Below are 72,089 nucleotides of genomic sequence, written 5' to 3'. Positions count from 1 at the left end.
TTCCAGTAGTCATATACTGATGTGAGAGTTGGACCATAAAGAAGGTTGAGCACTGAATAATTGATGCTTTCAAACTATGGTGTTGGAGAAGACTCTTGAGAGTCCCTTGGATGCAAGGAGATCAAACCAGTCAATCCTAAAGGAAATAAACCCTGAATATTCATTGGAAGGACTGATGCCGAAGCTGGAGCTCCAATACTTTGGCCACTGAAGAGTCAACTCACTGAGAAGACTCTGATGCTGGGAAAGATGGAAGGCATGAAGAGAAGGGGATGGCAGAAGATGAGATGGTTGGATGGCATCACTGACCCAATGGACATGAGTTTGAGAAAACTCTGGAAGACGGTGCAGGACAGGGAGGCCTGGTGCCACAGTTCATGGGGTCACAAAGAGTCTGACGCAACTGAGTGACTGAACAACATGTTTGGTGTTGTATGAGAATAGGGTACCGACCCACCCACAGTCTGGATATGTCACTTGTTCCCTCTTCAGTTGCTAGGAAGCAATTTAAATTGTCAAAAATGTTGCATTTCAATTTGGGATGACTTTAAGTCTTCTTGACTTCTACTTGGAATAATGCTTGCTTCCATTCAAATGCTGTTCCTGTTGGGTTAATCAGGCAAAAGTGGAAAGGATTTAATGTAAGTCTTCAAGCTCCTTGGCAGAGACACCTAGGAGATCTGGTCATTGCAGAATTTTCCAAACACCTATTGCTCTTCCTCTTCCTTATTCTGCTTCATTTGTCTTGATCTTCTTGCTTTTCTTTCAACAAACCAAAGCAAATTCTTGCCTAGGAGCCTCTGTCCTGCACAACAACCTCTCCCTTAGTTAGAATGACTGGCTCACTCTGCTGAAATTTTCACTCTGAGGGAGCTCTTCCATCCATAACTTTGTTTAAATGATCACTTCCAGGCTCTTCACCCTTTTCTATGCTTTATTTTTATCTATCACACTTATTCCCCAGCATTTTTACTAGGTATTTCTTTATGATTTATCTTCCAATAGGATATGAGTCTTTAGGGGGTGAGGAATTGCTTATCTCTCACTTCCTGTTTTTCCTGTTAAATAGATGACAATCTTGACAATTTCAGTGTAACCCGGCAGCTTTTTGGCATCTCCCTGGGGTGTTTGCTGAGAACTCAGTGCACCCTGCCCTTCAGATCCCTCTGGGTTGGTAAGCAATCTTCCCTAGCATTTATCTATGCTCGAGGAGGAGAACAATGAGAAGAAATTGAGACCCAAGAGAGCCTGTCATGTGCAAATGCAGAAGAACCAAGAAAGCTGTAAAATTGCCTCCCCTCCCAGCCAGCCCTGTTCGGGAGAATGGAACCTTCCATTAACCCTGTTTAAGGGACTGACTCTCCACCTCTGGGTAGGTGTGTTTTTATTTCACATTCATCCCTCCACCCCTCTTCCCTTCTAGAGTCTGGTTCTTTCCAGGCATCCTAGGTCAGCAATCTTGGAACAAAGGTTTGATTGTCCAGAAACTGGTGAGGCAGGCTGTTTCTTGTCATGTCCCTCATCCACTTCCTGCCTGCCCAGCCACGAGGAGGCCAGGGAACCAGATGGAGACGTGAAGCTCTCTAGTTCTGGACTCTGCTGTTTTGGGAGGTGCAAGAATTTCTTCTCTTCAGTAGCTTTGTGCTGTAAGCTTGCTCTTCTAAAGAGTTTCTTTGAATTTGCAGTTCCAGAAAAGTGTTCGTCTTTGCCATGTACCGTGGGAGTCTCATAGTTCCTGATGGGTGTGTTGTGTGTGCAGCAAAGTGCATACAGAGGACAGAGGTGAGGTCCAAGAGACAGGGCTCGAGGTGGTTGGAAGGAGGGCCTCAGGCGCCTTGTCATCAAGGGGAACCGAGTCTCTGAGGTTTGGGGGATGACTTCTGATCTGTGGGCCAACTATGACAGAGAGAGGGCTCTGGAGCAGAATGTCTCAGAGGTGGAGGGAGCTTCCAGTCCTTCTGGAGTGGGAAAGAAATGTGTTCCAGCCCTTTTCACAGCAGGGTGGGAGCCACCAGTGTGCTTTGAGCTGGGAGTCTGAGTGGAGATGGAGAAGTTGAGCTTTTGAGCTGGGAGTCTGAGTGGAGATGGAGCCGTTGAGCTTTTGAGCTGGGAGTCTGAGTGGAGATGGAGAAGTTGAGCTTTTGAGCTGGCAGTCTGAGTGGAGATGGAGAAGTTGAGCTTGTCTGGCCTGTCTCAGAGCTGCAGCAACCAGTGGACAGATGGTTGCTGAGGAATGACGAGGAGGAAGAACGGGTTTCTGCTCCCCATTCAGATGCTAAGCCAGGGCGTCCTCTGAAGATACACACACTCACACAGGCACAGTCATGTGGTCAGCAATGACGCACATAATCACACACAGTCATACACATACACAATCCCCCCCACAGCCACATCTATACACAGTCACACATATAGTCACACACACACACGTACACAGCCACCTCCACACCCACAGCCCCACACAGTCACACTCAAGCAGTCATCCCCCACTGTTACACACACACAGCCATACACATATGCACATAAATACACTGTCTTCCAGGTCCAGAAAGTGTTGATCCTTTCCATGTACCATGGGAATCCTGTGGTTCCTGGTAAGTGTATTGTGTGCAGAGCAACGTGCACACAGAGATACAGCCACACACAAATACACTGTCTCACACACATACACACAATTAAACACATACACACGCTCAGCCACACCCCCGCAATCACACTCCCACTGTCATACACTTTCAGGGAGTTGGGCAACTCTATGGAGGCAGAAGGGAGGTTCCCTTCCTTACATATTAGCACCAGCTTGACATTTTCATATGGTTGTGTCTCTGTTCCACAAAGCCACTTATGAGACATGCATGTTTTAAAATATTAATTTATTTATTTTTAATTGATTGATGATTGTTTTACAATATTGTTTTGATTTCTGTCATACATCAACATGAATTAACCATAGGTGTTATATATGTCCCCTCCTCCTTATTGAATCTCCCTCCTACCTCCCACCCTGAGATATGTATTTTTAAACCAGTGTTACAAGTCAGTTTACCTAAGATGACACAGGTAGGAAGCGGGCAGACCAGATTAATGTCTGGGTCTCTTTAATTGCAAAAGCCAGCCTCTTCTCATTATACCATGCTGCCTCTCAGAGTTTAAAATTCCAGTTTAATCTTGGTGTCCATCCTGTGTTCCCTTAGACTAAAGTCTGACCCAGCAGCTCAGCTAAGCTCATAAGGATGAGCTGGCTTTGCCCTGTAGGGTTTCTGAAGGGCCAGAAGGAAGGGGTGGTTTGGAATTCCCTTCAGGGGACTCTTAACCTTTCAACATGCCCTGTTAGACAGATTCTGCCTCTACAGGAAAAATCAACAGGATCTTCAGGATGGCTCATGTCATGAATATGTCCCAGGACAGGAGACAGGCTGTTCTTCCTGGTTTTGCACACTAAATAATAGCCTTGTGTCAGAGGTCATTTTAATCCACCTGTCTTGGCTTCCTTACCATTTTAACCACTTCAGTTGTGTGAAACTATTATTCCCAGCTTTCCATTTGCCAGCCTGGCACTGTCCCAGTCCAAGCCCCTTGCCCTCCTTACCCAACCCTGTCTTCTGCCTTGTGGAATCTGTAGGGATTAGAGTTCAGACACTTTCTTTTAGTTTTTTTTTTACTTTTCATTTTATATTGGAATATAGCTGATTAACAATGGAAGGGATAGTTAGGTAGTTGGGATTGACATGTACACTCTGCTATATTTAAAATGGAGAACCAGCAAGGACCTAGTGTACAGCACAGGGCACTCTACTCAATGTTAAGTGGCAGCCTGGATGGGAGGGGAATTTCAGGGAGAGTGGATACATGTATATGTATGGCTGGGTCCTCTTGCTGCCCCCTCCTCCAGACTCTTTCCCTGATTAGGTCTTTTGGGCTCTGATTCCATTAGTGAAAGGTTGTTGGCCAAACCTCCCAGTGATCACGAGTTTTGATCATCTTAGTTTCACACAGAGAGAACTTACCCACACTTTCCCTATAAATGTCTGCTTCCCACCTCTGGATGAATTTTGAGGGAATTTGGAGAAATAGTTTGTAAGAGAGCTATGGCTGCTGCTGCTAAGTCACTTAAGTCATGTCCAACTCTGTGTAACCCCATAGACGGCAGCCCACCAGCCTCCCCTGTCCCTGGGATTCTCCAGGCAAGAACACTGGAGTGGGTTGCCATTTCCTTCTCCAATGCATGAAAGTGAAAAGTGAAAGTGAAGTCGCTCAGTCGTGTCCGACTCTTAGCGACCCCATGGCATTGCTTCCCAATTTCTTTATTTCATCCCCATTGAGGGTGACATGTTCATCCTGTTTTCCCCAGAACTTTCTGAGTCCAGGCACTGGAAGTCCTGTGTCCTGGCGAAGCTCTTCATTCCCAAGCAAACCAGGCAAACCCCATTCCCCTCTGTCACAGCTTCTAGCTCATCATGTCCTTTAGCTCGTGCATAATTTCCAGGGACCCCAACTGGCTAAAAATGAGGCAGTGCCAGGGAAGTGCTAAAATAATCAAATCCCAGAATTGTTCTCTTCCTTTGGGCTATTATCCTTTACAACTCCATTAGGGTCTTTGTTAGCATGGCCTTTTAGCTCAAGATGGCAAAATTGGTCACTTGTTTGCTTTTCTTTTCTTTGAAGTAAATGAATGGAACAACAACAACAACACACAAAAACAACAACAACAAACCAGCAAGAATAACAAACACCATGGCAAAAAGAGAAGGATCACTTTATTATTAGGACTTTCTCTTTTTCCCTGACATCATAAACAAAGGCTTTCCCATTTCTCCAAAGAAGTCACACAGATGGCCAATAGGCACATGAAAAGATGTTCAGCATTGTTAGGGTTTAGAGAAATGCAAACCAAAACTACAATGAGATATCACTTCACCCCAGTCAGAATGGCTATCATCAAAAAACCCGCAAATAAGTGCTGGAGAGGGTGTGGAGGGAAAGGAACCCTCTTACATTGTTGGTGGAAATGTAAATTGGTACAGCCACTGTGGAGAACAGTATGGAGGTGCCTTAAGCCAAAAATAGAGCTACCATATGACCCTGCAATCCCATTTCTGGGCATATATCCAGAAAACAACATGATCTGAAGGGATACATTTACCTCAATGTTCTTTGAAGCACTATTTACAATGGCCAAGACGTGGAAGCAACCTAAATACCCATCGACAGAGGAAAGGATAAAGAAGATGTAATAATATTTAGCCATTAAAAAGAATGAAATAATGCCATCTGCAGCAACATGGATAGGCCTAGAGAGTGTCATACTAAATGAAGTAAGTCAGACAGAGAAGGGGAACTATGGTATGGCATCCTTTATAGGTAGAATCTAAAAAGAAATGATACAAATTAACTTACTTCATAACAGATAGAGACTCACTGATGTAGAAAACAAACTTGTGGTTGCTGGGGGGAGGGATAGTTAGGGACTTTGGGAGGGTCATGTACACACTACTATATTTAAAATGGATAACCAACAAGGACTTAGTGTATAGCACTAACTCTTCTCAGTGTTATGTGCCAGCCTGGATGGGAGGAGCATTTAGGGGAGAATGGATGCATGTATATGTACGGTTGAATCCTTTCACTGTTCACCTGAAACTACCACAACGTCATTAATCGGCTATGCCTCAATTGTTGTTGTTCAGCCCCTCAGCCATGTCCAACTCTTTGCAACTCCATAGACTGCAGCATGCCAGGCCTCCTTGTCCATCATCAACTCCCAGAGCTTGCTCAAACTCATGTCTGTCGAGTTGGTGATGCCATCCAACCATCCCATCCTCTGTCATCCCTTCTCCTCCTGCCTTCAATCTTTCCCAGCATAATGGTCTTTTCCAAAGAGTCAGTTCTTCCCATCAGGTGGCCAGAGTATTGGAGTTTCAGCTTCAGCATTGGGCCTTCCAATGAATATTTAGGACTGATTTCCTTCAGGATGGACTAGTTTGATCTCCTTGCAGTCCAAGGGACTCTCAAGAGTCTTCTCCAACACTACAGTTCAAAAGCATCAATTCTTTGGTGCTCAGCTTTCTTTATAGTCCAACTCTCACATTCATACATGACTACTATATGAAAAATGATGGCTTTGACTGTATGGACCTTTGTTAGCAAAGTAATGTCTCTGCTTTTTAATATGCTGTCTAGTTTTGTCATAGCTTTTCTCCCAAGGAGCAAGTGTCTTTTAACTTCATGGCTGCATTCACCATCTGCTATGATTTTGGAACTCAAGAAAATAAATTCTCTCACTGTTTGCATTGTTTCACCATCTATTTGCCATGAAGTGATGGATGCCATGATCTTAGTTTTCTGAATGTTGAGTTTTAAGCCAATTTTTTCACTCTCCTCTTTCACCTTCGTCAAGAGGCTCTTTAGTTCCTCTTTGATTTCTGCCATAAGGGTGCTGTTATCTGCATATCTGAGATTATTGATATTTCTCCCAGTAATCTTATTCCAGCTTGGGCTTCTTCCAGCCCAGCGTTTCTCATGATGTACTCTGCATATAAGTTAAATAAGCAGGGTGACAATATACAGCCTTAACATACTCCTTTTCCAATTTGGAACCAGTCCGTTGTTTCATGTCCAGTTCTAACTGTTGCTTCTTGACCTGTATACAGATTTCTCAGGAGGCAGGTAAGGTGGTCTGGTATTCACATTTCTTTAAGAATTTTCCACAGTTTGTTTAGATCTACACAGTCAAAGGCTTTAGCACAGTCAATGAAGCAGAAGTAGACATTTTTCTGAAATTCTCTTGCTTTTTTGATGATCCAATGGATGTTGGCAATTTGATCTCTGGTTCCTCTGCCTTTTCTAAAACCCCAATACAAAATTAAAAATTCTAAGTTTGGGAAAAATGATTATTTATGGACATTTTCTGTCTATATACTTTCTCCTGTCTGAAGCATCCCTTTGGTGCTGAAGTATCTCAGTGTCCAGACCTGACTTCATTACTGAGCTCCTGACCCTCTTTCCAATTGCCTGTCATTCACTTCCATCTGGGTGTGTCATTAATGCTGTCACTCAGTGTACCCCAAACTGGCCCTACTCAGTTTTTTTGTCTTGCTGCTAACATCATTTCTCCAGCCCACCAGGTATGAACACTAGAGCCTCTTCTTTGTATAGAGCAAGAGAGATAGAAAGATGGATCATAGCTGTCAACCCGTTTGGAGACCTTCCTTTATCCCTCCCGACCCTTCTTGCATGTCTTTCTTGGTCACATTAGTTCACATCCTCAAAAGTTTTCACTTTAGTTGCTAGACTAGCTTGTAACTGTTGTCTCTATATTCTATTTCCTCCAATTCACAGACTGGTTTGGGCCCGCACGAGATCTTTAGAGGGCTGCAGTCTACCATGCTCTGTTACTGGAGCTTCCATTCAATCCCTCTGACAGTTCTGCCTTCGACAGTAGCCCAGACTGAATTTCCGATATATTGAGTGAGGCATAGGCAGCTTTTGAATATCATTATTATTCTATGGACCGTAGTTTTAGGCTTTGTCATTGGCAGGCAACGTACATATTGATAATTACTTGCCCTTTCCTTGGCCTTGGTTTCTGTGGTCAAGAACTTAGGATTGGCTAAGTTGCCAGAACTCAGTACTGGTCACTCAGTTACTGATGCTTCCAAACATCCTGAATCTCGGTAGCACGTCAGAGTCAAGTGTAGTTAGAATAATCACCTGGAAGGAAAAGTAGGTCTTAAAATCAAACTAAAATGTATGCATGTTTTGAAAAATCAAATAGTACTAAAGGAGCCGTACTGAAAAACTGTCTACCCATTCCCCTCCCACATAGCCAGTACTGTTTCACAGAGAAAAGCGCTTTTAACTTTCCTGATAATTACTTCCACACAACCTGATGATAAGGTTATACTGCTATCAATTGATTTATCAGTTTTAAAATTTTAATTCATTTTCTGTTGCGATAACTGTGGATTTAATTCTTTTAGACACCCCTTCTCCCTCTCATTCTCCCCTAAATTATTGCTATTTTAGTTAAACCAATGTTCAGTGACTATATCATTATTATTATGAAAATTTCATTCACTGTGGAGTTAAATATGGTTTTATTCCTTTTCTGGTTTGGATTTTTTTTTTTCAGAATAAAAGTAATGTTTTATTTCCATTTGCATGAACTTCTATATACCTACTTTAAATTCTTTTCTCATATCTTCACATATCAGATATCATATCATATAATCCATGGATACACTTTTTTCTGGGGAACTGATCTTAGAATCCTGCATCTCTCTGCTTCAATCTGAACTGACTACTGTATCCAACTAGTGAGTGTTAAGTTGATGAAGGTAATTAACTGTAAGAATGACTGTCAAGATTAATGAATAGAAAACAAAGTAGCTAATGAGATGGATGTGATTAAGTAATGAGTACTCATAATTTTGTTCAAAGGATATATGTAGCAGTGTGCTCAGAGAAGGCAATGGCAACCCACTCTGGTACTCTTACCTGGAGAATCCCATGGATGGAGGAGCCTGGTGGGCTGCAGTCCATGGGGTCGCTAAGAGTCAGACACAACTGAGTGACTTCACTTACACTTTCCACTTTCCTGCATTGGAGAAGGAAATGGCAACCCACTCCAGTTTTCTTGCCTGGAGAATCTCAGGGACAGGGGAGCCTGGTGGGCTGCTGTCTATGGGGTCACACAGAGTTGGACACGACTGAAGTGACTTAGCAGCAGCAGCAGCAGCAGCAGCAGCACTCATAATGAAAAATAATTCAAACTATACTTAAATTTTAAAGAATATAATCTCAGAGCTTCATGTAATACTTCGAGTTCCCTGAGGTCAGGTTTTGTGCTATAGTCTTCCTTTCTATCTCCAGTTTTTGGTGTAGAGTAGAGCTCAGAATTCTTTTTGGAACAGATGCATGTGATCATGAGACCTGGGAGAACAATAGGTCTCTGCTGAAATGTTGGGACCTGAATCATGGAAGGCATACAGCTCATTGCACTCAGCACGGGTTGTCCATCCATGAAGAATCACGATGGGTTCTGAGCCCTCATTATCTTCCCTCAGCCCAGATCTTGGCATAAACTGTGGATGACCAGTTGTATAAGGTGGAAAATAGGAGACAGAAAGGAGATCTTAATTACAGGCAGTCTCAGTTCAGTTCAGTCACATCTGACTCTTTGAGACCCCGTGGACTGCAGCACGCCAGGCTTCGCTGCCCTCACCAACTCCCGGAGCTTACTCAAATTCATGTCCTTTGAGTCGGTGATGCCATCCAACCATCTAATCCTCTGCCATCCCCTTCTCCTCCTGCCTTCAATCTTTTCCAGCTTCAGGGTCTTTTCCAATGAGTCAGTTCTTTGCATCAGGTGGCCAAAGTATTGGAGTTTCAGCTTCAGCATCAGGCAGTCTGTCTCCTAACTATACAATTTACCTAGGCTCTGGGGAAAGCTAAGCATTATCTCAGGATATTGTCAGCATTCAATTCCTAGAATTACCCTGAGCATGGCCCAGCTGTGACCTTCCGGCATTGGGAAGTGATTGCTATCTCATCTGATGAACTTCCTCAGTCTCGGGGAGATCTTGGGAAGGATGAAAAGAGAGAACAGGGTGGCATGCCTGTCATCACAGTGGCAACTGCCAACTCCTGGAAGTGGATAAATGAGATGACCTCTGGCAAATAAAGGAATACGAGAAGGCTGAAAGGGAGAGATGTATTGAAATAGGATTCTTAGCTTTCCTCCATGGTGGCCAATGTTGATCTAGTGGCAGGGATGAGAACTTGAGAAAAATCTTTCTTTTCATTGAAATGTCTGAGGCCTACTTCCTGCCTTCACCGTGTGGATTCAGTCCTATGCCAGGAGATGCGTTCCCTTCCCTTTCTTCCACTAGGTGGAGAGAAGAGCAGTGGGACGAGCTAGGTCACTCCTGGAGGAAATACACTGCCTCCTCCACAGCAAAGCACTACATCTCTGGCTGGATAGGATGGTATCTAAGGAGGTGAGAAAGGAGATATAGACAGCTTCAGTTGCTCCCCATATTCCCCTCTGACACACATTTGTGTAAGAGTTGACGACGAGTCATGAGATGGGGAGTGGGGAATGTAGTTCAAGCACACATGTGTGACTTCCTGCGTTAGCTGAGTGATCAAGTCTGATGTGCCTGAGCGTGGTTCTGTGTATCGGAGTTGTAAGTCGGGGTCTTTCTGCAGAACTGTGTGTCTGCTGCTTTGTCTCACTTGCATATGTTGACCCGCAAAGTCCAAGACCAGAATAAATATCCGGCTGATGGGCTGAGCCAAGAAACCTTGGGACATTGGGTTAGTCCACAGTGTTGTTTTTGGATGATTCAGGAGACATGAGCCTTTGGGACAGAAAATTAACCTTGTGACTGCCGGTTCTGGAATAGCCTTGACAGGACTGTGTCTGCCCCTAGTTATTGAGGAAGGCACTGTTTCTCAAACTCCTGAGAGGGGCACCCCAGGACACCTACCTGCTCCTCCCCCCACCGTATTTTTCAACCAGGCAGATGATCCAGATGGAGAGATGGCAACCTATTTCTTTACTTTTATGACCTTGTTAGGGGCTAGAATGAGAGAGAAGATGTCCCTCACTGAGCCTTGAAGGAACTTTCTGAACCAAAGAGGGAGGTGAGGTCGTGGGGAGGAAGAGTGCTTGTCAAGATTAGGTGACCCGGGATCCCTGCATAAGCCATGAATGGCTAACATCACCACCGGTTAGCAGAGTACAGGAAGTCCAGTGAGAGTTAGCCCATCACACACTGTCCTGTCTTCTTCATCAGCTTATTCCCTGTTCTATAATCCGTCATGTCTGTGTTCCAAAGGGAGTGATGCAGGTATGAGAAAACACACTATTTGCTTTCCTTGAGGCAATTCTGTCTGTTTTTGACAATATGTGCCTGAAAGATTGAAGGATCACCTGGATGTTGTCAAAGAGCCCCTGGGTATGTGGCTGATGACAATGAGCAAAGCTGGAAGGACTTTATTAGTCACTGGCCCAGGAAGCTTATCATCTCCTTCCCGACAGTACACAAAGGTTCTGTTTCTTGATATGTGTACATAAGAAAATCACTTGGGGAACCTTACTCCAAGACCAATTCATTACATCAGAATTTCTGGGGACAGTGCCTTGGCATCAGTATTTTAAAATACATCTTAGTACTGTTGTAACATGTAGCCAGTGTTGCAAAAGACTGAAATGATGGAACCCCTCAATCTGGAAATATGAATACAGAACAGTCAGCAAGGCACCTCAGTATTGAAGGAAGAGTAGAAAGGGAGACTATGCCTCCTTTATCCACGTGAGATGCTGGGTCTTCTGGGTCATCATCACCACGTGATATCTTCATGATGTTCAGTGGACATGTCTGAAAACAGAGTGGGCCAATTAGATTTTCTGTGTCAGGAATTTGAAGGCATCCACATATGGATGACTTGAAAGTTAGGATTATTTGGGGTGCAGTGGTTGTTATGAGTTTATGGTCATGAAGATTTATGAGGTAGAGAGACTCAGAGGCAATTGGTCAGGAAAGGGAAGAGGTTGAAACAGCAGTGAGAGAAGCAGAAGACTGACATGGGGGACTTAGAGAGGGAAAGATGGCCAGCCTTCAGAGATGCCTGGATTCCTCACCTTGCTGAGATCTTTCTCTAGACTGCATAGCAACCAGAAAACCCTAACTACAACTCTGATTCAGAACCTGAGGTGAGAAAGATGTCATTTTTTTTTTTTTTTGTCGTGTCTTCAAAGTCAGGTGTATACCTGTCCCCGATCTCAAATGCACTACTTTTCCTCTCTGTCACTCAAACACTTTTTTCATTTTAGTGATATTCAAACTGTTTGAATATCACTTTCTGCTTGACTCCCTCAGAACAGGTTACTACCCACTCTTTGCTCACTTTTACCAGGATTTTGCTCACATCTTCATTTATTCCTTTCGACATTAAATCATAATTTTCTGTTCACTTGTCTTCCGTACTCGATTTTGAGCTCTTTGAGGATAGAGGTTATGTCTGATTTATATATTTCACCAGTACCTGATGTTGTTCTTGGCATATAGAGTTGCTGAATCAAAGTTTGTTAATTGAATATATTCTTAAAGATCAAATGGGCCTGAGTTTGTTAAACTTTCTGTTTTCTCATACACCTAGAAAAGGATTGATAGTCTTCTCAGAGCTCCAAGTCTGAAGCTTGCAAACAATTTTCCCCATAGTTTCTTACTTAAAATATCTACTTTTAAAATCCTAAAATCTAAGGGTTTCTGCTAAAAATCCTTAGCAGAAAACAATCCTCTTCTTTCTTTAGATCTAATGCTTTTACAGAAAATTTAAATGAGAACCAAGACATAACAATAATATTAGTTTATAAACAACACGGTTCTACTGTATAGCACAGGAAACTGTATTTGCTATCCTGTGATAAACCATAACAAAAAAGATTATAAAAGGCAATGTATATATGTGTTACTGAGTCACTTTATTGTAGAAAGAAGTGTCAACAACCTCAGATATGCAGATGATACCATCTTAATGGCAGAAAGCAAAGAGAAACTAAAGAGCATCTTGATGGAGATGAAAGAGGAGAGTGCAACACTTGGCTTGAAACTCAACATTCAGAAAACTAAGGTCATGGCATCCGGTCCCATCACTTCATGGCAAGTAGATGGCAGAAAAATGGAATCAGTGCAGATTTTATTTTCTTGGGCTCCAAATCACTGCGGACAGTGACTGCAGCCATGAAATTAAAAGATGCTTTCTTCTTGGAAGAAAAGTTATGACAAACCTAGACAGCATATTAAAAACCAGAGACATCACTTTACTGACAGAGGTGCATATAGTCAAAACTATGATTTTTCCCGTAGTCATGTACAGATGTGAGAGTTGGACTATAAAGAAAGCCGAGTGCTGAAGAATTGGTGCTTTCAAATTGTGGTGCTGGAGAAGACTCTTGAGAGTCCCTTGGACAGCAAGGAGATCAAACCAGTCAATCATAAAGTAAATTAACCCTGAACGTTCATTGGAAGGGCTGAAGCTGAAGCTCCAATACTTTGGCCACCTGATGTGAAGAGCCTACTCATTGCAAAATACCCTGATATTGGGAAAGATCAATGGCAGGAGGAGAAGGGGGTGACAGAGGATGAGATGGTTGGATGGCATCACTGACTCAATGGTCATGAGTGTGAGCAAACTCTTGGTAATAGTGAGGGACAGGGAAACCTGGAGTGCTGCAGTCCGTGAGGTTGCAAAGAATTGGACACAGTTTAGTGACTGAGCAAAGAACAACAAAAGAAATTAACACATTGTAAAACAACTATACTTCAATTAAAAATTAAAAATAATATTAGTTTATTAATCTTAACCTGATTTATTATTTAATGGCAATACTTAATTAGTCCTGTCCAATTCTATATGACTAATAGTAGCCTGCCAGGCTCCTCTGTCTATGGAATTCTCCAGGCAAGAGTACTGGAGTGGCTAGCCATTTTCTTCTCCAGGGGATCTTCCCGACCCAGGGATTGAACCCATGTCTCCTGTGTCTCCTGCATTGGCAGTCAGGTTCTTTACCACTAGTGCCACCCTTTACAAATTAATTGTCTAAACAACTAAAATAAGCCAGTTAACATAACTGCCCCAAACATGGGAAATGCAAACTTACTGGTTACTATGGTGACATGATGACTCAAATTACATTAGTGGTTGTGTAAATACTTGACACCTAGAGCCAAAATGGATATATATATTTCATACTTACCTGAGCCAATTATATGATATCTATCTGGGCTTCCCAGGTGACTCAGTGGTAAAGAATCTGTCTACCAATGCAGGAGAAGTGAAAGATGCCAGTTTGATCTCTGGAACAGGAAGATCCCTGGAGGAGAAAATGGCAATGCACTCCAGTATTCTGGCCCGGATAATCCTATGGACAGAGGAGCCTGTGCGCTACTGTCCATGGTTGCAGAGTTGACACGACTGAGCAACTACACATGCATGCATGAGTATATCTGGAACTCCATGGACATCATATCTTCATAGAGCGATCTCGTTTTGTCTGTGACCCTTCATTTATGACTTTGAATGTGTTCAATAAGGAGTTACAGGTCTCATGTCACAGGCTATTCCTGGCTAGTCAGATAGCCTGTAATGAGCCAGTGTGAACCCACTGACTTAAGAGTATTTTTTAAAATGTAAAACTTTTTCACCTATTAACAAGATGGATCTTTTATGCTCATTTCTCCCTCCATTCTCCCTATCTCTTCTACCAGCATGTGGTCAGTTTAATCTGCTGTGTCTGCTTTATGTATGTGTTCTGGGAAAACATATCATCATGCTTTATGTGCAGATGCTCTTATTTATTCTCTAATGACTTTTTTGGCTGCCCTGAGTGGCATGCGAGATATGCAGGGTCTTAATTCCCTGACCAGGGATCAAACCTGGGCTCTTGGTAGTGACAGCATGGACTCTTAACCACTGTACCTCCAGGGAATTCTCTCTTTAATATATATAGATTTTGAGATAATAGTAGATTCATAAGAATTTATAAGAAATAGTACAGAGGATCCCATTTACTCTTAACTAGAAAATATACAGTAACCCCCTGTCCCACACCCCCAAGTACAGTTTTGCTTTTTATGATTTGTTATCGATGGTCTGTGTAGTTAACACGTTGGTCTAAAAATATTAAATGGAAGATTCTAGAAGTAAACCATTTGTAAGTTTTAAACTGTGCATTGTTCTGAGCAGCGTGATGGAATTTTGCTCTGACAAAATGTGAACCATCCCTTTGTCCTGTGCATCACGCCCATTGACTGGTCGTTTAGCAGCTGACCTGGTTATCAGGTCAACTGTCATGGTATGCCAGTGCTTGTGTTCAACCCTTATGCTGTAAAAGTTGAATCTTTGTGCTCTAACCCTTATTTTACTTAATAATGGTTGTGCCTTTTTACCTCCCCACCAGCAATGTATGAATGATCCAGTTTCATCGCATCCTCACCAGCATATACTGCTGTCACTATTTTTATTTTAGGTATTCTGATAGGTAAATCTCTGACGGGTTATATCTCATTGTGACTCTATTTTCCCAGCAACTAATATTGTTGAACATCTTTTCATATGCTTTTTTCCTGTCTTTATATCCTTTTTGATTAAATACATTTTCATGATTTTTTTAACTCTCTAATTGGATTTTCTTTTTTTGGTATTTCTATTGTTGGATTTGAGAGTTCTGTATATATTCTAGATTATAGCCTTTCTTGGGAATGTGTAGTTTACAAATATCTTTTTCTAGTCTACGGCTTAACTTTTCATCCTCTTAACAAATTCTTTTCCAGAGCAAAATTTTAAATTCTGATGAAATCCAATTTATCCAGTTTTCTCTTTATGGATTTTATTTTTAGTGTCAAGTCTGAGGCCTCTTTATGCCTAGCCCTACCTCCTGAAAAACTTTCTCCTATACTTTTTTCTATGAATTTTATAGTTTTATGTTTTATATGTGTGTATAATCCAATTTGAGTAAATTTTTATACAACGTATGGGACAAAAGAAGACCTACTGTGAGGTTAGTGTGACAAAAAATGCCTGAGGACTGTAAGGGATGAAAAATAACTTGGGGAGTTGGGAGGCAATGGTTTATGCATAGCTCCTCTGTGGAGAGAAAAAAAGTCTTTATCAGCTAGTTCTTCATTTCAGCCCCTACAAGAGGAGAGATGAGTATGTTAGGAGGAGTTGAGATCAGGGTTGAGATCCTGAACCAAAGCTGTTATTGCCTTAAATTCTTGAAAAGTGAAAGTGAAAGTGTTACTCAGTCGTGTCCGACTCTTTGCGACCCCATGGGCTGTAGCTCATCAGGCTCCTCTGTCCATGGAATTCTCCAGGCAAGAAGTGGATAGCCATTTTCTTCTCCAGGGGATCTTCCCAACCCAGGGAATGAACCTGGGTCTCCTGAATTGCAGGCAGATTGTTTACCATCTGAGCCACCAGGGAAGTCTGGCTTCCATTTATTTCTAAGTGTATTTCCTAAATAATGTTCAATTATTTATGAGAAAGTTACAGGCAGATGTACACGTTTTGCTGCCATAGGTGTTTAGCACCCCTTTGGGAAAGCATAGCTTCTTGGCAGCAATTTCACTGTCAGGATGTGTAACATATGGAGATAAGGATGCTTTACTCTGTTAGAAATAGGACCATGGGCTGGTAACTGAAAACTTAGTGAAGATCTGCAGAGGCCTGCATCTCAGGATGGTCTATCTATGGATTGGTTGGGATGGGGAAAATTCTTAATAAGCACTTTATTCTCATTACAAGATAATTTAATTTTCTGGATATCTAAGAACAACAATACTCTAGCTTGTTTATTAATTCTCATCAATTTATAATTTCCTGCTGATTGCATTTTCTTCTTTCCTCCTTCCTTCCTTGTATCACCTCTATACAGTGTTAAAGTGGGTTTGACTCTTATGTAATCTAAACCCTTAAGTGTTAAATGGAGGATCAAAATGAAATGACATCAGCCGTTAGGATTTTTATGATGATGGAAAGAGACTGGACATTTTTTTTATGCATGGTAGAATGTGAGGTGAGGGAAGATGTTGTGATGAAGAATTTCGAGGAGGAGGAGGATGCAATTAAATGGTCATTTCAAGGAAGGAAAAAAGCTATCATAATAAAGAAGATAAGCTGATTGGCTTGAACGGAATGGAGATTCTGCTGGTGACAAGGAACAGGAAAATGAATGAGGGATGTTGCTGGATCAGAGACTGGTAAGGAGGCAGTTATCATAGAGTGTCCACCAGACTGAGTCTTGTGAATTTTATTTGAAGATTAATAATCAAGATTGCCAGGAAAAATATCAATAACCTCAGATATGCAGATGACACCACCCTTATGGCAGAAAGTGAAGAGGAACTCAAAAGCCTCTTGATGAAAGTGAAAGAGGAGAGTGAAAAAGTTGGCTTAAAGCTCAACATTTAGAAAACGAAGATCATGACATCTGGTCCCATCACTTCATCACAAATAGATGGGGAAACTGTGGAAACAGTGTCAGACTTTATCTTTTTGGGCTCCAAAATCACTGCAGATGGTGACTGCAGCCATGAAATTAAAAGACGCTTACTCCTTGGAAGAAAAGTTATGACCAACCTAGATAACATATTGAAAAGCAGAGACATTACTTTGCCAAAAAAGGTCCATTTAGTCAAGGCTATGGTTTTTCCTGTGGTCATGTATGGATGCGAGAGTTGGACTGTGAAGAAAGCTGAGTGCCGAAGAATTGATGCTTTTGAACTGTGGTGTTGGAGAAGACTCTTGAGAGTCCCTTGGACTGCAAGGAGATCCAACCAGTCCATTCTAAAGGAGATCAGCCCTTGGTGTTCTTTGGAAGGAATGATGCTAAAGCTGAAACTCCAGTACCTTGGCCACCTCATGCGAAGAGTTGACTCATTGGAAAAGACTCTGATTCTGGGAGGGATTAGGGGCAGGAAGAGAAGGGGACGACAGAGGATGAGATGGCTGGATGGCATCAACTACTCGATGGACGTGAGTCTGAGTGAACTCCGGGAGTTGGTGATGGACAGGGAGGCCTGGCGTGCTGCGATTCATGGGGTCACAAAGAATCGGACACGACTGAGTGACTGAACTGAACTGAACTGAAGAACCCCAAATCAGTTTTGAGGCGGTGATGCTGCTACTGTGAGCTCAAGGTTGCCTCATGGACTGTGGAGGAAAGAACAGCTCATGTCTCAGTCTTGGGCTTAAATCAGCCCATATGGGTAAAGACCCAGGGCTCCAGGGAGAAGGTGGAATTAAATGTGCTTATGTGCACAGATGTATAGATGGAAAGGTGGTCACTGGGGAAGGATTGTTACTTCAGAAGGAGTGAATATGCAAAGATGTGTTCCATATAAGAGAGGATCATTGCCTCCACTTGTTTCTTTAGGTTCTAAGTCTACACGAAGGGAGAGTCATTAGTCTCATGAGAGACAGAGCATAGAGACTGTACCTATTTATGGGCCCATCTCCGCTGTTCCTCAACCACTGGCCACCGCCCCCTGCCCCAATTCCTAAGGTAATGCTCAATCATAATACTTACAACTGAGCAAGTTGCATTTGTCTGAAGAGCAGCAAGTCAAATGCTAGGACTCAGATTTTCAGAGAGAAAGAGTTTATTCACAAGGCAACCAAGAGAGGAGATGGGAAGACAAATCTGAAATCCACTTTCCTGAAGCTGAGGCACACATGATATTTATGAGTTAGAGCTGAGGATGGAGAGGGTGGGGAAAGGTGAGTGGAAGTAAGAAATAAGTGAGATGATGGAAACCAAGCAAAGAGCTCGTGAACCCATGGCACAGAAAGCCAGACTTTTGATAACAGGAGTTTGAAGGGAAGTAAGGATGGATATTTTAAAGTTAATTTTTATTGGAGTATAGCTGCTTTACGATGTTGTGTTAGTTTCTTCTATACAGCAAAGTGAATCATCTGTACATACATATGTATCCCCTCTTTTTTGGATCTCCTTCCCATTTAGGTCACCACAGAGCATTCAGTAGTTTCCTGTTCTATACAGTATACTGGCTCTCATTGGTTAACTATTTTATACATAGTATCAATAGTGCATATATGTTAATCCTAATCTCCCAATTCCTCCCCCTGCTTTTCTCCCTTGGTATCCATATATTTGTTCTCTATGTCTGTGTCTCTACTTCCACTTCGCAAATAAGATAATCTATACCATTTTTCTAGATTCCACAAATATGGATTAATGTACAATATTTGTTTTTCTCTTTCTGACTTACTTCACCCTGCACGACAGTCTCTAGGTCCATTTAGGTCCCTACAGATAACCCAAGTTCGTTCCTTTTATGACTGGGTAATAGTCCATTATATATATGTTGCACATCTTCTTTATTCCCTCCTCTGTTGATGGACATTTAGGTTTCTTCCATGTGCTGGCTATTCTAAATAGTGCTGCTGGGAACATTAGAGTGCATTTATCTTTTCGAATTATGATTTTCTCTGGGTATATGCCCAGGAGTGGGATTGCTGGGTCATATGGTAGTTTTATTTTTAGTTCTTTTAAGGAGCCTCTATACTGTTCTCCATACAAAGTAAGAATTTTGTTGCAGGGCACCAAGAGAGGGAGTGGCAGTCTCAAATTCATTCCATTTTGATCTTTGGGTCAAGAGTTTTTTAAGGGGAAGAACAAAGAAGCTGGTGATTAATCATCATCTTATGCTGTTTCTTTAACCTGTTACGTGCTTTTGGTCTGGTGGCCTGACCTGAGGTTTGACCCTACTTAATCTGTGAAAGTCACTTTCCCCTGAAAGCTAACTCAGAACATCACATAAACAGTGATGCTTATCAGAAATCAGTGGCTCAAGACACTCGACCTTCATTACTTCTTATTGATTAGGCAAACATGTGACCAAACAGGGCCTAGGACAAAAGGGAATAAAAGAGGGATGAGAGGAACAAAAACAGAAATCTAGGCATTAATCTTAATTATAAACTAGTCATAGGACTCTATTTCGTAACTGTCATTCTGTGCAGGTGCAAATAAGCTACAGGCTTCTTTGTGGGATGCATGTTCAGAAAATGATGGTATTAACATGTTATGAGGGTGGAGGTGCTGACCCTCTTAAGTCAAAAGGTCACCAAGACGGGCTCCCAAGCACGCCCAGTTGGAGGGTCAGTGGTTCCAGCCAGCTTCAGCCAGCCAAGCTTGAACTGGACAGCTGACTGCAAGTTCCAGGAAAACAACTTGGACAAACAGCTTATTGTTTAGGCTATCTGATGCTTGAAGGACATGCAAGGTTTTTGTAGCAACAGTTAAAGTGAGATTGATCAGTGAAGGCAGGTCGCAGCTTATTATTTACTAAGCAGGTTACAGTTTAATGGAGCTGATAACTACCCTTGGTTTCACATTTACCTACTTACTATATATTCCCCTCCAAGAAGGCTAGAAACTGACCACACTCTCCCTGAGCAGCCCCAAATTCAAGATTCTCTTCCAGGCAGATTTTCATCCCATCAGCTTTGGCACATTTGTCTATTGCTTGTACTTTAGGAAGGGGAAAGACGTCAGCGGATGGTGTTCTTTTTTCTAAAACAATGTCTTATAACTCCTGACTTTTCTCCCCTTTTCTTGTTTACAGTTTATCCAACTGTCCACTAAACCCCAGCAAGTGCGCAAAGCTCAGAATCTTCTCACAGGCAAAACAGTTTAAGGAAAATGTAGACAGAGTCTACATACAGCTGAGATAAATTATAGGTACCTCATCTTTACTACACCCCACTCCAGCACTCTTGCCTGGGAAATCCCATGAACGGAGGAGCCTGGTAGGCTGCAGTCCATGGGGTCGCAAAGAGTCGGACATGACCGAGCGACTTCACTTTTCACTTTCATGCATTGGAGAAGGAAATGGCAACCCCCTCCAGTGTTCTTGCCTGGAGAATCCCAGGGACGGGGGAGCCTGGTGGGCTGCTGTCTATGGGATTGCACAGAGTCGGACACGACTGAAGCGACTTAGCAGCAGCAGTAGCAGCATCTTTACTAAGTAAAAGCTCAAAGAGGTTACTGGTGGGCTCCCTGCTTTCATTTCCCCTTTAGCGTGGCTTGGGGTCATTATTTATTTATTTATTTACTTATTTATTTTTAGTCAGGACATCACTCACCTTCACGTTCAGGAAAAGCTTGTTTACCTGTTAACGTTATTTCTCTCTGTTTGGCTTTCACTCTTTTTCTAGCCTTCTCCTCCTCTTCCCAAATCTATGAGAAAAATATGTTTTTCTTGCTGCAGCTGCAAATCCATTTGTGAGCTCTGCCCTCAGACATTTCCTTGGACTTTTGAGCAGCATCTCTTCAGAATGTGGGCACTCAGAATGGATTTGCCAGGTGTCTTACCTTAGCATAAATCAGGATCTTACAGGTAGTATTTCTCCATTTTTTTTTCTCTTGTCTTATCTTTGGTATTTTTTTTTTTCAGGATGATTATCACAGCACCTCCACTTTATTCAGTTCTTCTTGTGTTTTTCGTGATTACTTTCTAAATCCAGTTTCTTTAAACAATCCCCACTCCCCCAAATTCTCCACCTCACCTCAGTCTCTCTCTACAACCATTTCTTTAGCCTCAGACGGATCACTTATAGCATTTAGATACATGAAAATATGTTATGAACTCCTTATAAATGACTTAGGGGTTCAAAGCCCTCTCCATTTTTATTACACATTATCATTTGAACATTGAGGGTATGATAATTGTGCCCATCCACACATTTAAGTGCTCATGAACTTAATGAGGTGTTCGCAACTCTAGCATCAATCCCATAGATTGGGCAAAAGAATGAGGATTCTAGAAAAAGGCAATGATAGATATTTCACAGATGCAGACTGTCATATTTCCTTTAAATTCTTCCTTTGGATTCTTCCAGAGCTTAGACACAACTTTAAGGAACTCTCTCCTAGAATCAGTCTTTGCGATACAGGTACTCTTTTTTTACCCCCAAATTCTTATGTAAATTATGCAAATAGATGTTCAGTAAGCTTGGAATATCTCCCTCACAGATCTAAGGGGAACATACTCTCTAAACCATATGCAAATAGATGTTCAGTAAGCTTGGAATATTTCCCTCACAGATCTATGGGGAACATACTCTCTAAACCAAATCTTTGGGTGGGAAGATCTAGTCTAGATCAGGTTATAGGGGGTTGGAGAGCAAAAAGGGTGATATAGGAGACCAAGAGAAGAGAAACCAAATGTAAAATAGCAGAGTTTTGAATAGAGGATGGAGAATAAAGAAGAAAAGGCAAGAATAGAAAGCCTTGCTGGAAACAATGGACTCCAAAATATGGTTCCTTTTGATGAGTCAACTATTTCATTATTACCTACAACTTGAAGCTGCCTCACTGGATGTACATAGAATGTGATATCAGGTGTACCCAAACTGTATCTTCTGGATATATATAAAAACCTAATAATGGAAAACAAAAAAGTTCCTCTTTGGTTCTGCCAGGAAAGTTCAAGGAATCTTGGAATAAGAGAAGTATATCACTAGGGATGTGATTGAAGAAAATTGGAGAAAGAAAATAAGTCCAGAGCAAGTTAAGTACAAGGATTGAAAACCTACTCTGTTTTTGTGAGGAGATAGAGTGGGACATCCCTAAATGACTTCTCAGTGGTATCTCTATTTCTGAGGGTGGGGTTGAGGGCGGTCTACAGTCTTCCGTTGGAGGGTAGCAAGCACAGAGAAGGCTCCCCGTGGGCATAACTCATGATCTTGCCTTCACTCTGCACTTTATGTCATCTTTCCATCATGGCCTTAAAACAGCCAACATGCCTACACTTTCCCTTCATAAAATGTTATCAGATGCCGCACCCCACCCCACCCCACCCCGTCTCTTTGTTGCATGATCTCATGAAAGTGTATTCCTCTTACTTCTCCTTAGCTATGCTTTTGGTTTCTAACACTTGGGAAGTCAAGGAGTAGGTGGAGTGTTCTTTTCACAATGTGCAATTCTGGGCACCTGCTCCTTCCTGTTGGGCTCCATCTGCGTAGCTCTTTGCCCAAGTAATAGAAGTTAACACACCACGTGGATGACAGGACTTCAGCTGTATATGAGGAGATCTGGGAACAGAGTAAGCTTAGTTTAGTCACTGAATCCAATTAGACATGGTTCTGGCCTTTCCTGAGTTCATCTCTTCACATCTTTAGTGTGATGTCTTCTTCCTTTTCTACTACTATTGATGAATTTCACCAAAAAAGGCTCTATGTTCTCCAACTGTTTCTAGCTGATCCATCAGCTAATCTACCTGGTTAGATTATGCCTTCTAGGATTTCAAAAATGTTTTTTAATTTTGTTCTTTTCTCTTATGTTTGAACATATAATCAAACAGCTTTGGATTGTAGCAAAAAATGTCACACTCTTATTATGCCTAATGACTGCCAACATTGCTTTATTTGATTATGTTTATAGCTTGATGCTTGTTTTATCATAGATATCATCACTTTTCAGCTCTCCATGTTTTCTTTTTATTATTTTCCCATTAAAGTACTTCAGCAATTGCACAGACAAAATTGAACTGTATCTAACAGGCTGCTATATGAAATCCTTGAAATGTTCATAGAGCCTAGATATATGAACTTGGCTATGTGAAAGGTGAGTTAGGTATGTCGATGTAGAGTATGAACAAGGTCATGTCTATACAAGTGTGAAGTACACAAATCAACGATTGCTTGTTCTCTCCTCTTTGGGAGCTCAAATCCAAGTGCTACTTACTAGGTGCATTCTACAGTAAGGCTTCCTTTGTACTATCAGCAGGGAAATGAAGACTCCACTATCAGCTCCCTCATGAGGTTGTTTAGTGAATCAGATGAGACAGTGCCTGTGGGAAGCACATACTAAAGGCGATATTGCTGTGAGAGATCAGGAGCAAGCGTGTGCGTGCTCCATCGCTCAGTCATGTCCAACTCTTTGCAACCCCATGGACTATAACCCACCAGGCTCCTCTGTCCATGGGATTCTCCAGGCAGGAATAAGAGAAATGTATGTAACTCCCTGAGTCCTTTGGCACTGGAGGGGATGTATGTCCTCAGATTTGTGAAGAAGTCAGGGAAGCTGATCTTGCTGGTAAAGAAATACTTCTGTTTTTGGTATTCACAGGAATGGAATTCTAGGGGCTTCTCTGGTGGATCAGATGGTAAAGAATCTGCCTGCAATGCAGGAGACCTGGGTTTGATCCCTGGTCTGGGTTTGATCCATTCCCTGAAGGGAATGGATACCCACTCCAGTATTCTTGCCAGGAAATCCCACCGACAGAAGAACCTGGCAGGCTATAGTCATTGGTTTTGGTATTCACAAGAACGGAATTCTATCTCCATTAAAGTGTTTCTTTGCCGTATTTTTTCATTTCTCCATAAACTTATGTGATATACTATAAACAGTACCTGTGTGTGCATGTATAATTACTATTTCACAGTTGTAAACAGGTCCTCGATTTCTTACTTTGGTTTCACTTAATGTCTTGATTCCTTCATCTATGGATTCCTGTCCCCTCAGTACCACCTTAGAAAAGTACATATAGGACCCATCTCCCCTGCTTAAATGGAAAAATTGAGGCCCTGGGAGAAGATGCTCTAATGATCATCCTTGGGCAAGAGAGTAAACCTCGCCCAAAGCTTGACACTCAGGTCCTGGTGATTCCTTTTTTTTTTCTAAAAGAGGTTTTTTTTACTGCTTCCACCATCTCTCTCATTCCCAGTTTATAAGAAGATAGTTGGGTCCAGTTTTTCCTTCTTGGTTGACCAGAGACAATGATGCAATTTCTTAGTTCATTGTCTATTCTCCTGTGTTGTCTGTGTCTAAAGCAATTGGGGCCCAATGTTTTGCCCCTCTTTTCCACTTCCACCCCAGAGTGCACATCCTTGGGATGTCAGGCTGCTCTGAGCTCCATGTCCACAGGGAATGGCAGAGAGAGAGAGAGAGAGAGAGAGAGAGTGGTCACAGCTCCCCGGGAGGTCCCTGCCTGCTCCCTGGAGCTCACATCTCCCCAACCGAGGATGGTGCTAGGATGTGCTCACTCCCCAGGGGGGACAGCTGCTCCTTCAGAACCCCTGTTGTGCTATGTTCGAACATGCACAGAGTCAGTACCGAGAAGAGCTGGAGGAAGCCACCTTCCCAGTGCATTCTGGTCTCAGGTCTTCCACAGGAGTGTCTGCAGGGATACAGAAGGGCCTGGCAGGGTGGGGTGTCTCCATCTTGGTGTTGTGTCGTTTCTGTTACTGTGGATGTCTCCAGAGGTGCTGGGGTTGGGACCTCTGCCTGCAGGGAGTGTGCGGGACCTCGTGGCTCCTTTCAACTCACTGGACTTGCGCTGTTGCCCACAGGGTACAGCCACCACGGTCAAGTCCTGCATCTGGACCTGGGTGGCAGGATGGGACCTGGCCTGGTGAGTCCCCCGCCTTCCCTCCTGTCTCTGTCCTGCCCCTCTCAGAGCCCTCAGAGCACTTGTCATCAAGGTTGGTCATCTCAACCTTATTTACTGTCTGTTTCCCCAGTTTGCCTCTGAGGTCTGGGGTTATTTTGTTCACGATGTATGTCTAGAACCCTGATAGGATCGAGTCCAATCAGTCATTCAGTCGTATTTCCTGAATGAATGAGTGAAGGATGGGTGATTTAAGTTGCCTGTGTCCTCTTGCTATTCCTGATTTGGGGTTCAGCCATGAAGGTCTGGCTTCCAAGATTCCCCTCCCTGCACTGGTCTCTTCTTGCCCTTCCTGTTGGTGAGGAACAAAGTCTTCTGTGCCACCCACTCCTTCTGCTCCCCCCTGAGGGCCCTGGGTACACGGAAAGCTTGGCCAAGATTCCTTCCTGATGTGTCTCTGTCCTCTTTTTGAGCTTTTTTTTTTTTTAATGTTTTATTTTTATTTACTTATTTGGCTGCACCAGATCTTAGTTGCAACAAACGGGATCTAGCTTCTGACCAGGGATTGAACCTGAGCCCCCTGCCTTGGGAGCACAGAGTCCCAGCCACTGGACCACCAGGGAAGTCCTTTGAGCTTCTGTAGACCTTTCGCTGTAAGGCACATTTTCCTCTAACATCACTTTGACTCCGATTCTTGCTGCTGGCTGGTTTGCTTTCCCATGTGCTGTTTGCCTCCGTCTTCCCTCTGTCACCTGCCCCTTGCAAACGCCCATGAATCCTAAGGAGATAGTCAGGTGGTCACTCTGTCCATCCCTCTGTCCCATGCCTCATCCCCACTTTTTCATTCACCTGAGAAGCTTGACGCTTCCCAAGACACCGATGATCAGAATCATCGCTACAGAGACCCATGTTGGTGACACTGTCTCCCTCCTCCACATTCCCAATTATTTTTTTGAAAGAGTCATTTTCTGGGGTAGGAAGTGGTTTCAGAAGTCAAAGCACATAAGAAGAATTCAGCCAGGAGCATTGAGAAGGTTAATGTGGCGAGAAAGGAAGATCAATAGCCAGAAGGGGGCTTTCTGATTGGTCCCAAGTTTCTAGGAGGTTATTCCATGAAAACAACAGGTTATTGTATCTGCTCTTTGCCATTTAATAGAAATCTGACCTGTTAAAACCTATGGCATGAAGGACTTGGATAGAGATGAACAGAATCTCTTACCAGTGAGGAGCCTCAGCAGGAATAAGTAAGGGAAACTGAGGACACAATGGGGACCCCAGACTGTCAAGTACAGATGATGTGGGGCTGGCCCAATGGGTACACTGAATGGCCAACCAAGGCCTTGCCAGTAATGGTAAGGTGACACCTGCTTTGGTGGGGCACTATGCCATCTCCTGCCTGAAGCTGAGTTTGCCTGGATCACAGGGGTGGGTCTGTGGGCCTGAGAGAGGGTCTGTTCTGTAGCAAAGGCTGCCACAGAGAAGTTATAGTCTGTAGGAGACCCTGATGCCGAGAAGAGTTGATTCCGCATCCATCTGAAACTTCACCTATGTTAATTTGGCAGTATTGTAAATACAAACTTAATGTAAAATTTACTCAACAAGTACAGTGGGTCCTGTGACATAACCCAGGAGGCTTGTCCTGAGCTGTGGGCTCCAGTTTCCTGAGTTGGCATCTGGGGAGCCATGGCTCAGAGTGTTGAATGCACATGAAGGGCCAGGCATGCGTTGCGGACAAAGAGGAAACACCAGTCATCGACGCTGAGAGGGGAGGCAGGACCATAAACAGGGAGAGGGAAGTCTAAGGGTGAAAAGTCCTGGCAGGAGGAAGACAAGAGGGATTGAGGTGAGAGTGTAATAGAAAACAAGTTTGAGAACTTTTCTGGCTAGTGTGAGGAGGAGTGAAGCCTGCTACACCAAGTGGAGTATTCCTGACTCCAGGGTCATCCCTGAATTAACTCTCTCACCTCTCATTTCAAGACTTCAAATATTTTAGAATGTACCGTCTCAGGATGTGATGTCATGGAAACCTATTGGGTAAGAAAGACCTTGCTCTCTGGGTGGCAGTGATAGTGAATAAAACATAAAATAGGCCCATGGGCTAAATTCCTTTCTCACTCATGCATTTATAACACCTGCTGAATGTGACACACGTCAGTATGGGGCCCAGTAGGCGAGATCACAATCGGGGAAGTGGTACGTGAAGGAGCTGTGGCTTCCTAGGAGACCGACCATCATGAATTCTTCACAAGCGATGTAACACTCTAGGCTGGACTTCTGTCTAGTTCCACATTAACATGTGAGACCCAAGTGAGATCCCTTCTTCGAGAAAAGGGACACTCTCCTGTCTCTTACCCATCACTATCTCCTACTCATCATGGATGGTCAATAGCCAGTCATGGGAATTTACTCTTTAGTACATTCTTTTTTTTTTTTTTTTTTACCATTTATTAAAGAATAAATGTTTGCAGACCTAAGCAATAGATTTTGAATCCTGTGTTCAGAGATCGGTATGTTTTCAAATTCAGAAGATATCACGTACTTGGCATTTTTGTTACTATAAACAAGTGGGTACTGGAGTGAGAAGACTCTGGTTTCAAACCCCAGCTGTACATTTATTGGCTATATGACTTGGGATGGAGATCCTTACACATTTTGAGATTTTTAATCACCTGTGATATGGAGATGGAAACTTTCGTAGCCACTTTGCACTGTAGGAGCCAGTGCGTGGTGGCCACTTGGTGAATGAGGTCTACCCATTCACAGCCCCTGGTCCACGATGCTCTAGTCAAAAATTCCTCGGCAACCAGAAGTTCTTTTTAAATTTTCTGTCCAACTAGATTCTTGGGTTTCACTGATGGCTCAGATTGTAAAGAATCCGCCTGCAATGCGGGAGACCTGGGTTCAGTCCCTGGATTGGGAAGATCCCCTGGAGAAGGGAAAGGCTACCCACTCCAGTATTCTGGCCTGGAGAATCTCACGGACAGAAGAGCCTGGTGGGCTACAGTCCATGGGGTTGCAAAGAGTCAGACAACTGAGCGACCTACTTTCTTACTAACTAGATAGTAAAACCTAATCTGAACTTAACTGGGAGGCTATTTATTGCCTTTCCTTATTCTGTTCAGTGTGAATATTTGTGTATTTTGCTGCAGAAATAGTAGTGTATTTGATTCCAGGGTATGCCAGCCCCTTCTGGGATTAAATTCTGAAACACACCTGTTCTCACCTTATCTTTCTCTCTTTGCTTTTAAAGATATTTTTTGATGTGGGCCATTTTTAAAGTCTTTATTGAATTTATTACAATAATGCTTCTGTTTTATGTTTTGGATTTTTGGCCTTGAATGTGGGATCTTAGCCCCCCAATCAGGGATCAAACCCACACTCCTGCATTGGAAGGGGAAGTCTTAACCCCTGGACAGCCAGGAAAGTTCCCATTTTATCTGTTTGATGAGAAATTGACAGGCCATGACTGCCCCATTACCTTCTGTTAAAGCCTAAAATGTACATATGCAAATACTCATATAATAAAACATGAATTTCCATTTTCAAAATCTTTTGCTCAGGACTAGGTATGAAAACTCAATAGATGGCCTCATTCAATTGTTTAATCAAAATTTACAAAGTCCTTATATTTTGTAAGATGTATTGCTAGGTGCTATGAAGGCTGCAAAGATGAAAAGAGAGACCTGCCACTTTGAAACCAGGAATTTAGTGTTTGGGATGAGGGTGGCACAAGAAAAATTGTAATATGCAAGGAAGAGCATGCTGACTTCCTTGGTTGGGATTCCAGGCAGGACAGGTTCACCACTGGAGAGAGGGTGATGCTTCATAAAGGTGGGGCATTCGAAATGTGGGTAGGAGTGTGCCAGGCGAAGATGAAGCATGGGGTATTCTAAGCAGAGGGAGCAGTAAGGAAAAGGTGTGACAGCGGGGTGGAGTTAACTGTTTGGAGAATAGTAAGTTGTCCAGCTTGGTGGAAGCACAGAGTGTGTGGTAAGAAGGAGGTGAGGGGAAGGCTGGAGGGGAAGATGGGTAGGATGGTAGAAAGCTGGGACTGCCGGGGAAATTTGTGCTCAATTTAGCAGACAGGGGACGGGATAGGTGTTGCTTAAAACATTTCTTTTTTTTTTTTTTTTTTTAATTTTATTTTATTTTTAAACTTTACATAACTGTATTAGATTTGCCAAATATCAAAATGAATCCGCCACAGGTATACATGTGTTCCCCATCCTGAACCCTCCTCCCTCCTCCCTCCCCATTCCATCCCTCTGGGTCGTCCCAGTGCACCAGCCCCAAGCATCCAGTATCGTGCATCGAACCTGGACTGGCAACTCATTTCATACATGATATTTTACATGTTTCAATGCCATTCTCCCAAATCTTCCCACCCTCTCCCTCTCCCACAGAGTCCATAAGACTGTTCTATACATCAGTGTCTCTTTTGCTGTCTCGTACACAGGGTTATTGTTACCATCTTTCTAAATTCCATATATATGCGTTAGTATACTGTATTGGTGTTTTTCTTTCTGGCTTACTTCACTCTGTATAATAGGCTCCAGTTTCATCCACCTCATTAGAACTGATTCAAATGTATTCTTTTTAATGGCTGAATAATACTCCATTGTGTATATGTACCACAGCTTTCTTATCCATTCATCTGCTGATGGACATCTAGGTTGCTTCCATGTCCTGGCTATTATAAACAGTGCTGCGATGAACATTGGGGTACTCGTGTCTCTTTCCCTTCTGGTTTTCTCAGTGTGTATGCCCAGCAGTGGGATTGCTGGATCATAAGGCATGTCTATTTCCAGTTTTTTAAGGAATCTCCACACTGTTCTCCATAGTGGCTGTACTAGTTTGCATTCCCAAAACATTTCTTTATTTCTGATTGCTAAAATAATATGTGTTCAAATAAAAAGAACTTGAAAAACAAACAAAATATATTAATATATATATATACACATGCTGCTGCTGCTGCTGCTAAGTTGCTTCAGTCGTGTCCGACTCTGTGCGACCCCATGGACGGCAGCCCACAAAGCTCCCCCATCCCTGGGATTCTCCAGGCAAGAACACTGGAGTGGGTTGCCATTTCCTTCTCCAATATATACACACATACATATATGAAAACATTTTAATGCTCATAATCCACACCTAGAGATAGCTGTGGTTGATATATTATTTTACTTATTTAATATTTTATTTAACTAGTAATTTAATTAATTTTAATTACTGCTTATTTAATTTAGTATTTTATTGACTTATTTTTTTAATTAAGTTTTTATGGCTGCACTGGGCTCCCTGTGGCAGTGGGCGGGCTCTCTCTAGTTGCAGCGTACCAAGGTTCTCTAGTTGTATGTGCAGGCTTAGTTGCCCCATGGCATGTGGGGGTCTTAGTTCCCAGATGAAGGATGGAACCTGCATCCCCTGCATTGCAAGGTGGATCTTTAACCACTGGACCACCAGGGAAGTCTCCATTGTTAATATTTTGAAATGAGTCCTTGCAGTCTTTTTCTGTATAAAGGTAGATGACTCAGCTATTTTGATTAATTAATTTTGAGGGTAATGTATACATGAAACCACATTGCTTCAGATTATTTGAAAAATAGCCTTTGGACATAATACTGTAGAAAAAAGAAATATAACAGCAGTATATGGATAGGTTGGATATACAGATATGTAGAAATAAGAAAGCCATTAAAAATGCTGCTGTGATGATTAAGATGAAACAAATCCTTGAACCTGGATGGTGGCTATGAAAAAAGAAAGGGGACAGGATGAGAAAAAAACTGTATTTAAAAGGAAGGCAATTCAAATGGTTTAGAAGGAAGAAGGAAAACTCAGAAATACCTTCCAGGTTTCAAGTCAGGGTGACTGGGGTTTTGAGGGGAATGGACACAATATTAGCTCTAGGGGACTATTGTGTGTGTATTCTTTTACCCATTTTGAGTATGTGGTGGTGTGGGATGGTCGAGAACAAAAAGGCAGATTCAAGATTCATTTACATTTTCAAGATTTCTCTGGTTACGGATGAAGATGAGTTTTCTGAAGGAGAGACTAGAGAGACAAAAGATGGATTGGAAGAGAGATGTGGGGACATTCATATTTAGAAAATAGAAGAAGAACAGCAGCTAGAGAAGGAGCCAGCCAAAGAAAAGTCAGAATTGTCAGAGAATTGAGAGTAGAGTGGCTCTACAGTCATGGGTGGAAGCTATTTCAAAACTGTGTGATTCACAGCCTGAAATGCCACAGAGATGGCAAGAAGGATGAGGACCAGGCACAAAGGATGAAAAGAAGTCATGTAGAAGGTACCAGATCCTGAGACACGGAAGTGTTAATTGCTCAGTTGTGTCTGACTCTTTGTAACCCCATGGACTGTAGTCCACCTGGCTCCTCTGTCCATGGAATTCTCCAGGCAAGAATATTGCAGTGGGTAGCCATTCCCTTATCCAAGAATCTTCACGACTCAGAGATCAAACCCAGATCTCCTGTGTTGCAGGCAGATTCTTTACTGTTGGAGAACTCTGCTAATAGCAGGTGTTATTATATTAAATGACTATCATATTTGGCAGTGTGAAAGGGTTTACCAGACCCAGCCAAATGACTTGCACAGAGATGGAGCTTAAAAAATGTGTTGAATGAAATAATGAATGAGTAGGAGACAAAAGAGTAAGTGTTTAGGAGTGATGGTGATGTGTATGTGTGCTGTCGTAAGTTGAGTCTGACTTTTTGTGACCCCCTGGACTGCAGCCTGCCAGGCTCCTCTGTCCATGCCATTTTCCAGGCAAGAATACCAGATGGTACTGTGGAGGTGGCCAATTCCTAACTCTGTCCGGCAGAGCCAATCAGTTCCTTGCCCCTTGGGACCTTCTGCCCTTGGGAATGCTCCTGGACGTTGAATTTGACTATGCATACAGGCCAGTCTGCTTGGGAAGCCAGGCCAGCCATCAGAGAGCAAGGTCAAGAGAGAGGCTGGTGGCCATTTCTCAATAAGACTTCCTAGCGTCTCACAGGCAGTCCAGAGAAAGGGCATCAAGTGCCGTGAGTAACCTCAGCGTCATCAGGGAGTTGTTCTCCTAGGGTTTTCTCATCTGCACGAGTTCCAGTCCGTCCTGTTTGCCTTCATCCTATTGATATACATGCTGACAGTTCTGGGGAATCTGGCTATTGTCACCCTCACGGGCCTGGACCCCCACCCCCACTCACCCATGTACTTCTTCCTCTGCAATTTCTCCCTCATGGAGGTGCTGCTGGTCACCTCCACTGTGGCCCCTAGGATGCTGGCTGACCTGCTGTCCCCTCGCAGGACCATGGCCCTGGCTGAATACCTGACCCAGTCTTTCTTTTCCTTCTCCCTGGGCTCCACCCACTTCCTGCTCCTCACAGTCATGGCCTTTGATCGCTGCATGGCCATCTGCCGCCGTCTACACTACCCGACCATGATGAACAGGCCGGTCTGTGTGAAGCTGGTAGTGGTCTGCTGGGTGGTGGGGTTCCTCTCCACCATCTCCCCGACCCTACAGAAAGCCCAGCTCTGGTTCTATGTCCCCAACGTCACTGACCACCATTTCTTTGACTCCGCCCCGCTGCTTGAGCGGTCCTGCTCCGATACCCAGCACATTGAGCTCATGGACTTCTTCCTGTCCTTGCTCTTCAGAAACCAGACAAGGGCCCCTCCACACAGCTCAACAAGGTGGTGGCCCTGATGACTGCCCTGGTGACCCCGTTCCTCAACCCCTTCATCTTCACCTTCCGGAATGAGAAGGTCCAAAAGGTCACGGAGGATACGTCCAAAAGGATCGTCCTCAGACACCCAGCCGCCCTCAGAGGAGAGCACAGATGGGGGGCTGTCCACTGCGGGTGGCACCCAGGTGCCCAGGCTGGGGCTTCTCAGTCTCCTTCCTAGTCTCTCCTGCCCCCTCCGCCCCGCTGAAGTCACTGTTCACTCTCCACAGGGAGCGGATGAGTTCACGTGCACCGAATGTCTCAAAGGCAGGCGTCTGTGAGCCTGCGCTGGTTAAGGAAAGGATGATTTCAAGGCAGCTGGGGGTGAAAACAGTGTGATGATGTCAATTCAAATTGTAAGATTTTTTGATTGAAGTCGCTCAGTCGTGTCCAACTCTTTGTGACCCCATGGACTATAGCCAGGTTCTTCCGTCCATGGGATTCTCCAGGCAAGAATACGGGAGTGGTTTGCCATTTCCTTCTCCAGGGGATCTTCCAACCTAGGGATCGAACCTGGGTCTCCGGCATTGCAGGCAGACTCTTTACCGGCTGAACTACCTGAGAAGCTTCAGAACCATAGTCCAAAAATACTGGAGTGTGTAGCCTTTCCCTTCTCCAGGAGATCTTCCCTACCCAGGGATCGGACCCAAGTCTCCAGCATTGAAGGGTGATTCTTCACCGACTGAGCCACAAGCAATCTCAATACAAAGAAATAATCCAAATCAAGGTCTTTGCACAGGGACTTGGAATGTAGGGAGAACTCAGTAAATGTAGCTGTTATTATGAAATGTGCTATTAAACTCTCTCTCCGAGGTCCTGCTCTATGGTTTTGTTCTCATTCTTTTATGTTTTCTTTGTGTGCAGTCTTTTTTTAGGATGTGTCCCTTTCTCAGGAACTGGTTTCAGAGTCTAGGCTGGGGTCCTGAAAGTGGGAGGTTCTCAGAAGAGCAGGATGTTTTGGCATCCTCAGAACAGAAAAAACTATGTGCCTTTTGCCGGGACCCCATCTGGGACAGCTCCTGCAACAAAAGCATCGCTCACACCCACTGCTCCCTCCTGACCCCTGGACCTCTTGACTTTTAAACAGAAATGACTCTAGGGGCCACTTTTCCATCCCTCTTACACAGCAAGGTCATGAGGGCTCCATGCCTAAAAAAAGGGCATGCCCTTTACGTTTTTAAAATTTTTTAATCCTTCCTCTGCACGCAGGAAAGAGGGGATGAAAGGTGGGTCTCTGTCCCTACACTTGCTGCCTCCCCCTTCTCAAGGGCTAGCTCTTCTCCTCTCCCGCAGAACTGCAGATCCCACAGAACCACAGAACCCAGAGGGAGGGCCCCTCCGAGGTGGGGGTTCCTGGAAGTCACCTGGCTGGGAGACTGCCAGCCACCCTGCAGGGAAGACAGAGGTGGTAGAAGGCAGATGAGGAGGAAGTGGCACAAGATGGGTGTTGTGGGTAGTGAGTGGGCTGGAGGGCGGATGAAGGAAGGTATCCTTGGAAAGCTGGAAAAGGTTTAGGGTATCATGGAAAGATAGTGCCAGTAGAAATGGGTTTGGCATAGGATCTCTTATATCAGACATAATCTGGACTGCCCTGGAATTTGCAAAACAGGACAAAGAGTAGATGCAGACTTCCCCTGACTTCTGGAGCTAGTTCTGTTCACAGGGTTCTAGAAAGGCCCTGGTCATCATGTACAGTGGAGACAGTCACAGTGTGGGGGCCACCCTTCAAACCCAATGTTGTGAAGAAAGGAGGTGGTGGGAGGATCAAGTGTCCCAGGGTATGCGGTCTGGGGGCCTGAGTCTCCTGTTATGACCAGGAAGCTTGGTCTCCAATTCAACTTTTTTTTTTTTTTTTAAATAACTACCATAGGACACATTCCCATCTGTGGGCCTTTCCAAAAAAAGTGGGCAGGTACTTTTAATTCTGCAGTAAAGGCCCACTAGGAAAACATTTTTTTTTTTTTTTCCATTCTGAGAACTTTCTCTCCTCTAAGTCTCAAGGGACTAATTACTTACCATCCTAACAAACTTTGTGGGGAAAAAAAAAAAACTGAAAAACTAAACGGGAGGCAATTATTTCCTTCTGATATGCAAACACTTTCCTTCAACTTTTTTGCTTCTCAGATAATCAGCACACAAATCTGCTCAGGTTTTCCTCCTGAGAGATTCTTTCCTGCGACTCATCTCTGCACCCTCCCTCTAAAAATTTAAAACGACATCTGTGCTTCTATTTCTGTTTTGCAAATAAGAGACAAAGGCATGGAGAACAAATGTATAGAGGCCAAAGTGGGGAGGAATTGGGAGATTGGGATTGACATATATACGCTATTGATACTATGTATGAAATAGATGACTGATACAAACCTGTTATATGGCTCAGGGAGCTCTACTCTGTGCTTTCTGGTGACCTAAATGGAAAGGAAATCCAGAAAAGAGGGGGTATATGCACACCTATAGCTGACTCACTCTGCTGTATAGTAGAAACTAACACAAGTTTTAAAGCAATTATACTCCAATAAAAATTAATTTAATAAAATAATCAGTAACAAAAAGTATGAAAATGACTTAATTCCTTTATCGTCTGCATCAAAACTTCCATATCCTTGGTTTCTTGCTCCCTAGTTCCTTCAGCTGGAAGGAATGAGCCTACTTTCATTTCTCATTAGGATTTACATTTGTGACAATGTGTTCTTGTGCTAGTTTGTCAGAACCTTATATATTTCTAATGGTCGCTTACTAGGACATTGCATCTCTGAGGCTGGAATGTTAGACACAAAATCCTGCCATCGTTTTTACCTATATTTCAGTTAACTTTAGGTGGGGAGGTATAGATTGGGAATTTGGGATTGACCACATAAACTCTTCTATATTTAAAATAGATAACCAGCAAGGACCTACTGTATAGCACAGGAAATTCTGCTCAATATTCTATAATAACCTAAATGGGAAAAGAATTAAAAAAAGAATGGATACATGTATGTGTATAACTGAATCACTTTGCTGTACACCTGAAACTAACTCAACATTTTTAGTCAACTATACTCCAATATAAAATTTAAAAAATCATTCATATGAAGAGACAGAAAATCTAGATGTTTACCTTACACTTTTCACAAAAAATAACTAAAAATGGCTCAAAGACCTAAATGTAAAATGCAAAAATAAAGATTCCTAGAAAAAAAAAATATGTTTAGGCAACATTGTGCTTAGTCATTCAGTCATGTCCAACTCTTTTCAACCCCATGGACTGTAGCCTACCAGGCTCCTCTGTCCATGAGATTCTCTAGGTAAGAATACTGCAATGGGTAGCTGTTACCTTCACCAGGGGATCTTCCCGGCTGAGGGGGTCTGCTGCATTGCAGGTGGATTCTTTACTGTCTGAGCCACCAGGGAAGTCCAGTGTGTGTGTGTGTGTGTGTGTGTGTGTGTGTGTGTGTGTGTGTGTATGTGTGTGTATGTATATATGTCAGTTCAGTTTAGTCTCTCAGTCGTGTCCGACTCTTTGCGACCCCATGGACTGCAGCATGCCAGGCTTCCCTGTCCATCACCGACTCCCAGAGCTTGCTCAAACTCATGTTTATCCAGCTGTCTTATCCTCTGTCATCCCCTTCTCCTCCTGTTTTCAATCTTTCCCAGTATCAGGACGTTTTCCAATGAATCAGTTCTTTGCATCAGGTGGCCAAAGTATATATAAGTATGTATGTGTGTGTGTGTATGTATATATATATATATATATATATATATATATATATATATATGGACTTCCCTGGTGGCTCAGATGGTAAAGCATCTGTCTACAATGCGGGAGAGACCTGAGTTCAATCCCTGGGTTGGGAAGATTCCCTGGAGAAGGAAATGGCAACCCACTCCAGTACGCTTGCCTAGAAAATCCCACGGACGGAGGAGCCTGGTGTCCATGGGGTAGCAAAGAGTCGGACACGACTTCAGCGACTTCAGACTCTTATTTAATTTTTAATAATAAGTATGTTTAATTCCTGAAATTTTAACTATCAGTTTTCAGGAGGGCTTCAGAGCGACTTCACTTCACTTTGACATATATATATATATATATATATATATATTTATAAATTAGCTCTCGATATTACAATCTCACCCTGCCTGCTGGCAATTATGTTCCAGTGTAAGCTACTACTGTGGAATGGGAAGGCTATTGCCTTTAGTGAAATGACCTTAAATCAAGTGCCTTTATGTAGACTAACAGATCAATTGTTTCCATTTCCTGGGGAAAATGGTAAAGCAAAAAATTAACATTGCAATTAGACTGAATAAAATTATTTCTTGTGTATGTGTTTTATTTATAATTGAATATGTGTTATTTTCTTTCAAGTGTTTGTGGATTCTATTGTGGTAAATAAAATACAAAAGATTTTAAAAGTGACACTGAATCTATGGTTATTTTCTAACTGTAAGTGTTCCTTTCAGGCAAGGAGTGTAAACATACAGTTACTGTTGTGAAGGAGTTACTAGAATAATTGCCATTACCAGTCTATAAATTTGATGGGAACTTGATGAATACACATTAAATAAAAGGGCATGGACGGAGGAGCTTGGTAGGCTGCAGTCCATGGGTTCGCTAAGAGTCGGACATGACTGAGCGACTTCACTTTCACTTTTCACTTTCACGCATTGGAGAAGAAAATGGCAACCCACTCCAGTGTTCTTGCCTGGAGAATCCCAGGGACAGAGGAGCCTGGTGGGCTGCCGTCTATGGGGTCGCACAGAGTCGGACACGACTGAAGCGACTTAGCAGCAGCAGCAGAGGAGTCTATACTGAGGACTTCAGATTCTGGAGATTCCAACTTTTAATTAATCTAGCTTTGATCTGAACAGGAGAATTTCTGAGGATGGAGAGATGGGAAAGAAGTTTGAAAAACTAGACACTACTGTCAGTTCTGCCATTGTTGTGACTAACTCTTTCTTTCAGCCATGGCTACTTTATCTATTAGATGGTGAGAAAGCGCTCCTAGTATGACTTCCCTGATGGTCTAGTGGTTAAGAATCCACCTTGCAATTCAGGGAATGAGGGTCTGATCCCTGGTTGCAGAACTAGAACCCCTCACGCTTTGGACCAACTAAGCCCACACCCATCAGCTACTGAAGCCTGCGGGGGGCTCTGCAGGACACAAATAGAGAGTCCATGAGCCACAATGAAAGATCCCGCATAATGCAGTGAAGATCCTGGTGCCACAGCTAAGACTGGACACAGCCAAATAAATAGGTAAATATTAAAAAAAAATTTTTTTTTTAAAAGAAAGTACTGCTCAACTGTAGCCCGAGAATCGGTTTTTCCCTTCAGGGCTCTTGCAGCACTTGTTACCAGTAGGAGAACCCTTTATTAAAATGTGGTAGAATTAATGGTACTTTGTCCTCTCTCTCACAGATGGAGAATGCTTTGGAGTTAGAATCCACATTTCTTTGATCTTTACCAGCCAGTGAGTGGAGTATATTCCCGGTATTGGGTGATCTGTGTATTTTTACCTCATTGAATTACTATGAGAGTAAAACCAGGTGGAAAAAAATGCATAAAAATAGTTGATAAAGTGTGAAAAAACATGGTAACATATTATTAGTAGAATTATCTTTAATTCATTCATCATGTTTTTATTTACGTTATGTGAGTGAAAGTCATGTCCAATCCTTTTCGACCCCACGTACTATACAGTCCATAGAATTCTCCAGGCCAGAATACTGGAGAGGTAGCCATTCCCTTTTCCAGGGGATCTTCCCAACCCAGGGATCAAAACCAGGTCTCCCATATTGCAGGCGGATTCTTTACCAGCTGAGCCACCAGGGAAAGCTATTTACTATTTGAGGTGGTAAAAGGAAGATAATTTAGAAAAAAATAAAGCAATTGTTTCAACAGCAATAGCAAACACCGGAGTCATTGCTCTGATGTATAACTGGAGGAGTCAGATTTTCCAGCAGAAGATGAAATGAGGTGCCTAAAGAAATCTTCTGACGGGTGATGAGCATCTCAGAGAGACAGAAAAGAACTTTTCAGAAAGTCAGAGAAAGGGGCACCTCAGTTAGGAAGGGGGTCTCCTGGGGTGGCACAGATGGACCACTAGGGACTACTCAGGGAGCCACGGCTCCAAAGCTAGAGCATCTGTGCCCACAGAGTAGCCCACAGTCCCAGCCTCGTTCACTTCCACACAGCAGAGCTAAGCTTGATGTTCCTGGTGAATTGGTCATTTTTGTTCTCATCTTATAAGCAGGGCTAGGAGTACTGTCTTGATGAATGAACTCAATAACGTTTACTGGGAAATGCCATTTGGTAAATTTAACTGTTTTTACAGAAATAGCTTGGCAGAATAGTTTACACTGGGGTTGTTTCAAAAAATCCCAGATAGAATGAAAGCGAAGAGAACATGATTCTGAGGAGAATGTACCTGAAGGATTTGGAAAATTTCACACATGAGTTGTGGGAGGGAAACTCAATGGGAGTTGACATTTCATTCCTGAGGGAATATGGAACCTAATAGGCCTTCAGGAACGTGTGTGTGTGCATGTGAATATAATGACTGGACAAGGAATTTACTGTATTCACCACAATCTTCTGCCTTCAAGTAGGTGAATGTTTCTAAGCATGCAGTAGAATAGTTTATTTTTATCTTTCTAAAAGTCTCTGTTGGCATCATTGACTCAATGGACAGGAGTTTGAGCAAACTCTGAGAGATGGTGAAGAATAGGAAAGTCTGGTGTGCTGCAGTCTATGAGGTCACAAAGAGTTGGACATGACTGTGTGACTGAACAATGACAAAAATCTCTTAATATTTCTTCCCTAGAATGCATACAATTCCTGAAAGATTTGTTCTTATTTCTTATACTAATGAAGATTTATCTTGCTTTCTTTAAATTTATTTTCTCTGCACAAGGCTTAGCTGGTGGAGTGCCTTCTCATACTGTCCATCTTATGTTCAAAGTGTTACTCAGCATCACCTTATCAGGAAACTGTCCCCCAGTCCTCAGTCTGGTCTCAATGTCCCTCTTATCTGCTTCCATAAACCTTTCTTTGAATCCATCATTACACGTCCCCTGCCGCATAAGCAGATCTTTTTTTTTACTTTTTTTGCCACATCACATACCATGTAGGATCTTAGTTTCCTGACCAGGAGTCAAATCTGCACCTCCTGCCATGGAAGCACAGAGTCTTAACCATTGAATTGCCAGCAAAGTCCCTGTAAGCTGCTCTTTATCATACCATTCTTTCCCTTCATAGAGCTAAGAGATTTGAAAACTATCAATGTCTTGTCTACATTTTACCCTGCACCTGACGCAGTTGTGGGGCCTGACACACAGAGTCTACTCAGCGTTCCTGAAATGAATGAACAGATGAATTCTTATGCGATGAACTCTATACACTCGAAAGATAATGACTTTGGTAAGTGTTGCTTTTTAGCTTAGTTCCATGTAGACCAAACACTCATGGTGCACACACTTAGCAGTGGGACACATGCATGTGTGTACACACACACATGCACACACACTGGGGCTGGGTAGCATTTTTTAATCAGAGAAAATTTTCTGTCTGCCCTTTTTTGAATGGCAAGCTCATGCACTTCCCTTTATTAAAAGCCCCACTTGTGGTTCCCCAGGTTACATTCCGAGTTCTTGTAACTGCTAGTGGAAAACGGGGGGGATTCCACATGGTCTTTGAGACCGTCAAGCCAGCCAGGGTGCTACCAAGGACTCATTCTGGTTACCACTCTCAGGCACAGAGGGAAAATCCAAAAGAAACTCAACAGGGGTCATTCCACCCCAGGCTGGTGCCCTGCCTCCTCACAGAACGACCTGGCTGACTGAGCCTGGCTGAGTCCTCAGGCCCCTCACAATGCCTGGAGAAGGCCTTTCAGCCTCTGCGTCTGGCCTCGTAGCACAGCCTTGAACGTCTCATTGCGGAGGGTGAGGATAAAGGGGTTGAGGAAGGGGGTGAGGACAGACGTCACCAGGGCCACAGTCTTGTTGGCCTCCGAAGAGTGTGCTTTGCCAGGCCGGACATAGAGGAAGATGGTGCTGCTGTAGCCAATAAAGACCAGGGTGAGGTGAGAGCTGCATGTGGAAAAGGCCTTCTGGCGGCCGCTGGCAGAGGGGATATGTAGCACGGTGCTCACGATGTAGCCGTAGGAGATGAGGGTCACCAGGAAGGAACTGAGGATGAAGGCCAAGGCCATCACAAAGTCCCAGGATTCCAGCAGCCTGGTGTCTGAGCAGGACAGCTGCAGCAGAGGTGTGTTGTCACAGAAGAAGTGGTTAATGACGTTGCCATGGCAATAACTGAGATGAACCCGGGAGAGAACAGTGGGCACCATGGCCAGGAAAGGAGTTGCCCAGGCAGCCCCTGCTAGCTGGGCACACACAGCCCCTCTCATCAAAGTGCCATAGTGCAGGGGATGGCAGATGGCCACAAAGCGGTCCAGGGCCATGTCGGACAGGATGAGGAAGGAGGTGGAGCCCAGGGAGAAGTAGAAGTAGAACTGGACCATGCAGCCAGTGAAGGAGATGACCTTGTAGGGGGTCAGCAAGTCAGAGAGCATCCTGGGCACGGCAGTCATGGTCACCAGGATCTCCAGCAGGGAAAAGTTGCCCAGGAAGAAGTACATGGGCATGTGGAGGTGGGTGTCAACAAAGATCACAATGATGATGACTATGTTTCCTATGAAGGCAAGAAGATAAAGCACAAAGAAGGGCCCGTAGAGCAGGATCTGCAGTTCACCAAGAGGGGAGAAGCCCAAGAGGATAAATTCAGAAGGGTGGCTCAGATTTGCCATGATCCCGGGACTGGGAGCTTGAGGGGAAAGGAAACAAGAGACATTGATGGAGAGACAGAGAGAGACAGACAGAGAGAACCAATGACTGTGAAACAAGGCTAAAGGCAGAGAAAGAGAGGCTAGTAGGTGGTCATGGGTTAACAGAAGGAGAGATAAAGAGAGAAATAAATGGGAATATGAGAATCATTGAGAAACAGGGAATCACAGAAGGAAAAACATGGAAATCTACTGATAAGAAGAGAGGAAACTGACAGGAGCAGATGACGAAAGACAACATGGCAACAGACATTTAGAGAGAAGGCAAGAATGGAATGAAATAGAAATGGAGGAGTAGGAGAGGAACACCCAATAGATGAGAGGGAGAAACAGACAGAGATAAGGAGAGGAGGGGCATAGAAAGAGAGAATTTGTGTCAGTCATCCTGATGCCCTGAGTGTAGGGTGATGCTGGGAGTCTGTATCATGACCCAGAGAGTCTGAGAGCCCTCTTAAAGCTCCCTTTCTGTCTTTCTGGGCTGTCTCTCTGGAGGACCCTCCATAACTCACATTTCTCCAGTTGCAATCATGAAATGAATGGGAAGTCAGAGTTTTGAGCCAATAAATTAGCATCCTTTGGGGAGGACCCCCTGGTGTATGTATGCAAAGGTGGGGAGCAGAGGAACACAGGCGGGCACAGAGACCAGCCTGGAGCTAGACAGAGACGAAGAGCATCTGCGTTCTAGCCAGTGGCGGGCACTGCTCTGATGAGGCAGTGGCCCCCTTCCCATCCCACCCCTTGCCACATCCTGACTCTGCCCACTCAACCCTAGTGGTTTGGAGCATAAGCTCCGGACTGAGGCTGGATTCTGATCTGATGTTTGTCGAACATAAATCTGCTGCTCTCTATTACTTCCCTCTCTTAGCCTCAGCCTCAGTTCAGTTCAGTTCGCTCACTCAGTCATGTCTGACTCTTTGTGACCCCATGAACCGCAGCACACCAGGCCTCCCTGTCCATCACCAACTCCCGGAGTCCACTCAAACCCATGCCCATTGAGTCAGTGGTGCCATCCAACCATCTCATCCTCTGTTGTCCCCTTCTCCTCCTGCCCTCAATCTTTCCCAGCATCAGGGTCTTATCAAATGAATCAGCTCTTCACATCAGGTGGCCAGAGTGTTGGAGTTTCAGCTTCAGGATCAGTCCTTCCAATGAATATTCAGGACTGATTTCCTTTAGGATGGACTGGTTGGATCTCCTTGCAGTCCAAGGGACTTTCAAGAGTCTTCTCCAACACCACAATTCAAAAGCATCAATTCTTCAGTGCTCAGCTTACTCAGATATAAAATGAAGATAATAATAGTACTAGCTTCGTGAGCTAAGACAGAGATTAAATGAATCAATTGCTTAGTTACAGTGATGGGCATGGACCAGGGGCTAAGAAATCAGTCGTTGTCTTTGTAATCATTGTCATCATATGACGCCAATGAACTTAAATTTTCTTTGACCTATGATTCTTTAGAGTCAATATGTGTGTGAAGGTGTGTGTAGTGGGGGTGTGTGAAATTTCCAAGCTTTATTCTGTCCTTTAGAATTTCAGTTCACTAAAAGGATATATATATATATTTTTTAATTTTCAATTTTCAAGGAAAATAAATTTTGCAGTACAAATGATCAGAAGTGGAAAGATTCAAGACGTGTGTAGGGGGCCTTCTCTCTGGCCCCATAAAAGCTGCATCTGAAGCTGTATCCTGGCCACCAGCCATGGCGTTCCAGTTTAAAGAAGAGGGGCTCTCCCTCTGTCAGCCTTGTACCCACTGGCAAACCTTGTGTGTGAGTGTGTGCTCAGATATGTCCAACTCTTTGTGACCCCATGGACTACTGAAACCCGCCAGGTTCCTCTGCTCATGGGATTCTCCAGGCAAGAACATTGGAGTGGGCTGCCATGTCCTCTTCCAGGGTATCTTCCCAGAGATGGAACCTGCTTCTCCTGTGTCTCCTACCTTGCAGGCAGATTCTTTATTGCTGAGCCACTGGGGAAGCCCGGCAAACCTTAATGGTAGGGCTAAAATCTATACCCAGCACTGGTCAATTCAAACCCAGTCCTATGTCTGTGCTCTCTGCAAGCCTGACCCCCAAGCAAACCCAAGTCACTCACTTTAGCCTCTAAGCACTACGTCTTCTTTTTGAGCTGCTCCTGTGAAGAAATCCATGTCTAGAGATTCCTGCCTATTGGGTCCAGTCCATGACATGATTGAGGTGTGACCTGCAGTCCATCACCTTGGGTTAGTGAGTTTCAGCTGGCAGGGGTGGACAGGGGCTTGTGCATAGCTGGAATGGGGGTGCCCTGCAGTGTGAGTGGCTCCACAAGCTATAACATCTCTAACCCTTATGAGAATTTCCTAGTTAAATGCTTACCCTGTGTCACCACAGATCCCAGTGCAGCAGGACTGATGTGGGACCTGAAGGTGGGAAAGAAGGCTTTCTTGAGACCAGAGGAAAACACTATATCTTCTTCCCCAAGGATGAGTGTTCTTGGTGCTCTCTCTTGCTCCTGGCTTCTTGATGTGGTTTACAGCTGAGCTTATCCTGGATGGGAACTCAGGCTCCAGCAAAGTGTTCTCTGTGGGGATGACAGGAAAGCAAGGAGCCCTCTGGGGATGAAGAGACACTGGTGTTACTCCTCAGATTAATGAGAGGCTTGCTGCTCGGAGGAAGTAACATCTGAGAAAGAGCTCTGAATGAGGAAAGGGAGAAAGAGCAAGATACCTCTAAGAAGACAATGGCTTGGGATTGGTTCCTGGCCCTTGCCTTCCTCCCAGGACTGTGGGAAAAAAATGAGATCATGGAAAAAGTGCAGAGAAACTTACCCGGCTGGACTAAAATTGTGGCAGACTGGATGCCTGGCTAGGGTTAGATCCAGAGTTGCCATTTGGAGAATTTGCGCCCCCCCAGATCCAAGGTTCAGAGACTGGAGAGACAGGGAATGGAGACCCTAGATCGCAGCACCCTCTTGTCTGAATTTTCCAAAATGTCATCAGTGGAGGTGGGGAATTACAGGTGTAAGCTTAAGTGGAGAAACCTTCCCCTCAAAGGCAGAGCCCCTGACAAACACATCTTGGGAGCTGACGAGACTGAACAGGGCTGGTCTGAGTCCTTTGGGAAAATGCACACCTGGGGGGTGAGCGAAGACAAGGTGGTAGTGGATCCAGCTCCCTGATAAACTCTGAGTCACAGTCCTTCATCTCGGAGGAGTTCAGAATTTATGTGCACCACCTGGCTTAGCCGTCCCCCGCCAACCCCACCCAGACAGACATGATGACAAAGAGACAGCAAGCAAAAGCTTTCCAACCAGGAAAGTGCCCAGTGGTCCTGAGTTAAAGAACCACAAGGGCTGAAAGGAGTTTCCCAGATGACCATTCTGGAGGATCTGAATCCAGAACTGAATTTTTAAGACAGAGCCATTGATAATAAAAATTTTTTAGATGATTCTGGACAGAAATGGGGGGAGGATGATAGAAGAAAGGAATGCGTTGCTGGTAGGAGCTCAGAAGGAAAGACAGGATGGCCAGTCAAAGCAGAACTTGAGAATTGACAGGCAAGTGCACTGCTGGGCTTGTGTAGGCCTCATGGCTGTATTTTCTATTGCTTCTGTAGCAAATTTCTAGATATTTGGTGGCTTAAACACTACAAATTTATTATCTTAAAGACTCTATATGCCTATATTTCTTTCTTTTTTAGGCAAATCAGTATTACAGCTCTATTTTATTTAGAAGATAGCAGGAGAGTGAGAGAGAAAGAGAGAGAGAAAGAAAAGAGTGCACGCACGTAAAGCGCTTTGGCTCCTCCTTTTATATGTTTTTTCCTCCACCTGGGCCGGCCCTATGCAAATTGGGCTTAGCCAGGAGTGCTGTTTGTTCTGTTTGTTCTGCCTGAAGTCTTCACTCTGGTCCTCAGACCTTCCTTGTCTTAGCCACCGCCATTTTGGACTCCTTTTCCCTATTCTACCTACCTAACATTCCCCCCTCAAGAGATGGGAGGCCCAATTCTTTGGGAATAGGGGCGTTGAGGTCTTTCTGGCTACTTCCTGCTGAACTGGGGTGGTGAGGTGTATTGGGCCTCCCCATCTTGCTAGTCTCAATCCTCAGAGCCCTTATAGCAGTGTCCAAGGGTGTGTGATATATTCCGTGGTTAGCTGTAGTTTTATATCTTTGTTGAACTGGCACTGCATGTTGTAGCTGGTTGACCTGGGCAGAGACAAAACAGGTTAGACAATTGACAGTACATGGAATAATCATAATCATTATCAATATAGCATAACAAGGACTAGTAGGGACATTGGTCAATTTTAAATTCACATCGCCAGGATAGCTCAAGTCCCTCCTTGTTCAGGGATCAGAAGATCTATCTCCTGTCTTGGAGTACAATCTCTGTCAAGCTGTGTTGGCTCCTTAGAGTTATCCTGAGAAATATTATCCCCAGAAACCAGATTTTGGGGGTGTTCATTAGAATGGCACTCATTTGTAGTTCTTAATAGGTATCTGAGCTCTCCCAGGGGCTCACAGGTGTATTGAGTGTCCTCTTCTGTTTTCTTCCATGGCTTGACTCGTGAGTAGTGAATCCAGAAGTCATGTCTTGGTACCTTGACTGCTGTGGGGGAAGAAAGTATTACAGGGTAGGGACCCTTCCATCTGGGCTGGACTTTAATAATGACTTGAGTTCCTGGAGCATATAGTGGTGACTCTTTAGAATCTTTTGGGTCCTGGTTCATACCCCACAAGCATATATCCTGTTGGAATTGCCCAATGGCTATGGTATAAGACTGGAGGGTCTGAACCTCTGGATCTAGGAAAAGGTCATTGTTGCTGCTTATTTGATGTCAAGTCCAACTCTTGTGACCTCATGGACTGTAGCCCACCAGGCTCCTCTGTCCATTTCTCAGCAAGAACACTGGAGTGGGTTGTCATTTTCTCCTCCAGGGGATCTTCCTGACCCAGGGATTGAATCTGAGCCTCTTGCATTGGCAGGTAGATTCTTTACCATTGAGTCACCAGGGAAGTCTTCTTACAGGTCCAAGGAAGCTAAAATCAGAAGGTTGCTGGAACTGTGCCTCTCTCTGGAGGCTCCTTAGTTTTTCCAGCTTCTGACAACTGCTATGACTGAATCTAAACCCAGTCCTTTTCTTGCACTGTTCTTTGTTCATTCAATCCCTGGACCCTGTGATGAATCTTAGTTCCTAAGTGTGGTGAGAGATTCTTAGAATGTCCACTAGTGGAGCCTCCTACTTGTGGTACCCAGAGTCTGACATGGAGATATGAGACCCTTAAGGATGGGACAGTGACCCACACAGCTAAAATGTGTCCAAGACTTATGTCAAGTCCATGATTTAATGCTCATTGTTTCTATCCAATAACATAGGGCAGCAATGTGGTTGATGTAGGGCTGGAAAGAGAGAATGAGTTCTATGGGGAAATCACATGAACAGCTCTCTTGCTGTCCCTTGTTTCAGAGATGAGTGTACCTGGTTCTGTCTACCCTGTTCTAATCTTAGAAGGCCTGCTGAGTTTCAAAACGGAACTGGACTGGATGGGAAACTAGGTTCCAGCAGGTGCTCTTTGTAGCAATGATAAGGAAAGCAAGAAGCCCCTGGGGGGGTTGTATAATACAGCAGATGTGTTCAAACTAACACCCAGAGGCAGGGAGGTCCGTCCTAGGTCTCCAGAAGCACATAAATAAGAGGTGTGGGGTGTGTGTGTTTGGGTGTGGGTGTTGAATGTTGGTCTAGTTTTGGAGTCTAGCATTTGTATAGTGCAATCTCAAAAACGACAGAATGATCTCTGTTCATTTTCAAGGCAAACCATTCAATATCATGGCAATCCAAGTCTATGCCCCGACCAGTAATGCAGAACAAGCTGAGGGGACTGGAACACAAAAGGAGGAAATCAAGAAACACCTGGAGTAACAGGCAAATTTGGCCTTGGAGTACAGAAAGAAGCAGGGCAAAGGCTAATAGAGTTCTGTCAATAGAATGCACTGGTCATAGAAAACACCCTCTTCCAACAACACAAGAGAAGACTCTACACATGGACATCACACCAAAATCAGATTGATTATATTCTTTGCAGCCAAGGATGGAAAAGCTCTATACAGTCAGCAAAAACAAGACTGGGAGCTGACTCTAACTCAGATCATGAACTCCTTATTGCCAAATTCAGACTGAAATTGAAGAAAGTGGAGAAAACCACTAGACCATTCAGGTATGACCTAAATTAAATCCCTTATGACTATACAGTGAAAGTGAGAAATAGATTTAAGGAACTAGATCTAATAGATAGAGTGCATGATGAGCTATGGATGGAGATTTGTGACATTGTACAGGAGACAGGAATCAAGACCATCCCCAAGAAAAAGAAATACAAAAAAGCAAAATGGCTGTCTGAGGATGCCTTACAAATAGTTGTGAAAAGAAGAGAAGTGAAAAGCAAAGGAGAAAAGGAAAGATATACCCATTTGATTTTTTTTTTTTTTTAGAAAACTATAAAACACTGGTGAAAGAAATCAAAGAGGACACTAATAGATGGAGAAATATACCATGTTCATGGATCAGAAGAATCAATATAGTGAAAATGAGTATACTACCTAAAGCAATCTATAGATTCAATGCAATCCCTATCAAGCTACCAACGGTATTCTTCACAGAGCTAGAACAAATAATTTCACAATTTGTATGGAAATACAAAAAACCTCGAATAGCCAAAGCAATCTTGAGAAAGAAGAATGAAACTGGAGGAATCAACCTGCCTGACTTCAGGCTCTACTACAAAGCCACAGTCATCAAGACAGTATGGTACTGGCACAAAGACAGAAATATAGATCAATGGAACAAAATAGAAAGCCCAGAGATAAATCCACACACCTACAGACACCTTATCTTTGACAAAGTAAGCAAGAATATACAATGGATTAAAGACAATCTCTTCAACAAGTGGTGCTGGGAAAACTGGTCAACCACTTGTAAAAGAATGAAACTAGAACACTTTCTAACACCATACACAAAAAGAAACTCAAAATGGATTAAAGATCTCAACATAAGACCAGAAGCTATAAAATTCCTAGAGGAGAACATAGGCAAAACACTCTCCAACATACATCACAGCAGGATCCTCTATGACCCACCACCCAGAATATTGGAAATCAAAGGAAAAATAAACAAATGGGACCTAATTAAACTTAAAAGCTTTGGCATAACAAAGGAAACTCTAAGCAAGGTGAAAAGACGGCCTTCAGAATGGGAGAAAAAAATAGCAAATGAAGCAACTGAGAAACAACTAATCTCAAAAATATACAAGCAACTCGTACAGCTCAACTCCAGAAAAATAAATGACCCAATCAAAAAATGGGCCAAAGAACTAAATAGACATTTCTCCAAAGAAGACATACAGATGGCTAACAAACACATGAAAAGATGCTCAACATCACTCATTATCAGAGAAATACAAATCAAAAGCACAATGAGGTACCATTTCATGCCAGTCAGAATGGCTGCAATCAAAGTCTACAAGCAATAAATGCTGGAGTGGGTGTGGAGAAAAGGGAACCCTCTTACACTGTTGGTGGGAATGCCAACTAGTACAGCCACTATGGAGAACAGTGTGGAGATTCCTTAAAAAACTGGAAATAGAACTGCCTTATGATCCAGCAATCCCACTGCTGGGCATACACACTGAGGAAACCAGAATTGAAAGAGACACGTGTACCCCAATGTTCATTGCAGCACTGTTTATAATAGCCAGGACATGGAAGCAACCTAGATGTCCATCAGCAGATGAATGGATAAGAAAGCAGTGGTACATATACACAATGGAGTATTACTCAGCCATTAAAAAGAATACATTTGAATCAGTTCTAATGAGGTGGATGAAACTGGAGCCTATTATACAGAGTGAAGTAAGCCAGAAAGAAAAACACCAATACAGTATACTAACGCATATATATAGAATTTAGAAAGATGGTAATGATAAACCTGTATGCAAGACAGCAAAAGAGACACACATGTATAGAACAGTCTTTTGGACTCTGTGGGAGAGGCAGTGGGTGGGATGATTTGGGAGAATGGCATTGAAACATGTACAATATCATAACGAATTGCCAGTCCTAATTCAATGCATGATACTGGTTGCTTGGGGCTGGTGCACTGGGACGACCCAGAGGGATGGTATGGGGAGGGAGGAGGGAGGGGGGTTCGGGATGGGGAACACGTGTATATCTATGGTGGATTCATGTTGATGTATGGCAAAACCAATACAATATTGTAAAGTAATTAACCTCCAATTAAAATAAATAAATTTAAATTAAAAAAATAAAAGTGACTGAGAGATCACACTCAAAAAAAAAAAAAAAGATATACCCATTTGAATGCAGAGTTCCCAAGAATAGCAAGGAGAGATAAGACAGCCTTCCTCAGTGATCAATGCAAAGAAATAGAGGAAAACAATAGAACGGGAAAGACTAGAGATCTCTTCAAGAAAATTACAGATACCAAGGGAACATTTCATGCAAAGATGGGCTCAATAAAGGACAGAAATGGTAGAGACCAACAGAAGCAGAAGACATTAAAAAGACATGGCAGGAATACACAGAAGAAATGTACAAAGAGATCTTCACAACCCAGATAATCACGATGGTGTGATCAGTCACCTACAGCCAGACATTCTGGAATGTGCAGTCAAGTGTGCCTTAGAAAGCATCACTATGAACAAAGCTAGTGGAGGTGATGGAATTCCAGTTGAGCTATTTCAAATCCTAAAAGATGATGGTGTGAAAGTGCTGTACTCAATATTCCAGCCAATTTAGAAAACTCAGCAGTGACCACAGGACTGGAAAAGGTCAGTTTTCATTCTAATCCAAAATAAAGGAAGTGCCAAAGAATGCTCAAACTACCACACAATTGCACTCATCTCACACACTAGTAAAGTGATGCTTAAAATTCTCCAAGCCAGGCTTCAGCAATATGTGAACCCTGAACTTCCAGATGTTCAAGCTGGTTTTAGAAAAGGCAGAGGAACCAGAGATCAAATTGCCAACATCTGCTGGATCATCAAAAAAGCAAGAGAATTCCAGAAAAAAACATCTATTTCTGCTTTATTGACTATGCCAAAGCCTTTGACTGTGTGGATCACAATCAACTGTGGAAAATTCTGAAAGAGATGGGAATACCAGACCACCTGACCTGTCTCTTGAGAAACCTATATGCAGGTCAAGAAGCAACAGTTAGAACTGGATATGGAATAGACTGGTTCCAAATAGGAAAAGGAGTACATCACGGCTGTATATTGTCACCCTGCTTATTTAACTTATATGCAGAGTCCATCATGTGAAATACCGGGCTAGATGAAGCACAGGCTGGAGTCAAGATTGCCAGGAGAAATATCAATAACCTCAGATATGCAGATGACACCAGCCTTATGGCAGAAAGTGAAGAAGAACTAAAGAGCCTCTTGATGGAAGTGAAAGAGTTGAGAGTAAAAAAGTTGGCTTAAAGCTCAACATTCAGAAAACTAAATCATGGCCTCTGGTCCCATCACTTCATGGCAAATAGACAGGGAAACAGTGGAAACAGTGGCTGACTTTATTTGGGGGGCCTCCAAAATCACTGCAGATGGTGATTGCAGCCATGAAATTAAAAGACACTAACTCCTTGGATGGAGAAGGCAATGGCACCCCACTCTAGTACTCTTGCCTGGAAAATCCCATGGACGGAGGAGCCTGGTAGGCTGCAGACCACGGGGTCGTGAAGAGTCGAACACGACTGAGCGACTTCACTTTCACTTTTCCCTTTCATGCATTCGAGTAGGAAATGGCAGCCCACTCCAGGGATGGGGGAGCCTGGTGGGCCGCCGTCTATGGGGTTGAACAGCGTCAGACATGACTGAAGTGACTTAGCAGCAGCAGCAACTCCTTGGAAGGAAAGTTATGACCAACCTAGATAGCATATTAAAAAGCAGAGACATTACTTTGTCAACAAAGGTCCATCTAGTCAAGGCTATGGTTCTTCCAGTAATCATGTATGGATGTGAGAGTTGGATTATAAGGAAAGCTGAGCACCGAGGAATTGATGCTTTTAACTGTGGTGTTGGAGAAGACTCTTGAGAGTCCCTTGGACTGCAAGGAGATCCAACCAGTCCATTCTGAAGGAGATCAGTCTTGAATATTCATTGGAAGGATTGATGCTGAAGCTGAAACTCCAGTACTTTGGCCACCTGATGCGAGGAACTGACTCATTGGAAAAGACCCTGATGCTGGGAAAGATTGAAGGTGGGAGGAGAAGGGAACGACAGAGGATGAGATGGGTAGATGGCATCACTGACTCAATGGGCATGAATTTGAGTAAACTCCTGGAGTTGGTGATGGGCAGGGAGGCCTGGCACACTGCAGTCCATGGGGTTGCAAAGAATAGGACACGACTGAGCGACTAAACTGAACTGAACCAGTTCCTCAGTCTCTCTGGGTGTCAGGCTCATCATATGTAGATACAGTTGTGGAAGATGCTTTCTTTCCTTCTCTAACAGTCTTTGACCCTTATTGTATCACTAGTCAGCCTAATCTCTTGTTCTTTTACCTCCAAATATGGCACTTCTGGCCACAATCCAGAGGAAGGAGAATTTTTGCCCTAAGCTTGTTCTTCTCTTTCTCTTTTTTCTTCCCTGCCTCCATCCATCTACTTCCCTCTCCCCTCTGTTGATTTCTCTCTTTTTCTCCCTCATTTCCCTTTATTTTAGAAATATGTATTGAATTCACAAAATATCTGAAAAACCCATAACCCTGGATCTATATGGCATGCTTTAAATTAAATTCTAAGTGGTTCAAATGGATTTAAATACAAAAATCAACAAATGAAATTGTTTTTCTTTTTAAGTTACCAAAGAATATGTATGTGGGCTTTTATAAAGAAACACAGATCCCAGAATACTGAAAGATTGTTAAATTTAGCTCATAAGAATTAAATATTTATGCATGAAAATAATAAAACATAAAAATAAAAATGTGAAATAAAAGTTTATTTTATTGGTACATAAAGTTTACTTCTAAACTGATAAGCTCACTAAAGACAAATATAATTGCTTTTAAAACACTGGAAAAAAATAAAAAAAACACTGAATATAGTTCAACTTCAGTTAAGTTCAGTTCAGTCACTCAGTCGTGTCTGACTCTTTGTGGCCCCATGAACTGCAGCATGCCAAGCCTTCCTGTCCATCACCAACTCCTGGAGTTCACCCAAACCCATGTCCTTTGACTCAGTAATGCCATCCAACCATCTCATGCTCTGTTGTCCCCTTCTCTTCCTGCCCTCAATCTTTCCCAGCATCAGGGTCTTTTCAAATGAGTCAGCTCTTCCCATCAGGTGGCCAAAGTATTGGAGTTTCAGCTTCAACATCAGGCCTTCCGATGAACACAAAGAACTGATCTCCTTTAGGATGGACTGGTCGGATCTCCTTGATGTCCTAGGGACTCCCAAGAGTCTTCTCCAACACCACAGTTCAAAAGCATCAATTCTTCGGCTCTCAGCTTTCTTCACAGTCCAACTCTCACATCCATACATGACCACAGGAAAAACCATAGCCTTGACTAGACGGACTTTGTTGGCAAAGTAATGTCTCTGCTTTTCAATATGCTATCTAGGTTGGTCATAACTTTCCTTCAAAGGAGTTAGTGTCTTTTAATTTCATGGCTGCAATCACCATCTGCAGTCATTTTGGAGCCCAGAAAAATAAAGTCAACCACTGTTTCCACTGTTTCCCCCATCTATTTACCATGAAGTGATGGGACTGGATGCCATGACCTTAGTTTTCTGAATGTTGAGCTTTAAGCCAGCTTTTTCACTCTCCTCTTTCACCTTCATCAAGAGGCTCTTTAGTTCTTCTTCACTTTCTGCCATAAGGGTGGTGTCATCTGCATATTTGAGGTTATTGACATTTCTCCCAGCAATCTTGACTCCAGCCTGTGCTTCATCTAGCCTGGTATTTCACATGATGGACTCTGCATATAAGTTAAATAAGCAGGGTGACAATATACAGCCTTGACGTACTCCTTTTCCTATTTGGAACCAGTCTGTTGTTCCATGTCCAGTTCTAACTGTTGCTTCTTGACCTGCATATAGGTTTCTCAAGAGACAGGTCAGGTGGTCTAGTATTCCCATCTCCTTCAGAATTGTCCACAGTTGATTGTGATCCACACAGTCAAAGGCTTTGGCATAGTCAATAAAGCAGAAATAGATGTTTTTCTGGAACTCTCTTGCTTTTTTGATGATCCAGAGGATGTTGGCAATTTGATCTCTGGTTCCTTTGCCTTTTCTAAAACCAGCTTGAACATCTGGAAGTTTAGGGTTTACATATTGCTGAAGCCTGGCTTGGAGAATTTTAAGCATCACTTTACTAGCATAATCAAAGACTGGAAATTTAACAATATTGCATAATAACAGTTGTTTTTCAGACAATGTCCTGAAAATTTATCAGTGAACATAATGGACATTATCTTTTCTCTGACAGAGTATATTTGATGAAGAATATTATCTTACATAACAGCCAAATACACACACACACACACATACACACATGCACATCTATACTTGCAGAAAATCATTTTGATAAAGAATCTATGAGTTTGTTTTATGTCTGAGTTGCTTCAGTCGTGTCCGACTCTGCATGACCCCATAGACGGCAGCCCACCAGGCTCCCCCATCCCTGGGATTCTCCAGGCAAGAACACTGGAGTGGGTTGCCATTTCATTCTCCAGTGCATGCAAGTGAAAAGTGAAAGTGAAGTCGCTCAGTCGTGTCTGACTCTTGGCGACCCCATGGACTGCAGCCCACCAGGCTCCTCCATCCATGGGATTTTCCAGGCAAGAGTACTGGATTGGGGTGCCATTGCCTTCTCCTATGTCTGAGTAGACTCTTGGAATAATGCCTGTATAGATGTGAGGGAAAAGGTATTTGGGTAGAGGGGGATGCTTAGCTACATTGCTGCAAAGACTTTGCTGCAGTGGAAGTGTGGCGTCTTAACCACCATACCACCAGGGAAGTCCCTCACACTGAATTCTGCTTTTCTAAAGTTTATTAATGAAAAATGTAGTATTGACTTTATGTCTTGATTCTTTTGCTTAACATAACCATGTAGAGACTTATTGGTGATGATACATCCATCAACAGTTCATTCGTTTTTATTGCTGAGTGGTATTCCACTGTCTAGATGAGCCACCATTTATTTATCCATTGACCTAATGATTGTCATTGGGTTGTCAGCAGTTTATTGTAAGTAAAACCATCAATGTTCATAAGCATGTCTGGTGGATATATGATTTCATTCATCCTGGGAAACTATCCAATAGTGGAATTACAGGTTTGTATGTTGCCTGGGAAATCCCATGGACAGAGGATCCTGGCAGGCTACAGTTGATGGGGTCACAAGAGTCAGACATGACGTAGCAACTAAACCACCACCACCACCACCATGGTTAGTGTATGTTTAACTGTGCATTCCCACCAAAAGGGTCTGAGAGTTCTAGTTGCTCCATTTCTTCACCAACAATTTCTGCATTTAAAATCAGTTGAAGATGTTGAGCATCTTTTCATATGTTTATTAGCCATCTGTATTGATTATATTCTTTGCAGCCAAAGATGGAGAAGCTCTATACAGTCAGCAAAAACAAGACTGGGAGCTGACTGTGGCTCAGATCATGAACTCCTTATTGCCAAATTCAGACTGAAATTGAAGAAAGTAGGGAAAACCACTAGACCATTCAGGTATGACCTAAATCAAATCCCTTATGGTTATACAACGGAAGTGAGAAATAGATTTAAGGGCCTAGATCTGATAGATAGAGTGCCTAATGAACTATGGACGGAGGTTCGTGATGTTGTACAGGAGATAGGGATCAAGACCATCCCCATGGAAAAGAAATACAAAAAAGCAAAATGGCTCTCTGAAAAGGACTTACAAGTAGCTGTGAAAAGAAGAGAAGCAAAAAGCAAAGGAGAAAAGGAAAGATATATCCATCTGAATGCAGAGTTCCAAAGAATAGCAAGGAGAGATAAGAAAGCCTTCCTCAGCGACCAATGCAAAGAAATAGAGGAAAACAACAGAATGGGAAAGATTAGAGATCTCTTCAAGAAAATTAGAGATACCAAGGGAACATTTCATGCAAAGATGGGCTCGATAAAGGACAGAAATGATATGGACCTAACAGAAGCAGAAGATATTAAGAAGAGGTGGCAGGAATACACAGAAGAACTGTATAAAAAAGATCCTCACGATCAAGATAATCACGATGGTGTGGTCACTCACCTAGAGCCAGACATCCTGGAATGTGAAGTCAAGTGGGCCTTAGAAAGCATCACTACGAACAAAGCTAGTGGAGGTGATGGAATTCCAGTGGAACTATTCCAAATCCTGAAAGATGATGCTGTGAAAGTGCTGCACTCAATATGTCAGCAAATTTAGAAAACTCAGCAGTGGCCACAGGACTGGAAGAGGTCAATTTACATTCCAATCCCAAAGAAAGGCAATGCCAAAGAATGCTCAAACTACCGCACAATTGCATTCATCTCACATGCTAGTAAAGAAATGCTCAAAATTCTCCAAGCCAGGCTTCAGCAATACGTGAACCATGAACTTCCAGATGTTCAAGCTGGTTTTAGAAAAGGCAGACGAACCAGAGATCAAATTGCCAACATCTGCTGGATCATCGAAAAAGCAAGAGAGTTCCAGAAAAACATCTATTTCTGCTTTATTGACTATGCCAAAGCCTTTGACTTTGTGGATCACAGTGAACTGTGGAAAATTCTGAAAGAGATGGGAACACCAGACCACCTGACATGCCTCTTGAGAAACCTATATGCAGGTCAAGAAGCAACAGTTAGAACTGGACATGGAACAACAGACTGGTTCCAAATAGGAAAAGGAGTACGTCAAGGCTGTATATTGTCACCCTGCTTATTTAACTTATATGCAGAGGACATCATGAGAAATGCTAGGCTGGAAGAAGCACAAGCTGGAATCAAGATTGCTGGGAGAAATATCAATAACCTCAGATATGCAGATGACACCAGCCTTATGGCAGAAAGTGAAGAAGAACTAAAGAGCCTCTTGATGAAAGTGAAAAAGTGGAGACTGAAAAAGTTGGCTTAAAGCTCAACATTCAGAAAACGAAGATCATGGCCTCTGGTCCCATCACTTCATGGGAAATAGATGGGGAAACAGTGCAAACAGTGTCAGACTTTATTTTTTTGGATTCCAAAGTCACTGCAGATGGTGACTGCAGCCATTAAATTAAAAGATGCTTACTCCTTGGAAGGAAAGTTATGACCAACCTAGATAGCATATTCAAAAGCAGAGACATTACTTTGCCAACAAAGTCCGTCTGGTCAAGGCTATGGTTTTTCCTGTGGTCATGTATGGATGTGAGAGTTGGACTGTGAAGAAAGCTGAGAGCCGAAGAATTGATGCTTTTGAACTGTGGTGTTGGAGAAGACTCTTGAGAGTCCCTTGGACTGCAAGGAGATCCAACCAGTCCATTCTGAAGGAGATCAGCCCTGGGTGTTCTTTGGAAGGAATGATGCTAAAGCTGAAACTCCAGTACTTTGGCCACCTCATGGGAAGAGTTGACTCATTCTAAAAGAGTCTGATGCTGGGAGGGATTGAGGGCAGGAGGAGAAGGGGATGACAGAGGATGAGATGGCTGGATAGCATCACTGACTCAATGGACGTGAGTCTGAGTGAACTCCGGGAGTTGGTGATGGACAGGGAGGCCTGGCGTGCTGCGATTCATGGGGTTGCAAAGAGTCAGACACGACTGAGCGACTGAACTGAACTGAACTGAACTGACTCATGTCTTCTTTGGAGAAATGTCTGTTTAGGTCTCTTGCCCACTCTTTGATTGGGTTGTTTGTTTTTCTGGTATTGAGCTCCATGAGCTGCTTGTATATTTTGATGATTAAACCATTGTCAGTTGTTTCATTTGCTATTATTTTCTCCCATTCTGAGGGTTGTCTTTTCATCTTGCTTATTATTTCCTTTGTTATACAAAAGCTTTTAAATTGAATTAGGCCCCATTAGTTTATTTTTGTTTTTATTTCATTACTGTAAGAATTGGGTTGTGCTTCTGTGATAGCTCAGACAGTAAAGAATCCTGCTGTAACCCAGGAGACCCTGGTTCAATCCCTGGGTCGTGAAGACCTCCCAAGCAGGGAATGACTACCCACTCCAATATTCTTGCCTGGAGAATTCCATGGACAGAGGAGACTGGTGGGCTCCAACACAACTGAGTGACTAACACACACACACACACACACACACAGGAGGTGAATCACAGAGAATGTTGCTATGATTTATGTTACAGCATATTCTATGACATAAAGAGTATTCTGCCTATGTTTTCCTCTAAGAGTTTTACAGTTTCTGACCTTACATTTAGGTTTTTAACCCATTTTGAGTTTTTTTTTTGTGTATGATCCTACTTGCCGGGAGGCAAAGGAGAAGCAAATATAAAGAAAAAACCTTTTGGACACAGTGAGGAGGGAGAGGGTGGGATAATTTGAGAGAGTAGCATTGAAACATATATAAATACATTACCATATGTAAAATAGATAGCCAGTTGGAATTTGCCGTATGATGCAGGAAACCCAAAGTTGGTGCTTTGTGAGAACATAGAGGAATGGGATGAGGAGGGAGGTAGAAGGAAGTTCGATATGGAGGCATCATATGTGTCAGTTCAGTTCAGTTCAGTCGTTCAGTCATGTCTGACTCTTTGCGACGCCATGAATCGCAGCATGCCAGGCCTCCCTGTCCATCACCAACTCCCGGAGTTCACTCAGACTCACGTCCATCGAGTCAGTGATGCCATCCAGCCATCTCATCCTCTGTTGTCCCCTTCTCTTCCTGCCTCCAATCCCTCCCAGCATCAGGGTCTTTTCCAGTGAGTCAGTTCTTCGTATCAGGTGACCAGGTATTGTAGTTTCAGCTTTAGCATCAGTCCTTCCAATGAACACCCAGGACTGATCTCCTTTAGGATGGACTGGTTGGATCTCCTTGCAGTCCAAGGGACTCTCAAGAGTCTTCTCCACACCACAGTTCAAAAGCATCAATTCTTCAGTGCTCAGCTTTCTTGATAGTCCAACTGTCACATCCATACATGACCATTGGAAAAACCATAGGCTTGACTAGATGGACCTTTGTTGGCAAAGTAATGTCTCTGCTTTTCAATATGCTATCTAGGTTGGTCATAACTTTCCTTCCAAGGAGTAAGCATCTTTTAATTTAATGGCTGCAATCACCATCTGCAGTGATTTTGTAGCCCAGAAAAATAAAGTCAGCCACTGTTTCCACTGTTTCCCCATCTATCTGCCATGAAGTGATGGGACTAGATGCCATGATCTTAGTTTTCTGAATGTTGAGCTTTAAGCCAACTTTTTCACTCTCCTCTTTCACTTTCATCAAGAGGCTCTTTAGTTCTTCTTCACTTTCTGCCATAAGGCTGGTGTCATCTGCATATCTGAGGTTATTGACATTTCTCCCAGCAATCTTGATTTCAGCTTGTGCTTCTTCCAGCCCAGCGTTTCTCATGATGTACTCTGCATATAAGTTAAATAAGCAGGGTGACAATATACAGCCTTGACGTACTCCTTTTCTTATTTGGAACCAGTCTGTTGTTCCATATTCAGTTCTAACTGTTGCTTCCTGACTTGCATACAGGTTTCTCACGAGGCATGTCAGGTGGTCTGGTATTTCCATCTCTTTCAGAATTTTCCACAGTTGATTGTGATCCACAAAGTCAAAGACTTTGGCATAGTCAATAAAGCAGAAATAGATGTTTTTTCTGGAACTCTCTTGCTTTTTCCATGATCCAGTGGATGTTGGCAATTTGATTTCTGGTTCCTCTGCCTTTTCTAAAACCAGCTTGAACATCTGGAAGTTCAGGGTTCACATATTGCTGAAGCCTGGCTTGGAGAATTTTAAGCATCACTTTACTAGTGTGTGAGATGAGTGCAATTGTGTGGTAGTTTGAGCATTCTTTGCCATTGCCTCTCTTTGGAACTGGAATAAAAACTTTCCTTTTCCAGTCCTTTGGCCACTGCTGAGTTTTCCATATTTGCTGGCATATTGAGTGCAGCACTTTCACAGCATCATCTTTCAGGATTTGAAATAGCTCCACTGGAATTCCATCACTTCCACTAGCTTTGTTCGTAGTGCTGCTTTCTAAGGCCCACTTGACTTCACATTCCAGGATGTCTGGCTCTAGGTGTGTGATCATACCATCGTGATTATCTGGGTCGTGAAGATCTTTTTTGTACAGTTCTTCTGTGTATTATTGTCACCTTTTCTTAATATCTTCTGCTTCTGTTAGGTCCCTACCATTTCTGTCCTTTATCGAGCCCATCTTTGCATGAAATGTTCCCTTGGTATCTCTAATTTTCTTGAAGAGATCTCTAGTCTTTCCCATTCTACTGTTTTCCTCTATTTCTTTGCATTGAATTCACCCATTTAGATCTCTTTAACTTCTCTCAGCAATATTTTACAATTTTAAGTATACATGTCATGCACATAGTTTGTTTAATGTGTTCTGTAGTTTTCCATGTTTTTGAATATTATTGTTACATATTTTTTATTTCCATTTTCAATGTTCATTGCAAGTTTAGAGCAATGCAAGAAATTTTTGCATACTGAGATTTTATCCTGTGACCTTGATAATCATTGATTAGTTCTAGTTACTTTTTTGTGGACTTCTTAGGATTTTCTACAAATAGAATTATGTCTGTAAATAAATAATTTTGTTCATTACCTAACTGTATACTTTCCATTGCATTTTCTTTCTGTAGTGTATTAGTTAGCACTTCCAGTATGAAGTTGAGTAGAAGCGATGAGAACAGATATCTCTGTCGTGTTCCCTGTCTTAGAAGAAGGCATTGTCTTTTATCAGGCTTCATATTAGCATTATGATTTTGTTAGATGCTACTTTCAGTTTGAGGAAGGTTCCTTTGGTTCCTAGATAAATGAGAGTTTTAATCAAAGGTTGTTCTTTTTTAGTAAATAGCTTTTCTGCCTCTATTGAAGTGGTTGTGTAGTTTTTCTCTTTACTTCTGTTAATATAGTTATTTATATTGATTAATCTCTTAACATGAACCAACCTGGTGTTTCTGAAATAAAATCACTAGTTTGTTATTATGTATTGTTTTCTTTACATATTGCTGGATTTGAATTTTTAATATTTTTATTAAGGAGTTTTGCTTCTATGTTCCTGAGGAATATTGATTTGTGGGTTTATTTTCCTGTGATGCCTTTAGTATCAAAATGATTCTGGTTTGATAAGAAGGATGGGGCAGTGTTCTCTTTTCCTCAGTTTGCTAGAAGATTTTGTGTTGGGTTCATGTTATTTCTTCCAAAAATGTTTGATAGAATTCACCAGCAAACCCATCTGAACTTGTAGTTGTCTGTGTGGGAAGGTTTTTAAGTAGGAATTCATTTATTTAACAAATTGTGGGATCAGTTGTTCAATTTCATTTTAGTTAGTTATAGTAATTTTTATTAAAAGAAAAGATTTTCCATGGATTACCAATTGATTTCTCTTTTGAGATATTTTTGTTGCCTTCAATTTAAAATTAAAATGAAATTTTGATTACCCCTTTGGTTGGTTGTGGATCAGGAAATCCACAACTCACATATCATAGTGGTGTGAAAAACAATCCAGAATCTATAGAGTGTAAATGGTCCCAATGGAAGGAAATAGCTAAAACATATTTAACTTTTGAACTAAAAATTCCAGCTCTATGGATTTGCTCCATATAAAAAAATTTGTATAGACTTATAAATGTCTGACAATTTATAACATCAATTTTCACAAGAAAATTAGAAAAAACAACAAAAAGATATTAATAGAGGGATTGCTAATAAGGACATGAATAATACGAAAAACTACGTAAGAACAGTATGGCAACAGTATTGATATGGAAGAGACTTTTTGAATGTTGTTAAGTGAGAGAGTAATGGGGTGGCAAAGAGTCGAACACTACTGAGCAACTGAACACGACAAGAAAAGCTGTGAAACAGATTTTCCCAGCATTTTCTTGCAAAGAAAATGTAGATGCCTGCTTAGGAAATTTTTCCGAGATTATATGGCAATTGGGTTGGGATCAGACAGTTTGAGGAATGGAAGGAATATTATTCTCATACTGTTCCATACCAGTTGACACTCTTGGATTTAATAGGTGTGTTTAAACTTGAATCCAAAAATCTACGTAAATGTTTTGTAAGTCTCACATGTGGGTCTTACTTCAGCACTAAGCAGATATTCATTTTAAATTTTGCCCGTCGTTCTAGGTTGTAAACAAAACTGCCTCCATTAGGTTGTCCTTAAGCTCTTCCTACATAGAAGTGCCCAGCTGGTGATTAGGGACATGCCATGGAGATAAATATCTGCCAGCATCTGCTTGAGTGCTAATAGGTGCACAGGTATGAGAGTAGTGGACACCTGAGACAGTAGAGGAGAACAGAGTTGGATTTAGGGGTGGAATTTCTTCACGGCATTTTCAAGGGTCTACAGGGTTATTATCAGGAGCCTCTGTGTAATGAGCCAAGGAGAAATAAAGGTTTGGGGGGGGCGGGGGGGGGTTTGCTGAAGTTAAGCTTTGAGATCGAAATGCAGGCTTTCCTTAAACATTGGGGTATATTTTCAGTCAGTTGTTGGAGCTTCCTATAGCTGGATGAGGAGGGAGCTGATTTTGACTCCAATTATCTAAGAGAATCCTGGGAAGAGATTAGGACAAAGAGCAGAGGGGTGACCTACTTAGAGCATGAGACATTGTCTGGGAACCTAGACTTAGGGCCTTTTTGAAGGCAGCCTTGGTATTGAGAAGCCTCTGGTGAGCTTTTAGGTTTCCCATTGAACAAAAAGCTGACAAAGTTCTGAAATGTAATTGCTCAGGGATGAGAAGATCTAAAAGTTTGTTCTGCTTTCCCCAGACTGGATGCCCTAAGCCCGGGCTAATTAAAAGCAGGGTCCTCAGTGACTAAGTCCCCTTGGGAAGGAGGGAAGTGGGAGAGAAGGAGAGAGAGAGAGAGAGAGAGACCCTTAGCTCCCCACAACACTGCTATTTCTGGACGTTTCTCCTAACTCCTCCCCGAGGACAGTTTTCTTCTTCACCATGCATGGAGGCAGCACCAAGAAGCTCTGACCCTGTGTTCAGCTAAGCAGTAGCCAGACAGGAGTAGCCCTGCCTGAGCCCCAGAGAGTATCAGAAGTGGCAGAGGAGACCGTGCATCGAGGTGAGTGTCTTCTCAGGGTCCCCCTGTACAAAGGAAAGTGTGGGAGACGATGAGGATGGGGAGTTCTGGCTTGGCTGCCTTCTAGAGGAGGACGCTGAGAGTCTGGAGGCCGGGCCAGGGAGCAGCTGCAGAGCGGAGAGCAGAGGCAGCTCTTCTCTGACCCGGTGCTCGTGCAGGCGCAGCTCCTGATGTCAGTCAGCAGGCTCCTCTCTCATGTTTCTTCATCTAGTGGTGGTTACGGAAAACTGGGGAGAAGCAGACCCCCGAGATCTCCCAATGGTTCTGTCTTTGAAGCCTGGATTCCCACCAGTGAAAGATTTACAGAGGTATTGGGGAAGTCTCAGGAGGGGATGAGAGGAAGGGAAAAAGGTAATGTGAGGAACAAAGGCAATCCGAGAACAGTAGGATCTCAGAGCTGTGGCCTTACTACCCTGGACAGGACCATGTGGTATTCAGTCATAAAGACTGTGCCCATTCACTCATCATTTGTCAAATTTTTCAGCATTTATTTGGTTCCAGAATGTTTATATATATATATATATGTATCTATAATATATACAGAGGACATTTCTTGCCTCTTTGGAGTTTACATTCCAGTATCATAGTTCAACAAAATAAATGAATTTCCTCTCCTGCTTCCTCGTTTCATTTTTTATCGCATGATGGATGAACTATTTTATATACTTGTTTATGGAATAGCTTCCTTTCTCTCCTTGAATATAAGCACCACACAGGGATTTTTAGTCTGCTGTGTTCAGTGCAGCGTTCGTTTAATGTTAAATGAAGGAGTGAAGTAAGAAATTGAATGTATGACATAATGTCAGATAGTAATAAGTGCTATGAAGAAAGCTAACTGTCAGGAATGAACAGGTCTTTCAGGTTTTGGGGAAGGTCAATGGCAAGAGTCTTCTGAGGAGATGAAATTAGCATGGTGGGATAGACAAAGTGGGGGGCAGACATCCAGGCAACCTGAGTTACTGAGCACCTTGGACCTAAACTTGTGAAAGTCAGGTACCATCTTTCTTTCCTGTCAAGACTTTTGTGGGAGAGGGGAGGGGGGAAGGGGGAGGGGGGATTGTGTAAGAGAAGATTGAATCTGCAAAGGGAAATCATCCGAAACTCCAGAGTTTCCATTTGGAATACAACCTGATTTGTAACATAGGGATCTTAAAATCTGGGGAAAGCAGAGATGGTGCTCTGGGACCCTCTGCCTCTCTTCTGCTGAACCCTAGGGGATCTCTGTAATACCCACCAGGATGAAGGGTGGGGTAAAATTCACTCTTTTGAACATCCTCTGGAATGTCACTATATCATCTGCTACAGGTAAGCTAAGAGGAAAGAACAAACCCTGGATCTAAAGGACTGACTCAGCATCAAAACGGGCCAATTTTTCAGGTCTTAACCTGTGAGAATGCACATCTAGTGGGGAAAAAAGACAAGAGAGGTGTTCTTCACACAAATGGAGAGGATGCTACCTTCATCCATTCCAGGCAGTGAACTTCAGCTGGACCGGAGGTGACAACATTTAGATCTGACTTTGTGCAGAGCATCCTCATAGGGTCACCTCACCTGGTCCCCAGGTTGGAAATGGTTCCTCAAAATAGGCTGCCCTTCTCTCTTGAGAGCAAGACCTTGTGGAGCAGCGTTTCTTTTCTGTTGACTTCTAGGTTTCCCAAGGAGCAGGAACAAGGACTGAATGATGAGCAATCACTCAAGTGTCACTGAATTCTGCCTTTTAGGGTTCCCTGGGTCCCAAGAACTACATCACATTCTTTTTGCTATATTCTTTCTCTTCTACTCAGTGACAATAATGGGGAACACCATCATCATTGTGATTATCTGTGTTGATAAACATCTACATTCCCCTATGTATTTCTTCCTTGGTCATCTCTCTGCCGTGGAAATGCTGACAACATCTACTATCGTCCCCATGATGCTCTGGGGGCTGCTGCTCCCTGGGATGCAGACAGTATCTCTGACTGCATGTGTTGCCCAGCTCTTCCTGTACCTTGCTCTGGGGACCACAGAGTTTGCACTGTTGGGAGTGATGGCTGTGGACCGTTACGTGGCTGTCTGTAACCCTTTGAGGTACAATACCATTATGAACAGCCACACCTGCATCTCGGTGGTGATTGGGTCATGGGTGTTTGGGTTCCTTTCCGAAATCTGGCCAGTCTATGCCACATTTCAGTTTACCTTCTGCAAATCAAACGTCTTAGACCATTTTTATTGTGACCGAGGTCAGTTGCTCAAACTATCGTGTGATGACACTCTTTTCAGAGTCTGTTCTGTTTTTAATGGCTGTTTTCATTATCATTGGTTCACTGTTTCCAACAATTGCCTCCTACATCTACATCGTATCCACCATCCTCAAGATCCCCACTGCCTCCGGCCACAGGAAAGCCTTCTCTACATGTGCCTCCCACTTCACCTTTGTTGTCATCGGCTATGGCAGCTGCTTGTTCCTCTATGTGAAACCCAAGCAAACGCAGGCAGCTGAGTACAATAAGATAGTCTCCCTGTTGATTTTTGTGTTAACCCCTTTCCTGAGCCCTTTCATCTTCACTCTCCGGAATGACAAAGTCAAAGAGGCCCTTCGAGATGGAGTGAAATGCTGCTGTCAACTCATCAAGGATTAACTCTTCTCTCAATTTTGATCATATGATCTTGACTTTAGATGACTCAGCTACCTAGAAAATGCTACCCTTTACCATTGTCCCTATTCCAAAAATAAAATACAATGTACAACTCCTGATCAGGCCATGGAAGTAGAAGGAATGCAGAAATGATATCCAAGCTGTACTCACTAGAAACTCACAGTGTTTGCTTCTATTTGCTTCCCCTGTGAACTCAAGAGAGTATATTTGGAGGATGTGGGATGACCTAGAAAAAAGAAAAGCATACATTTTCATAAATGTTCTATTGGACCCATACTGGTTTATAATTCATCTTGAAAATGGATTTCCTGGGAGAGTAATGAAATGGGCGTGTGAGGGGTGAGATGGATGGATAATGAATTCAAAGGCAGAGATGTGCACTTTGTTCCTCATAAGCTCTTCCTAGTTCTTTTCCTATACTTTTGTGAAATTTCTTGACAAGATGGCCGTAAGTTTTAAAATGTCCTGTTTCTCTTTGTCTCTGTTTGTTTCATATTTTCCTGGACTCCTTGCTACCAATAAGTACACATGATGTTATATCCATTTTGCCACAGAATGAATCTAGAGGGGTGATATGGAGATGGGAATCCTTCTCACTTGGCAAATGTGGCTGATGTAAAGATATGGAAATATTTTGGTCAGAAGGAGGAAAAACTTCCTTTCGCTACACTTCAGGGCATTGCTTTAGCCCCTCCCTTTTGAAGTGTACGTGTGGTAGAGACAGAGAAGAGTGAAATGACTAGTTCTGGAGGGAGCATCTTGTGTTTCACTGTCCCTGAACACAGCTCTTTCTGTTCTGACCTCTCCCAGACCCAGACTTTAGGCTTAAGAATGCATTTTGAGTCTTTGTTTTCAAATCCAAGTGTCCCTTTCATAGGTTTTCTCTGCGGGCCGACCATAACAAACGAGTACTACCCACTTCATTTCCAGTTCCTCAGCAATTGCAGGGCATGGCTGTTTGGCAGGGTAATGACTTAAATTTCACATTGTTGGAGGAAGGGCTTTGGAGGTAGGAGTTTACTGAAAATGATGGCACTCAGTACCTCCTACCAGCTCTGAAATGAGAGGGGCAACTGAGATGCCCAGCAGAGGCTGATGGGCTTACTTATGTTTTCCAAGAGTACTGTGGGAGGATGCCTTTCTGTTGGTGGGCATAGGCAAGACCACCTTGCCTATTGAGTTACTTGTACTGAATAGGACCCCGAGAGAAGGTGGTGAGTGAGGCCTTCAATCCAACCCATGCTCTGCTAGCAGCAAAGGAGCCCTGGTGGGACTGTGCTGGTTGAGAAAGGGTTGCAGACTCAAAGACAGCGACCCCTTCCTCTCAGGTTCATTTCATGAGGTCTATTCTTCCTAGAGGAATCCCATTGTTCTAGTTCACTCACACAACAAGAGGACCTTTTTCTGATTTTCACAAAGCCTTGCACATCCTAGGCAGTATCCTGTGAGGTAAGTAATATGATGTCCATTTCACAAATGAGAAAATAGTGTGGATAAGAGATTAAGTGCCTTGCCAAATGTTACTCCATCATCAACTGTATCATATTCATCAGGTTGGAAAAGAGTAAACCTCTGGGAATACTGAATTGATGTGAATTCTGGAGAATAGACTTTGATACATTTCTTATGAGAATATAAAACACTGTGGTCAAGGTAATTACAGAATCTACTCATGGGCATCACCAGATGGTCAATACTAAAATCAGATTACGTTCTTTACAGGGGAGATGGAGAAGCTCTAAACAGTCAGCAAAAACAAGACCTGGAGCTTACTGTGCCTCAGAGCATGAGCTCCTTATTGCAAATTCAGCCTTCAAATGAATAAGGTAGGGAAAACCACTAGACCATTCAGGTATGACCTAAATCAAATCCCTTATGATTATGCAGTGGAGGTGATGAATAGATTCAAGGGATTAAATCTGGTAGACAGAGTACCTGAAAAACTATGGATGGAGGTTTGTCACATTGTACAGGAGGCACTGACCAAAACCATCCCAAAGAATAAGAAATGTAAGAAGGCAAAGTGGTTGTCTGAGGAGGCCTTAGAAATAGCTGAAGAAAGAAGAGAAGTGAAAGCAATAGAGAAAGGGAAAGATATATTCAACTGAATTCAGAATTCCAGAGAATGCAAGGAGAGACAAGAAGTTCTCCTTAAATGAACAATGCAAAATAAATAAATAAATAAATAAAATAATGGAAAACAATAGAATGGAAAAGACTAGAGACCTCTTCAAGAAAATTGGAGCTATCAAGGGTACATTTCTTAAAAGAATGAGCACAAAAAGGTGAAAAATGGTAAGGACCTACAGAAGCAGAAGAGATTAAGAAGAGGTGGCAAGAATACACAGAAGAACTGTATAAAAAGGTCTTAATGACTTAGATAACCATAATGGTGTGGTCACTCATCTAGAGCCAGACATCCTGGAGTGTGAAGTGAAGTGGAACCTAGGAAGTATTAGTTTGAACAAAGTTCAGTTCAGTTCAGTTGCTCAGTTGTGTCCGACTTTTGCAACCCTATGGACTGCAGCATACCAGGCTTCCCTGTCCATTGCCAACTGCCAGAATTTACTTAAACTCAGGTCCATTGAGTCGGTGATGCCATCTAACCATCTCATGCTCTGTCGTCCCCTTCTCCTCCTGCCTTCAATCTTTCCCAGCACCAGGGTCTTTTCAAATGAGTCAGTTCTTTGCATCAGGTGGCCAAAGTATTGGAGTTTCAGTTCCAGCATCAGTCTTTCCAACGAATATTCAGGACTGATTTCCTTTAGGATGGACTGGTTAGTAGAATAGATGCAATTATTACCCCAAGGGTCAGAACCTTATCCACTAAAGAAATAATAGAAAATAGTCCTTCCTCGACTGCCACAAATGACTTTCATTCCACCCTTGCTTCCCTCTTTCTCTCTCTTTTTCAGCAGTCTGAGAGATGTTTTAAAACACAGACTAGATTGGGTCTCTTCTCTGATTAAAAGCTTCTCTATTTCTTATGGTCAAAACCCCACGTCTTATAAAGCCCTGCAAGATTCTTAGAAATGCTTTTTTATAATGTCATCTGGTAGTACTCAACCTTCATCCTATGCTTCTAAAAATGTTGACATTCTTTCAGTTCTTCAAGGGCAATGTTACATGCTACTCCACTTCTTAGAGTGTCTATCCCATCTCTTATCCAGCTTTGCTGAGTTAGAGTCAAATACCACTTAATTATCACCCTCTTGTAGATACTTTCATACCTGAAAGTCATGTTCAGGCTCCCTGCCAAGTCCTCTCCAAATAGCCTTGTAGTAGATGGCTGTGATCATTGTCCAGATCTGCTTCAGGACTAAGACACTCATTCCCCAAGCCCAAAGCCAAGACTGTCCCCAGTAATTGCCCTTAATTTGCCATCTCCAGTGGCTCAACAGTAAAAGAATCCATCTGCAATGCAGGAGATGCAAGGATACGGGTTCAGTCCCTGGGTCAGGAAGATTCCCTGGAGCAGGAACTGGCAACCCACTCCAGTATTCTTGCTGGGAAAATCCCATGGACAGAGGAGCCTGGTGGGCTAGGGTCCATAGGGTTGCAAAAGAGTCAGACACAACTGAGTGCCTGAAACAGACTTAGACTGAGCAACTAAAACTGTAAAACTAAGGAAGGTGGAACCAGTGGCTGCTGACCCAGGAGTGCAAATGCCCAGCCCCTGTATTTCAGGTAGGGACACAACTCAGGACACATTGAAAGAACTGTCCTAAGTTGAGAACTCCCTGGGGGATTGAAGCCTTTGTTGCTATACTGCTCAGCTTCCTCTCTGCCAAATATCTCCTCCCTCACACCAGTACAGGGAGTGTTCCAAGAGCCTGTTCAGACCGAAGGCAAACTAATAGTTTGTTTCTCAAATGATTCTCTACAATAACAGATGCATGTATTTGTCTAAGAGTGTGTGTGTTTATTTATTTATTATGTAACGTAATACTTTGGCCACCTGATGCAAAGAACTGACTCACTGGAAAAGACCCTGATGCTGGGAAAGATTGAAGGTGGGAGGAGAAGGGAATGACAGAGGATGAGATGGTTGGATGGCATCACCGACTCGATGGACATGAGTTTGAGCAAGCTCCGAGTGCTAGTGATGGACAGGGAAGCCTGGCATGCTGAAGTCCATGGGGTCACAGAGTTGGACACGACTGAGCGACTGAACTGAACTGAACTGAATATACTCTATCAGAGAAGAGACCCTGTCTACTATGTTCACTGAATCATTTTTAGCACATTGTCTGAAAAATAACTGTTATTTTAATAATGGTATTGTTAAATTTCCAGTCTTCAATTTGAAACAGGCTGAACTATTTTCAGTGTTTTTAAAACAATTTAAATTTGTCTTTAGTGAACTCAGATTATAAGTGAAATTTATGTTCGTATAAAATAAAATTTTGTTTTGTGCTTTTAATTTTATATATTTCTTACACCTAAAATTTCACTCTTATGTAGTTAAATTTAACCATTGTCAATATGCAGGGACGTGTGCTTTCTTTAGAAAAGCCTATTCTCTTCATAGTAATTTAAAAAGAAATGAAGAAAATGGAACAAAGCCTTAGAGAAATTGGGACTCCATTAAGTGCACCTCACATGTGAGTGATATCACCAGAATAGAAGAACTGCAAAGGAGAGGAATACTTACTTATGGAAATGATAGTTGAAAGCTTCCAAAGTCGATGAAAATCATTATTTTATAAATCCAAGAAGGATAAATCCAAAAAGACCCACACACAAGCACATAACAGTAAAATCTTCAAGAGATGAGAGACAAAAATCTTCAAAGCAGCAAGAGCAAAACCACATTGTATGTGTAAGAGATCCAGTTAAGATTAATACTGACTTCTCATCAGAACAAATAAGACTAGATTGCTATGGGATCATGTATTTAAAGTGCTGAAAGAAAAAAATTTGGTCAGTCATGGTTCTTATAGCCAGCAAAACAGTCTCCCAAAAGTGAAGGCAAAAGAGATCAACTAAGACAAAAAAATTTTTTGCTAGCATTACTCACCCCATTTCCTTACAAAAAATACTACAGGAAATTCTTTTGACTAAAAACCAATGACCCAAGATGGTAATTAGAATCTATGCAATGTAGAAAAAGCACATAAACCTAATTTAGTAATTGTAAGATAAAAGTCAGTATGAATGCATATTTTCCCCCTGAACTTCAATTTGCTGATTAAAAAATTACTATAAAAACAGAAACTGTATAAATGTATACTAAATGGATAACATATATAAATGTAATATATTTGCTAATGATGGCACAAAGGAAGTGAATAGAAGAAAAGTTGTTTCAGAATAAGCAAATGACACCAAATGTCAACTGAAGTCTAAGGCACAAATGAAGAGAACCAGAAAGGGTAAACAAGGTTCATATAACAAATGTTAAAAATATACCCTTACTCCTTTTCACTCAGTTTCTTTAAAAAATATATAAAGTAATAACTATAACAATATACATTAAGTTTATAACTATAGAGACATAATATGTATTAATATAATAGCAGCATAGAAGAGGGGGATGAAAACAGAGCTCTATAGAAGTAATGTTTCTATATCTAACTGGCATTGTGAGTATAAATCTGAACTCAGTTATAAGTTAAAATGTATATATTAAGGCCCAGAGGACTTACCACGCAATGTGACTTAAAAATTGAAAAAAAAATTAATAAAAAATTTATAATATCATATTAGAAAATATTCACCTGATGCCAAAGTAATATAACTATGCTTCACATGTTAAAGATGTAGTGGAAAAGGTAGGTAACAGGAATAGACAAGAGAGGAATTTCAGTAAAGAGATAAAAATATGAAAGAATCAAATGAAAATATCAAATTTAAAAAGCATTGCATGCGGGATGGAGAATTCCTTCTATGGGCTTATCAAAAAATTCAACAAAGCTGAAGAAAATCTCAGTTTGAAAATATGTCATGGTATATTCACTGTACACTGGTTTACTAATTTTCCTGTTGTTCAGTCACTCAGTCATGTTTGACTCTCAGTGACCCCCTGGGCTGCAGCATCCCAGGCTCCCCTGTCCTCCACTATCTCCTGGAGTTTGCTCAAATTCATGTCCATTGACTTGGTGATGCCATACAACCATCTCATCCTCGGCAGCACCTTTTCCTTTTGCCTTCAGTCTTTCCCAGCATCAGGGTTCTGCCACCAAGTTGGTTCTTCAGATCAGGTGGCCAAAGTATTGGAGCTTCAGCATTAGTCCTTCCAATGAATATTAAGCATAGATTTCCTGTAGGATTGACTTGTTTGATCTCCTTGTGGTCCAAAGAATTCTCAAGAGTGTCCTTCAGCACCACAGTTTGAAAGCATCAATTCTTCGGTGCTCAGCCTTCCTTATGGTCCAAATCTCACATTCATACATGACTACTGGAAAAACTATAGCTTTGAACAGACAGATGTGACTAGATGGCAAAGTGATATCTCTGCTTTTTAATACACTGTCTAGGTTTGTCATAGCTTTCCTTCCAAAGGGCAAGCATCTTTTAATTTCATGGTTGCAGTCACCATCTGCAGTGATTTTGGAGCCCAAGAAAAGAAAACCTGTCATTGCTTCTGCTTTTTCCCCTTCTATTTGCCATGAAGTGATGGGACTGTATGCCATTATCTTAGTTTTTTGAATGCTGGGTATCAAGCCAGCTTTTTCACTCTCCACTTTCACCCTCATCAAGAGGCTTTTTACT

At 42.6% G+C, this 72,089-nt stretch overlaps 2 protein-coding genes and 1 pseudogene across 2 annotated transcripts; 2 read left to right on the top strand and 1 right to left on the bottom strand.

The window, feature by feature from the left end:
* Positions 1–26,191: 26,191 nt before the first annotated feature.
* Positions 26,192–32,826, top strand: LOC129658448 (olfactory receptor 6V1-like; annotated as a pseudogene).
* A 7,666-nt stretch (positions 32,827–40,492) lies between these two features.
* LOC129658716 (olfactory receptor 6V1) lies at positions 40,493–41,434 on the bottom strand. Its single transcript, XM_055589561.1, has one exon. The coding sequence runs from the start codon at positions 41,432–41,434 to the stop codon at positions 40,493–40,495; it is 942 nt and encodes a 313-aa protein (XP_055445536.1).
* A 22,980-nt stretch (positions 41,435–64,414) lies between these two features.
* Positions 64,415–65,357, top strand: LOC129658715 (olfactory receptor 9A4-like). Its single transcript, XM_055589560.1, is given in 2 exon segments — positions 64,415–64,983; positions 64,985–65,357. Coding segments are annotated over 2 exon segments (942 nt in total).
* The last annotated feature ends 6,732 nt before the right edge of the window (positions 65,358–72,089 follow it).

Source organism: Bubalus kerabau, chromosome 8 (assembly GCF_029407905.1).
Source record: "Bubalus kerabau isolate K-KA32 ecotype Philippines breed swamp buffalo chromosome 8, PCC_UOA_SB_1v2, whole genome shotgun sequence".
NCBI classification, from domain to species: Eukaryota; Metazoa; Chordata; class Mammalia; order Artiodactyla; family Bovidae; genus Bubalus; species Bubalus kerabau.
The sequence above is the reverse complement of the archived record's forward strand: the minus strand, read 5'-3'. Positions and strand labels throughout refer to the sequence as shown.

Coding starts and splice junctions, on each gene's coding strand:
- LOC129658716 (XM_055589561.1), bottom strand. CDS start 41,434: ATGGCAAATCTGAGCCACCCTTCTGAATTTATCCTCTTGGGCTTCTCC.